This window comes from Uloborus diversus, chromosome 4, assembly GCF_026930045.1.
Source record: "Uloborus diversus isolate 005 chromosome 4, Udiv.v.3.1, whole genome shotgun sequence".
NCBI classification, from domain to species: domain Eukaryota; kingdom Metazoa; phylum Arthropoda; class Arachnida; order Araneae; family Uloboridae; genus Uloborus; species Uloborus diversus.
Genome location: NC_072734.1, coordinates 10,342,178 through 10,414,266, shown reverse-complemented (window position 1 = coordinate 10,414,266; position 72,089 = coordinate 10,342,178). Strand labels below are relative to the sequence as shown.

General features: G+C 32.6%; 1 protein-coding gene across 1 annotated transcript; it reads right to left on the bottom strand.

The window, feature by feature from the left end:
- Positions 1-18,420: 18,420 nt before the first annotated feature.
- Positions 18,421-44,483, bottom strand: LOC129219814 (uncharacterized). The gene is made up of 5 exons (XM_054854119.1): positions 43,167-44,483; positions 34,918-35,154; positions 30,942-31,149; positions 28,461-28,648; positions 18,421-20,640 (listed from the first exon to the last, which is right to left on the bottom strand). Exons 1-5 carry the CDS (start codon positions 44,481-44,483, stop codon positions 18,421-18,423), a joined length of 4,170 nt encoding a protein of 1,389 aa, XP_054710094.1.
- Positions 44,484-72,089: the final 27,606 nt, after the last annotated feature.

Sequence of the window (72,089 nt, the reverse complement as noted above, 5' to 3'; positions counted from 1 at the left end):
CACAGAAGCAACATTGGTAGAGAAATTACGAGTAGCTGGAAAATTTGCATTTCAAGTTGATGAATCAACAGACATCGGATGCTCTGCTGCGCACAACTCATAACATTGTGCGCTTTGTTGATGAGGGACGCATTAAAGACCATTATCTTTTCTGCAAAAAACTTCCTCAATGTGCAACCGGTGATGAGATATTCCACGTTACGGATGAATATCTTTGTGAAGAAATGGGGGCAGATCACCACTCCCTTCAACTTCTTCACATACAGTTCGCTGGCTTTCACGTGGTAAGGTACTATAAAAAATTTTTGAATTGAGGGACGAGGTACGACAGTTTTTGATCTTAAAAAACGAAATGCAGTACCCAGTTTGTTGTAAGACAATATTGGCTGGCAAAACTAGCGTACATGGCTGACATTTTTGAATACCTCAACGAATTGAATCGGAAAATGCAAGGACAAGGAGAGAATTCGGTGACATGTATGGACAAGCTAAACGGGTTCAAATAAAAAATTCAGCTGAGGAGAGAACTAGATTGTGACTCATTGGACATGTTCAAACGGACCGTCAACATGGTATGTGAAAGAAATTGCATGGAAGAAAAGCTGCTGAATGTGGTAGCAGAACATTTGGTCATACTTCAGGACAAGTTTAAGCACTATTTCAGGAATACTAACACAGAACAGTTTGACTGGAATCGCGATCCATTCTGTTCATCTGCGGATGCATCAGTTAAAGATCTTTCTTTGAAGGCACGAGAAGAATTTATGAACCTCAAGAGCGACCGTACTTTTAAACTTAAGTTGAGCGAAGTGCTTCTGGACGAATTTTGGTTGCTGGTTAAAAATGAGTAACCCACCATCTCTTGTCTTGCTATTGATGTGCTGCTGCCATTTTCAACTACATTTCTTTGCGAACTCAGCTTCTCAGCCCTCACACTTATTTTAAAAAAATAAATAAATAAATGAACACCAAGAGATCATCTCTAAAGAGGCTGGATATAGAACTTCGTGTAGCTCTTTCCAGCAGAAGAACATCAGACGTCGAACATCAAACGTCTTTGCTCCTCAAGGCAGGATCAAGTGTCTCATTATTGTCAAACGGAAGTTAGGTGCTTGGTTTTAATTTCTTGCTTGCTTCTTTCTTGAAATATTTTTTTGATAAATCGCTTTACTGCAGTGTGCACTTAAACGGCATATTTGACAGAAATGCTTTGAAACGTATCCAGCATAATTTTCTGTAAAGTCTAATATAGGTAATTTTGTTGTTCATTATCAACCTGAATTCATTCGAAATATTTCTACTTTCTAAATAAATTTAAATACACCACGTTAGTTAAATGTTTTATTCATATGAAAAAAGTCCCCCCCCCTTCCGTCTTTTTTACCAGTGAATGATAAAAACATTTCTATATTACCATTGCGAAATTAAATTTAGTGCTACCCCCGTTGATCCAGAAATTTCTTAAGTGTGCCGCTAAGTAAAAAAACGTTGAGAAGCACTGCAGTAGGGTCCCCCCCCCCCCCCCACAAAAAGTCAATTTTTCAACTCTCTTATGTTTTTTCTTTTAGGTCAAAACAATTGCAAAAATAGTTTCATAAAATTTGAACAATGGCAACCCGAGCCGACTTGCACCTGAAATTCTAAACCAGCTCTAAGCCGGAAAAAAAAAAAAAAAAAAACACTGGAAGTTTGAAATTGCATGTTGATAAAACGTTGCCCCTATAGTAAACGTTGCCCACAAAAATATTTTATCCAAATTAAAAAAAATATTTAGGTTGTCCAGCAGGAGGCCTAAAATTTATAATTCTCATTAAAAAATTAATTTTTTTTTTCGATTTTTCTTTTAAAAACTACATCTATATTTAAATAAAATATCAAGTTCAAAAATTATTAGCAAACATATTTTCCAAACAACATTTGCAAATGAATAAAAAAATAATGTATTTAAAATGAAAAATTTAACTTAAACTTGAAAAACATATCCATACGTTGAGTACTATGTGGGAGCCTTAAATATTGCAAGATAAGCAAAAATTTCTATTTAACGCTAATTACCGACTTTACTCAGCTTGATAACTTCTTAAAATTTTCCTTACATTTTTTAAAATTATAGACAAAAAATTTTTTGAAGAAGATTGACAATTTTTTGACCTCCTGCTGGACACCCAAATATTTTTTAATTTGGATAAATATTTTTGTGGTACATGTGAGCTATAGGGGCAATGTTTCATGCACAAAGTTTTGAACTACCGAAACTTTTTTTTTTCGATTCCGCGTAGCACAGTGCTGTTTTACACTTTTAGGCGCAAGTCGGCACGGGTTGCTGCACTTTAAAGAATGAAACTTTTTTTACAATTTTTTCGACCTAAAAGAAAAAATATAAGATGTGCGACTTAAAAAAATCGATTTTCGTTTTTTTTTTTTTTTTTTTTTTTTTTTTGGGGGGGGGGACACTCTAATGAACATAGATTTTTCGTAATAACTTCCAACGCTTTCTTTCGGGGAAACGAAAGAGTGAAATTTAATATTTATTTTAGTCATGATAAAACTTAAAATGTGTTAAAAAAACAAGCAACAAAAATTCCAATATTTGTTAGTTTTTATTCACTTCAATACAAAAATAAGTTACGAATTTATCTTACAAATTCCTCTTTGACATAAATTACACAGACACACAACATATCAGAGACTTCTTCAAACGAATCGCTGCGACTGCTACGCAAGCAAAAATAATACATCATCTTGCATTAGATGCACAGGTAATATGCACATTTTTATACACACATCTACATTGGAATTTTACATGTGTTCTCAACACAGTTTTTAACACTTAAATCTCATTGGTAAATTGATACATTAAACAAAGATGTGCATGAAATAAATTCACAAGCACTATAATAATTTCCATTGCATATTATTCCAAATTATTTAAAAAATCAATATTCTACTTTTAAAATGCTACACATCCATTTATGTAGGACTTTGTTTATGCAAAAAGAATAAAATTTCGAGGAAGTGACACATCCTTGGTATAGAAATGCAGAATACTACAAACTACTCGTAATAATGTTTAGACTCGCTCAAAACGAAAATGAGAAAAAAAAAAAAAAATAAATAAATAAATAAAACATCAACTCAGAATAATTAATTGTATATTTCAATCAACTTACAAGTCCCATATCTTAAAATTTCTTGAAACCCAAAAACATACGTATGCAGTAATATGTATATTAGTGCTACGAAAGGTTGGTTATTTCCTTTGTAGATCTATTTTTTCTAGCGACAGTAGATTCAACTACTTTGGATTAAGAACAAAAATTCATTGAAGCTGTTAAATAACATTAATTTTTAACCCGTGTTTGGAGATGGAATCATGGTTATAGCAATTAAAAACAGATGCCTTCCATAGCAAGTATATACTTCCCTTTTAGCCATGAGAAAGATTATCTAGTCCATAAAGTTAGTCACTGTACACAAATAAGTAATTAAGCTTGATAGGAAGCATAATTCTCACAGTCGTGGAAAGTTGATTAATGTTAAGGTGTTTCCTTTTCAATAATGCTTAGTCGAAGAATCGGTCCTATCTGTGAAACTAATTCTAACACATAATTAAAAAAACGGCAGCCAACGAGTAAGAAAGTGGGCATATTGATCAAATTATGCAGAACCAACGATAGGAGCAGAAAGTTAGTGACAAAGATTTCATTGCTGTTGAATATTATGTTCAAAAACCTTTTCAACTATTCAGAATTAATATGTGAATCACACTCAATGACAAAAGGGTGAAGCAATTTTTAATGATTAGCAATAAACATTGCATATAATCAGTTTACTACTTTTTCCTCAATTGAGAGGCTACATAATTTAATTAAAATAAGCTGCTACCTAAATGGTCCTCTGAAATAGAATACTAAGTCCCATCAGATCAAAAAGATCCTACACAAAAATTGTAGATTGAAATTGGTTTCATTGGTGAAGTCAATTTTCTGTCAATCTACTGAGACAGAAAACATTAAATTCAACTTACATATAGACAAAGAAAATAGAAAAAAAAAAAGCTGCTCATACAGAGGGGAAATAAAAGCACTCATTATCTCGCTGATTGCAGGCCAAATAATTCTACATTTAAAAATACTATTTATAATTATTAGTGGCAGTGGAATACAGAAATCTCATTTGGCCCAATATCACTAGTTGCGAGACGTTTCGCCAGAGTCTTTTTCCTTCCCACAGGTCCTTCACAGAACACTAATCATTCCCTGGTCTTTGCCATGATCTGACAGGATCTCAAGAGATAAGCTTGAATGAATATTATGCTACATGAAATACACTGCCAGCTCAGTCATTTCCAGCCAAGGACTGCAGTTTTGTGCTTATTTGCACTCATCAGCCTGGCATAGGAAAGTGACTGAGCTGGAGGTGGAAAACCTCTCAAGGAAGCCAAGAGTGCCAAACAAACTGGTAGCTAATATAGAATTAGCACTGACCAGACGAGTGACCAAAGCAATGGTTCGGTTCAACTATAAGATTGAAGGCAAGGCATGATGGGCGGTAATTTACTGAATATATTATTCCACATCTCTCACAATACTAAGAAGCCACATGACAGTTAACATTTCATATAAAATTAGAGTTCGAAGAATTTTCTACCAATTGCGACGTGAGACAAAACACGACCGGAGCTAAGCAAATAACTTTAAAATCAAAGCTGCTATTTTGCTTATATTTACTCAATACCTATCATAGAAATGCCCAATGTTTCAAATAGCATTTTAACAGAAGTTAAAGAGAATTTCAAAAGAAGTAAAAACCTATCACTGTAAGCTTCTCGACTAGCATACAGTGTTTTCCTAATCAGAACAGCTGGAAATTTAGAAGTTTATCGAAAATATTGGTTTTTATACACAAACAAAAATTGTTGCAAGTGAAAGGATATATTCTTTTTTTTTTTTTTGAGTAACCTCTTAGCAAATTCTATTTTATAAACTTAAGAGTTTTTGATAATCTAAAATGGAAAAGACTATCAAAAATTTAAATTTGGCTTTAAGAAGTATTTTAAAAACCGAAAAATATATCAACTTCAAACCACATTTAACCTTGCGTTTTTTCACAAGTCACATTTCTCATTTATAGTTACCAAGGATGTAACAGTACCTCAAGGATTAGTTTAAAGAATATATATATATAAATTTTGCAAGGATTCTGACACTTTTCAGATAATCATTAAATGATTAGGGACAATATTACTACATACTTTCTATGTAAGTCAAAACACTGATTTTTAAAAAGAAAAAGTTGATGAAAAATAAATATTTTAAAAACTACAATTAAGAAAATCAAGAAATATTGAAAACATAGAAATGTTCATACACTATTTAAATCATTACACAAAACAGAAATAACTAATAATTAAGGGAAAGAAAGTCAATTGCACATTTTTCAAAAAACCTTTACCAGGCATTTACATTTCACACCATTCTCCTTGTTATCATTACTGCAAAATGATAAATTTGAAAGCATCAATGCTACATTCACTGTGATCAGAGCACATGTTTTCAAAACAACTTGTACAATTATTTGTAAAATACTATAGCATATCTATTTATTAAAAAAAAATCTAAAATACACTTTACATGATCAAATCTATCTAACAAAATACCAGAAGTATTTTGAAGAATTTAAAAAAAAAAAAAAATCTAAGGCATACAAAATAACATAATTTAATCTAACTCAAAGAATAAATAAAAAAAGTTATAAAAGCCATGATTTCTTTTCCAACTAATTATGATACAACATCTACACCAGTGGTGCCCAACCAATGGCCCGTGGCTACATATGGTCCACAAAACTGCACAGTGTGGCCCATTATTTTGCTCATTCTTACAAATCGAAAATCATAATTAGTCACAATGTCACAAAATTTAGAGTCAAAGTTTTAGAAATTGGTTTCTGGAATATATGTGATTAATAAAATAAGCATCAAGTAATGATAACAACAATTCTTGAGTAATATTTTTTTCCCCCCATTTATTCTATTATACCATGTTAGTTACAAAAATTTTATTTCATTAACATTCTGGCCCGCCAACATCATTTTAATATGAGGTGCGGGCCTTGGGATGAGGTACGAAAAGGTTGAGCACCACCGATCTACATTATTCAATTGCAGGGAAGTAGAATAATTTATAGAATCACATTTGGCGGGGAATTTTACAAAAATGAGTACATAACCTAAATGTATATATATATTTTTTATTCAACTTACATTTGGCATTTTTATCACAATGTTTGCTTATTTATAAACGAAGAATTTTTTCTTTTTACTTCAATTTTTTTCACCTCAACCAAGCTTATCCCATCCTTAGATGATTCATGTATAATATTCAGTGACCTTATCAGACATATTATGCATTCACCATGCAATACAATTATTTTCTGCATATGAGCTCCAAATCTTTACTCAAAACAAGAGTTATTTTTGCAAAGTAAGTGCTCAAATTTTGGTCACCATATTTCCCTTTTTCTTTTAGACTTCTTAACTTTTAGCATTAAGCCTAAGGCTACATTGTGGCAATGAATGGCACTGCCAACAAGGTCAACATCTTTTCATTAGAGATCCTGAATACGGAGAGATTGGACAACTTCGGAACGGCGGCCATCTTATGTCCAAAGATGCCTACTCCCCGTAGACCATAATGTATCTTCTGCCCCAAATATCCCTGTACATTGTATCGAAAAAATTAGAAGATAGTTACGATATTATGAAATGCAATGTGCAGATCACAAATATCTGTTAGTATTCTATCTTTATGAACAAGTTTTTGAGAAAAAAAAATCTTTGTCAGCGCTATGATGATACGAAACGATTGGCACCGGATTGCCAGACTTGGCGCTCACTCCGTTTGATGAAAATACAAGGAGAAGAAAAATCAGTCTATTCTTTAAAGATTTAATGTCCTATAATCCATGGGAAAGCTAAAAATTCACACAGCACAGCATTTCGAGCTGACAACACTTGGACTAAACATGACGGAGATCGGCGTGCGGTTGTCCAATCTCTTCCTATACAGGATCTCTACTTTTCATGTTTAGAATGGAGTCAAAACTGCTTCAGTGGAAGAAATAGAATTAGTCCAAATCACTTGATCACTTTTTTCATCCGAGTGTCCCGTTAGGTGGGATTTTCTATAGCTACACTACAATAGTAGTATCTACTCAGTAGGCCATGATATAGCAGGATGGTGTATTGTACCAATTAATCTTAATAGACTAGCACTGGCTTTTTATTTCATTCGATTAAAAAAATAAAATAAAAATAATGCTAAAAACAATGTACTAAAGGTTTTAGACTAAGGGAGGGGTGTGGTGGGGGACTGAAACAAAATTTAAAAATACTAAGATTTCAAAGATTAACTTTTCTAAGGAGAAAAACTGAATCAAGTCAAAAAACCTTGTGATTTTTTTTTTTTTAATTTAGAGTTTGCACTAGAGAACATATTTATGATTTTACTAGAATTTCTATAGTTCACAATTTTTATAAAGTTAGTTTTAAGGGTCAATGACTTTAGTGGTTATTGCACAAACTTTTTAATGCCACATTTGTACATGGTGTAGTACAAATGTGGCATCAGCGCTCAGGAATCCAAAACAATAAGCTAGCATAAGTTGGCTGAAGCTTTTTTGCTTCATTTGAAGTGAAAAATACCGTCCATTTTTCAAGGGGGCATAGTCCAGGAGAAAAAAAAAGGCAGAAAACGGTGGCAGTAACTGCAAACTTTTCTTTTTTTTGCATTTTTGTCATATATTGTACAAGCTTGCTGATTTGGTTTCCGTGAAAAAAAGTTTCACCCCTCCCCCCTGCGTGTATGTGTGTCAAATTCCAACATTTCCATACAGCTATACAGTTAGCATTGAATCCAAAACGAGTTTTTTCAAATATCTTGAAATCTCATTTCTGCAGATACTGCTGTTTACCTGCCCATGGCAGCATACAAATGTGTCACTAAGAGCTACAAAAAAAAGTTACTGGGAGGGGAACTTTAGAGAGGAAGCCTTTAACACTATTTGGAGGGGAAGGGGGTCAATATTCTTTTGCAACAAAAAAGGTTAATTATTTCAAATGATTTTCATTTAACCACTTTTTTCCAAAATATGCTATAAACAAGATTCCAAGAATTAACTTTCAAAAAAAAAAAAAAATTCTGCTAAAAATATAAAACGACAAAAACAGCTTACAAATAATGTATTGGATACTTAATCAGCAGAAGGGGAAAAAAAAACTTTATGCAAGTTCCAAGAAATAATTTTGAAACAATAACTTTGAAAGGAAAATGTGCCTGATAGTTTCCCCGGTTTTTTCCCAAATGCAATTAATCACTGAAAATTCTACAATTGAAACTAATGATTGGAAAACCTAATCATTAATTAAAACTTAACGAGTCTGTAATCATCATCTCGATGTGACAAGTGATTGAACACCTACTAGCAAGTTTGGAAAAAAAAAATCCTATGTACAATTAATCGAATTTCTTTAAATGCACACATTGCAAATGTGATGGAAGTTTTGCATTTGTTTAATTAAATAACTAGCTGGGCGATACTTGAAGCACAATATCACTGTATATCGCAAGGTTAATATCAATATTCACAATAATAAAGATAATAATAATTATTTACAAAACCAGGTGAAAACTTTGGGTAATCATAATTCATTCTCAGCTGCTCACAAATTAAAAATTTCATTACTCAAAATTTGTATAACCATTAAAACTGAAATGCCCCCTTTTTTCTGAAGATAGAGGCGTTAATACAATTTTTTGAACATCATTATGATTAGCCTCATGAAATTCAAAATTTCATATCACTCAAATATCATAAAATATTTGAATTACATTCCATCAATAAAAACAAAACACAGAATGATATTACTTGAACTTAAACATGCTATGTAAGAATTACATTTAAAGATATAAGGTAAAACAAAATTTATATTATGTCATTTTAGCATTTCATATAAAGAGCATTTAAAAATTTTCATCATTCTGGAAAAAAAGACTTATTTAACAACAACTGAATTTTATCATCTAACATTGCAATGATTTAAAAATATATACATATATTATAAGTGAAATTTTGGCAACTTTATATAGTTTTGACAAATTTTTAAAAAGCTATCATATTTCTATTTTTCTAAAAAACATTTAAAGATACTTTAATTTAAAAAAGATAAAACAGTTTTAATGTTACACATAAAATTTTTTATTTATTCTTAACTTGTAATTAAAGCTTAAGTATATTCTGTAGTATGCATGCATTTTCCACTTGTTAAAAAGCAAAAAATAACCATTTAATCACATGTTCCTAATTTGAAAAAAATAAAATACATCTCTTATGCATGCATCAGTTAAAAAAAAAAAAATCTAGTCAGTTTTTTTTTTTTAATTACCTCAATAACATTAAGTTCAAAAAAAAAAAAAAAAAAGTTTTAAACAAAATTCAACTTTACCTACATTTAATGCTTTTAATTTTTCGATTAGAGTAAAATTTGCAAAACTGCTACTATAAAATACTATGCACATACAATCGTCAAAAACTGGAAATCTATAAAAGTAGAAAATTAAATTTTAATTTTCATAGGAAAATATTTCATTGCATCATTCAAATCATTTACTTACTCTAATGATTTTGATTCTCATTTATATCTTTCAAACTACAGAAACTTATGATTCAGGATACTTTTCCCCACTGTTTTCTTTGAAAGTAATATCTGCTATTTTTTTCTGATTTAATAAACTCCTAGCATCAAAGTGAGGGATTACATAGATTTTATTACTAAAAACGTTTGAGGATTTCAGTGTCATTTTGAAATAAAACAATGAGTAATTTTAAATAACGAATTATGTTTGCACAAAAGGTCCCTGGCTCAATTTTAAAAGAAAACATTGAACTTATAATTATTGCAGGTAATGTTATATGTTCAATAACATAATTTAATAATAAAAAAACTTAATATACATTAATGACTGTGACATTACAATAAATCAAGTTAAAATAGACGCACATCACATAATTTCCAACAAGAAATACACACAACTATACAAAAACTCACACATAAACTCTAAAGACAATTAAATAAATAATAATACATACATTGGTCATTTAAAAACATTAATAAAAACTTTGAAATTAAAAATAATTTATGATATATACAGAAAGCATTTTTACACATGAAGCTTTCACAGATGTTGTTATCAGTTTCTTTACCAATTTCATTAGGTATAAAAAAAAATAAAAAAAAGAGACTAACAATTTAATTATGAATCAGTGGAAAAAGGCTTCCATTTCATTAAACACATCTTTCTCATGTACAATCTACCAATTACAAAGCTTTTTAAGGACAGATCGAAAGACGGATATTGTGTAATCAACTTTTTAATTACTTTTAAGACTTCAATACATTAGTTTAAGGAATGCTGTCAAGTGGGACAATATTGCCAAGAGCGACACCTCTGCTGGTTTTTGAAAGCAGTAGTATTTGGCACTCTACTGAGTTGCAAAACCAGCTAGTGGATGTGGTTGTGTTTTTATTGCAAAGACACTACTAGCTGGTTTCCATTAGCTAGTTTTAGGTCTAAGGGCAGCTGCAAATATTGCTTTCAAAAATAGGCATGTAATGGTAAAGTTGTCCAGGTTGGCAGAACTCATTGAACAAATGAGTGAATAGATGAAACAATTTAAAAATTAAGATGTTGAAAATTCAATAGTTAATACATAAAAATTTGTAAATTCAATAAATAATACTTGAGTTCTGAATGTATCTTTTGAAAGTCAAACCATTTTAATAAGAGGCATCTGAACTAATTATTCATTGACTACTTGCTTCTTTCGTTATGACAATATTTTCTAAGCTGAAGTTATGATTGACCTAATATTATACAAAATACAAGTTTGGCATTCATTTACAGAAAGGTTTTTATAGCATCTTAAGGCAGTATCACCCTGCCTGTCCATTTTCATATGTATCATGCATTTATTAAAAATTTCAGAATCATAAAAAAGCAGATTACATATTCCTTAATTTTCAAAAAGAGCTAGTACAGTTTGGGGAGAAGAGAGAGGGAGGGGGAGCTTAATGACAGCTGCATATCAAAACTCAGCACTAATTTAAAACAACATATGAATGCATTTGTTACTGCAAAAAGGCTGAAATTTGGTTAACGTCGACATTAGGGCTGGGCAATGTAGGAATTTCTGCATTGAGATGCATCACTAGCCTTACATTGCGATAAGTCATGACATAACTCAAGCAGTTTTTTAAGCCCTACTTAAACTTGCTTGTTTTAAGTTTACAAACTATGCACAAAAATATTATATACTTACTAATAGATTCTAACACTAGCTAGAAATTACCAAAAAAAAAAAAAAACTTTAAAACTGCAAGATAGCAATAAATATTGTAAACATGTGTTTTGGGATTACAATGAGCCTATTTTCTCAATGCAAAAAGATGTGGGTTTATGTCAGTAAAGTCATGCATATTCCATCCACAAGCTCACATCTTGCATTTAAAAAGGGATTCCTGGTAACAACAAAATACGTAACTGCAATTTTTGTTGCTACTTTTGTTGTTTCTTTTTTGTGAATGATTATATACTAAGCTTTGTTTATCAGTATATTTTCTGGTGAGAGCTATAACAATTTTTACATTTTCTGGATATTTTGGGATGCGTGAAGGTCTTGGTTTGATTATGATACTTGCACCAGCAATTGTTTAAACAGTTTTAATAATTAATTCTTCATGCCATTGTTGCTTAACTGGATTGACTTGACGCACTGCTAATTCAACAGTGGTATGAAAAAGTTTTAGATAAAAATGGCAACTATTGTACACTAGTGTCTTTACATTAGTGCATGGATTTCTGGTGTAGTGTTCATGCATCAGTTTAGAGAAAAATTCTAAACCGGTTTTATGATGTGGTATGTACGTTTTTTTTTTTTCCTTTTGCGATACATCAATGCCTCATCCAGACCTAGTTCACATTTATGGGTGAATGTGTACATTCACATAGCAAAGACACCAGTGAAAGACTAAATATTTCCTTTGAATCACTGGTGAATGTTGACATTTTCTAGTTTCTTTTTTCACAATAAAATATGCACTACAAGTGACTTTTCCCATGAAAAATTGTTCACCATGCCACTTACATTAAGAATCAATAAAAAAAATTGTTTTTGGTTCATAGTAGACTGCACATGAGAAATTTTGTACACATAAAAAACTTTGGTGAGTAAAAATATCTACTAAAGCATTCATGTATAAAACAAACTCACGTGAAAACGTGAATTTCATATCAATCTCGCAACAGTCGCAGCGCTTCGAGATTGCATTGTTACATAAATGCTATACACACAAAAGTTTGGTCATTGCATGACCTAAACTTTGAAGCTTTACAATAACAGAAAGAAACACTTTGCACGGAGGAGCCTTGAGTTTGACCACTGTCAAGGCATAAAAAGGCTTTTCATTATAGTTGTTAAGGCGAACAATTTTTTGTCACTGAGGTTTTCATATGACTTTAAGCGCTAGCCATTCCAAACTGACAACAGCACATTCTCCACAAATATCAAAAACGTAATCTATTTTTCACACGTAATCGCGTTTTCCAAAAACATATTATTAAAAGCTACATTTGAAATACTTTTAGTTTCAGAACATAAACATGGGTAAAATGAAGAAAAATTAAATGTATATATTTAGAAAGAAAACAAGTACATAAACTTTTATAGTTAAGATCTAATATATGTTTAAATGTAAGAACACCCTTGAGGTGAACAATTAACAAAGTATACCAAATGTTTTGAGTTATAAGAAACCCTTTTTTTGTTGCAAAAAATCTCAAGGGTTGGTATGCAAGAAACATAATTTTAATCAAGCTTTTCTTGTGACTGCTGTTTGTCAAACATTTTCATTAAAAAGGAGTTCTTATGAAACCAAAATACATACAAGAAATACATTTTGCAATTTGCATGTCACAAGGTTGTTTCTTCTTTTACAGCACAGAAAAAAAAAATTTTTTTTAATAAATACTTTTTACATTTATTGAATGTAATAAATAAATAAATAAAATATTTATTTCAGAGCTAATTGCTTTTAACAATTATTTCCAACCTTATAAGCTTTTACTAACTTGTAAATAATTACAGATGCATGTTTTGGGTACACATATAAGGCTGCAAAAACAGTGTAAGACTATAATAAGAAAACATACTGTACTTAAAACCACTTTGCAAGCATAATTATGAAAAAGTGGTGCTTATCTTATTTGAAGTTCAGGTTATACCACATACTTGTAACTTTTTGCATGGGACAAGTTGAAATTAATATTGTTTGTCTTGAAAGTTCAGAATGTATCTGTGAAAGTTCACTAATGCATACAAGATTGCATTGCACATGGGCATACACACAGGGGAAAAATTATCCGAGATAAGGGGGGAAATAGGTTTGAGAAAACCGACCAAAAAAAAAAGCTATCCATAAAACATTAATTTTAATATTAAAAAAAATACTTTGAGAAAGTTTGTACTAAAATCATTGCTACTTCACTTAATACACACGCTTATCAAAAAGACTTTTGTCTCTAAAAATCCAAACTTAAGCAAAATATGTTCCATAATGCTCATATAGGATCAGTAAAATGTTTTTAAAATGATGACAATTAAAAATGGTTAACTGCTTCAATAAGGCGCAAGCGTTATAATTAGGTTAATGACCATAATATCAACTATTTCTTTTCTTATTTTGCATAATGAACACTCTTCAGTGCTTCAAAAGGTTATTTAACAGAGACGGGGATTTCAAATATTTTCACGCATTACATGTACAGTATTATCATGATCAAACACCACTTAACTAAAAGTAACACTCAAATATCATATGTGAATATTATCATTTATACTGCTTCATATGAAAGTATATATGCTACATAGTAAATTCTAAACCATACATAAGCATAAAAGTATCAGCAAAATGAAACGCTTCCAGAAAAGTCAATTGAAAAGGCGTGGGGAAGTAATAAAGAAACAATCTTCTATCATTTAGTTCTCTAATGGATTTTAGTTAATAAAATTCTTTTAAGCAGCAATATTACTTCTTAACACAATGGATTATACTCATACTAAATTACAAATAAAGGCTAGATAAAATTGTCAAGAGTTTTTTTGCTTTTTAGAAGATACTGAAAAGGCATTGAACCAATTGATACTTTACAACTAATAGATATACAGGGTGTTTCAAAAAGAATGACCCGATTTCAAAAAATCATATATTTTCAGATTTTAATCTATTTTATTAAATAAAGGTATAGTTAGAATGGGGAAAATTTCGAGTTTCACGTAGTTGCCGACATGTAGCGCTAACTCTTTTTTCACTCGCCATTTCAGTGTTTGTGAAAATGGCGACTGCACGACAAAAATCGTATTGTGTTCTACGCTTCACGAAGTGTGAGTCCGTAACAACTGTTCAGCCTGATTTTCGTCAAGAACACCCCGGTGTTGAACCTCTTGCTTGGAAGGCCACTAGAAGATGGTATAAATAATTCAAAGACACGGGTTGTTTGTGCATGCAGTGGAAGCAGTCGATGCAGATGCAGACATGCTTGCAAAAGTTTGGGACCAATGTGACTACAGTGTAGACATATGATGTGCATCAAAAGGTGTTCAGATTGAGCACCTTTAATTTTGTATGTAAAAAAACTTTATTATTTTCTATGTTTTATAAAATTTATCTGAAGTGTCTATTTTCAATAGTTTTCATAATATATGCATTTCAAACTGGGTCATCCTTTTTGAAACACCCTGTAATTGGAATCAGATTTGCAAACTTATTAACTAATTACAAAAAAAAAAAAAATATTTGCAATTGATCAATATAATTTTTCCTTTTAAGATTTAACATTTATGAAAATGTCTATGTTTCATAAACTGTGTGCATAATCTATGTATGTTAATCTATGTTTCATAAATAAAACATTTATGAAACATCAATATTAATAGGAACATTGTGCGATAACTGATTTTAAATTAAATAGATGAAACGCAAAGAGAAATTAGGATCAGGGATGTTTGTGAGTACCCAATGAAATCTTCCAAAAGTGAAGCACAGAAACTTACCTGAAATTATGTAAATAAACTAATGTAAGTGCTAACAGAAACTATTGAATTTGAGTTGTAGAACTTAGCCAAGTTGCTGCATTTACTAAGTTTTTTTTAAGATAGCAAACTTTGCCAACTATAAAATAAATAAAATATTAAAAAACAAATTTTATGGCTGAAATAAAATGCATCAGTGACTGTTGCAGCCAAACAAAGTCCAATTACAAATAACGGAACACACCAATAAATGAAGGCAGTGGTAGTAAATAAAATTATATACTAACTTTCTAACAGAGTTCCTAGATCACAGATTTATTTCAACAATCATAAAAAATTGGTTTCCTCAGCTAAAACCAGTAGTGCTGAATAAATATTTCCAACATTTTCCTTCTGTGACAACATATTTGGCAATGAAAAGCTGTAGCTGTATCTTAGTCTTGTATGTCTGAATGACATCACAAGAAATAACTATTAAATTTAATTAAACAAGTAAATTCTAAATTTAAAATAAAAACAATGTGATTGACCAAAATTTGGAAACTTTAAGATGAATTGCTGGAATTCAGGTAAAGCCTTAACGCAAATTGCCTGAAATTCTGCCTTTACTCCATTATGGGAGGTAAATCTGCTGTTTTATATTCGAGCAGTTTTCGTCAGAACTTTTTTGAGATGGAGCTGTACTATGTTTGCAGACCTCTTGCTGGTGTGCTAATGGTTTAAGCTACCAGTAAGAAGTATACTCAGCTGCTACATAAGGTTATTTACCTACAGCTTAGAAATGGCTATTCCAGACTGATGAACCCAAAGTGAAGGAGAAACTGCAGTCACTGAATGATGGAACATATCTATTAGGTTTTTGCTAGCAATTCAGCAATTAACTCCATCTATGGGGGCAGTGAATTTGAAGCACTATTCCCGAATTTTGTGGGAGCACAAACACCCCTGATGGATTTAACTCTTTGCAATTTAAATGCATACACATATACAATTTTTTAAAAGCTGATTTGATTGAGTCCGTCCACTGCGTTCAATTGAATATATCTAATATCAATTTTCTGATGCAGAAATGGGAATTTAACATACAAACTGCTTCTTACTCGAAATGAATTTCTTGATTATATCAACTGCATAAACAGCACTTGCAGTTGACAAAAGCTAGCTAAAAATTATGTTAGCCATGAGGTAGTTATTTGACATCATTACAATTCAGTAAATAAACGGCAAAACATTCTATGGAAGATAAGATTTTTACAATGCGCTGTTCATAAACAATGTGACACAGTTGCAACAAAAGTGATTCTGAATTGCATTAAATAGCACACTTACGAGAACGAAAATCCCATCAAGATTCCCCTTCCTAACTGTATCCTATACATGTTTGTTAGCTTTATAAAAGTTGTTTTTCAAGTTTTAAGTGGATTTTAAACATTTTTTTTAAATTTCAAGCAAGAAGGGCACTTTCCCCCCTTTTTTCAAATTTAAAAAAATATTCACACAGCTTGGAGAAAATATATTAAGAGAATCACAGGAAGTGTTGTAACTAGCATAAACATTCATTAAATAACTATCACATGGCATTGCAAAAGCCAGAAAAAACGATTGCACCACTTTTGATGTGAATAGTTAAAATATGACATTGTTTATGAACAGTCTGTAGAAAAGGACAAGCTAATATTATTGCTTTCTATACATTATTGAAACATCCAATATTTTACAATATTTTGTACTTTGTTATTCACAGAGTAACATATAATTAAAAAAAAAAAAAAAACTTAAAGATTTTCTTTGGAATATTTTCCTGAGTTTAGAAGTTTAGTAAGAATAACAAAACTTTCCATATTGTAATTTAATTTTATACCATGTACTTGTTTTCTTATGCTATTTCAAAAATAAGAATTAATAACCATTTTATATACATTAAATAAAAAAAAATATTTTCTACAAAAAAAAAAGAGATCTCAAGAAACAATTAGCACTTGAAAAAACATCTTTTACTTTTGTTATATAAAAAATTCACAACATACAGAGCATTGACGCTGCTTTCTTCATTTACATTTTGTTCTTGGCAAGCATTACCTGTTTTCAACGATAGCTGTCGTATATAATCAAAGTCGAGTATATAATCAAAACTATTACAATTTTTAGTTTTATATCATCGGTAAATTGTGAGAAAATTATATAAAAAATTTGTTTTCAGAATACACGATTACTAGTGAATTAAGTGTCACACCTTAAACGTCTCCACTGCCGGAGAACTATACAACTTTTACACGTAAGGTAAAAAATATTCTAACACATATCAAATTTCCTAAATTTGTAGGAAGACATTATTGGCCAAATTAACTAAAAATATTTTATTTTACTTGCACCTCGATAGGGGCAATGTTTATATGCACGATTTTCTGATCCATGGCTAGCGGTACATTAACTGCAGCAAGCCTAAAAATAGAGCTATATATATATATTATTTTATATATGTATGTATATAATATGTATATAAACATCTAAAGTTTCTTTTCCACCAAGTGAAAAAAATAAATAGAATGTAGAAGTGATCATATAAGGTACATAATTAGCTTTACTCACAGCATACAGTCAACTAATAATACATATCAAAAAAGTTTCATAAATTCAAAAAAGTGGCCAATATTAGAATGTTTGCCCTACCCATTTGAATCAATATAATTAAGATTATAAAGAAGACGCACTTCTCACTTATGCAAACATTAATTTGCACAAAATTGCTATTGGTGCAAGTAACAGCATCCACATCATAAATTGCATAGTTGTAGTTAAGATGCTTCAACAGTATAAGCATTTATGCTGTTTAGCATACAAAGGCAGATTAAAAATATATGACATGGTTTTAATGGCGGCATGTATAGTACTGTGACATAATACTTAACTCCAAAGATCTGGAAAACTTTTACCGACAAAGTAACTTAGGAAAAACAAAACATGTAAAATGCAAAATATATGGTCCCATACTTATATTGACCCTTCTAATTAAAGCTGCTCAAATAATACCCGTAAGAGCCCCAATAAAGACATGTAAATTAAAATACTTGAATTAAACGTGTCATTTCTAAAATGTTAAAATATATCGTAAAAAAAATTAAATAAATATGCGTGATGAAATGATGCGTTGACTAATATAATGAAACTTTCAATAACACCTCTCAGTTGAAGAGAATCATCATTGCACAGAACAAATGAACAAGATGATCACCAGAGAAATAAATTGGTACAAAAATTCTACTTCTAAAAATATTAATCATCCAAAGAATCAGGCTCACTGTCACTGGCAGGAGATAAGACATGCTCATCACCAGAGCATCCAAACCAGTCCATGTTTTCTATCAGCGCATCTTCACTTCCATCTGCTGCGACTGCTATTCCAGTGACGACGAAGCTGCGGCGTACCAAGTCTCGTTGATTTCGGAGTCTTTCGAAAGCATCCATGATGCACCGGGAGACCTCGCTGGAAGATGGGACATAAGTATTCGACGCCGCTTTCGCTTCGGCAGAATTCGCGCTTCTCGAAGAATTCCAAATTTCTTGAACTAACTCTTGGAAATTTCTCGTTATGCATGCACTGAGAGGTTGCAGTTTAGAAGCACAACCATCGGGCATGATCACAGGTGTGATGCCGGACTCCAGCATGGCGTCTTGCACCGAGCTGCACATGTGTGGCTCGGAACAGTCCATCAAGAGCATGCTGGGAGACGGCACGTTGCTCAGCCATACATCATCAGCCCATTGTTTCACAATGTGTTGATCCACCAGCACCTTTTCTCTGAAGACAACGTGTGGCAGCGTGCTGGAAATGGGAGTATCTTCTGGACCTTTCAGAACAATCATGGGCGGTAAGAAAGCTCCATCAGCTAAGCAGGAGAGAAAGACTACAGCATTGCAAGAGTTTATACCACTATTAACAATCACTCTTCTTTCGTTTCCAGAAGATGTGAATAGCAGAGGAATTTCATCCATGCTACCAATAGCCAGCATTGAAAAATTGTTCTCTTCTTGAAGTTCTTTTATCGTGCAACGAAACTTATTCACTTCCGCTTCCATTTCTTCGGGAAATGTCTCGCCTACACTGGGCAGCGCTTCTAGAAGCCGAGGATATCTTTTGCAGAATGAGAGCACATAATCTTCAGCAGGTTGATCGTTCACATCTACACCTGTTTTCATTTTTTCAGAAATAACATATTCAACTAGCTCCTGATTAGTGATGGGCAAATTCTTATCGTATCTTGACAATATCCATTTAATTAACTGATTATCCTTTTGTAAACTCCTGCATATTCCATATCTCTTGCACCAATTTCTGTACCACTCTTTACTACATTTCATATTAGAGAAGCCATGCTTCTGAAAAATTTCAAGTGCCTTAGAACGAATTTCTTGCAGTTGAGGAGCGCTGTCTGATGTTCTTGAGCTGCTATACCAATCAAAAACTTCTTTATCAACATCCAAACAGTTTACCTTTTGCCCACATAAGGACCCTCCCCGTTCTCTCACTTGGCCGGTTTCGGCCAACCATTTCAGTTTATCCTTGGATTTTACCCACTCTCGAATTCGCTTACGAGCAACTCGAAAACATCGAGCAGCACAATTAGCACTCTGTCTTTCAGCAACTTTTGCTATTTCTACTTTTACAGCTGGTGGATAATTTACGCGGCTTTCCTTTTCTAAAACATCTGCATCTTCTTCGTATAACTTTCCGGGTTCCATACCTCGCTTGTTCCAAAGGTAGAACCACCAACATTTTTTCTTTACTTCTGCTTCACCTATTATGTTTAAAATTTCATTAGCTTTGTTCTGCACGTCAGTTGGTTTAATGATAATTTTATTTTTATTGCAATCTTGTATCCAAGATAAAAACTTTTGTTCTGCAGTTTCCGATTTTAAAATCTTCGTATGCAAAGTTTGAAGGTTCTCACAGTAGACTTTCTTTCGTATTCTATCTTTATCTTTACACCACTCGGATACCGTGATATGATGTACACCAAACTTTCTAGAAGTTTCCTGATATGAATGGCTGGCAGCGTACTCAATAACCATCAATTTAAAATCCGGAGAATATCTTTCTCTCCTTTTCTTAACACTCATATTTGAAACGTTCTTCCTGTCCTCAACCAAAGGAATTTCCGCGACATGATTAAGATAGGGAAAGTTTTGATTCATGCTGTTGTTCTCAGAGTTTCTATCTTTGCACAAATTCATAACTGCTTGCAAAGAAGAGCAAGCTTTGTATAAATCTGAATCTTGGGCTTGCATCTGAGCTGCAGCATGTATGATGGATGGATTTTGTTGTATAGCATTTAATAATTCTGGAAATTGGGTCATAAGCTTTAGGTCCATTTCTGTTGGTTTCATAGTACTCAAAATTGCATTGGTCATGTAAGCTTGCTTCAAAGCATTTAGAGAGCTGCCTTCAGAATTTCTGTTCTGCAAATCCAAAGCTGTTGTCTGGGTAGAAGGGAGCTTAAAAAAAATGAAAACAAAATTTTGAGTACACATTTTACTTTCAATAATAAAAGCTACACTATACCGAAAATAGTAAGATTAGATAAGCGTCTTTTTGTTTGAATATTCAGTTTATTAGCAAAACACAATGCTAACCCGCGTAGATTAAGATTAATACAGAAAATTATCACTCATAAATACGTTAAAAAAGAGGAGGTAGAGTAATTTATAGTTTCATTAACAAAAGTCACAGGGCAATTTTGTGTAAAAGAAAATTCTTAACTTGAGCACATAAGACCAATTTATTTTTTTAAAAAGGGCTATGCAATAAATAGCATTCAGTATAAACCAATGATTCATTGAAAAAATTACACTGAACAAAATAATTAAAAGTAATCTTTTAAAGAAAAAAAAACTCATGTTATATAATCAGTAGTTTTAAAACCTTCATAGGCATATTTCAAAAAAATAATAATATTTTGTTGTGATGACATTATTGGGAAACATATGATACTAGTTCAGAAAATTCTAGTTCTAGATCTTTGCCCACAATAGTTTTGCATCTAATACATCTTTTTTAGTCATATGTCATTCAGGAGATACGATTCCAATTTTTGAACCTGCAGATTTGGCAAATAATGGCAGATTGCAGTGATCAATTGTTTAATGACTTAAATCTATTTTTTTTTAAATAAATCCTTATAAAATACAGTACAAAATAAGTGGACTTAAGATAGCATGTGTGAAAATAGACAAACTTTAAAAATAATGGAAAAATTTACAAGCTACAAAAGGATTGAAATCTTGATAACTGCAAGCAATTTTCAGTGAAGCATGAGCTGTTGGCAAGTTTACAAAATAAGATTTTTATTACATGAGTAATTAATAATTGTGAAACTTCAGCAAAGTGGAAGTCTAAGTCAATTCCTCCAACGCACTAGATTTTCTGTTTTTTTCAAAAAAAAAAAATTAGGGAAACTCCACGGGAAAACGAAGGCAAAAATTTTTTTTAAAAACGACAAGTTTTGAAATTATCTGTTTTAAATAAATCATAGTTCAAGAATTAAAGATACATTTTAACATGTTTCACGGTTTTTAAAAAGTGTACAAACCATGTAACCTGAGAGTCTTAAACAATTTACTAATAACAATGATAGATCGAGAATGATACACATTTCTTCTGGGTTTTGTTTCTCCTTGGTAACATTATCAGCATCATTATTTTCATTACATTTTTTTAAATAAAAATTGTGCTGCATCAGAAGCACAGCAAAACTATATAATTGGTAAAATGCCAAAGGATGTGAAAAAATATTTCAAAACTAAGTACTAAAATGTAAATATTTTATACATCACAGATTATCATTGATGATCGCCATAAATATGACAAGAAATTTCCAGAAATAATCTTGAATCTTCCCCACCGACTCAAGTTATTATTATTTTGAAACAGGGGAGGTTGACTTTCATTCTACAATGATGAAATAATAATTAGGGAATAAATAAAAAGGAGCATTTCCATACAATGATACGCAAATATCTTCAAAAACACTAGTTAAGATATGAGAACTTTTCTCACAGCTTATTTAGTTTTTGTATTTCTTAGCAATGTTCCAAACTTGGAATGCAGATGCACATGACATATGCTGCTGAGCAGATACATTTGCTGTAGATAAGAGCATCGCCAATTGTTATTTAATATCAATATGAAACATTTATTTTTTTCAAAAAAGGTTGATAAAGTAGTTAAAAAAATTGCCTTTTACTTTCATGGATACATGACTGGAAGCAAAAGGCATTGCTCACGAAAATTTTTGTCTAAACACTGTGTATTGCTTTTCATACCTGCAGATAGTTTTGAGCACAGATACTTGATATTTTCATCCTAATATGGTTGTGAAGGTTCCTTCTATTTATTAATACATAATGAATCCTTAATTACTTTTTCAGTGCTACTACATAAACCAATATGATGAAACAGGGTTCATACACTTTTGGTTAAAAAAAGTTCCCTGACTTTTCCAGGTTTTCCAGGTTGTTTTTTAGAAAATTCCAGGTTACTCGCTTCATTCAAAATTTAAGTTTAAATAGTAATATTTTCAAAATAATTAAAATTGTTTAAAGTAGCAATGCAGAAGAACTGAAACTTCTACCCTTAGATTTAAAAAAAAAAAAAAAAAACCTTGGAATTTTTTTTTCCTTTGTTTTCTCTGTCAAAATTTTAAGTTTTTTTTTAAACATTTTGTTCAAAATTGTTTTAATTTGTTTACTATTTGTTGAAAACAGAGTACTTTCACTTTATTTTAGCGTTTCTTAGATGTCACGCGTAATATTATAGCGTTTTGCTGTAGTCCTGCAGCAATCTTTTAGCATCCGCTTTTGGTTTACAATACTTCTTTTATTTTCTTATTAGTAGGTTACACAAAACATATTGAGCAAAATGCAAAACTAAATTTCAGTATATATATGCTTAACTTCGTTGCATCGATCGGCATACCATGTAATGCATAGTAACAAAAATCAACATCCGCCGATCATAGGCCAATGCCAATAATCTTTTTTTTTTTTTTTTTTTCACATATTAAAGGACGCTTACATTAAAATTTCAAATTTTCTTCTCCAGAAAGTAATAGTTAATTAAAAAAATTCATAACTTTTTGCACATTTAATGTTATTTTCAATAGTTCATATTGATATAAACATCCAATTCTGTTTCTGGAAGTTTAAGTCTACTTCCATTGCGAAAACGATCAAATATGGCGACAAAGTGAAAAATTTAAAATAATAAGTAGATTTTTAGATTTGTAGTATAAAAGTAGTAATAAATAATTAATAATCCTTAAAAAACTACAATAAAAGCAAAATAGTCAGTATTTAGCACATAAGAGTCTAAATCAATTAAAACAAAAAATGTTATGAAGATTAAATTTTGTATTTTTCCAGAAAATAATTACAAATTATCCGAAAAAAAGGCACAATTTGTGTTGTTTTCAATAGTTTGCATTGCAATTAACATCCAATGCCGTTTTCGGGAACTTAGGCACTCAGAAAGTTTTGTGTACTTCCATCTTGGGAATGACCAAATATGGCGGCTATGCCCAAAAATAATAAATAACTTTTTTTAATTTGTCGCATGAAGACAATTAAAAAATAATAAATCTTCATGAAACTACAATTCATTGAAAAGTTTTTATCACATTTGCGTCCAAGGCAGTGAGGATATAATCTTATCCTTCTGTTTTAAGAACAAAATTTTTCATTTCTCAAGAAAATTATTTTAAATAATAATAATAATAGAAAAACAATTTGCAGACCATTTTTTGTTACTTTCATCAGTTTTCAATTAAAGAAAACATCCAATTCTGCTTTGCTTTTAGAAACTCAGGCATTTTGGGATCGTATCTACTTCCATCTTGGGAATGACCAAAGATGGCGACTACGTTTCACACGTAGCTGAAATGATTTTCCGATCAAAAAAAAAAAAAAAACGATTTTCCCCGATCGACCCTCCCATCTACAGGTTGTGCTTCCGAAGGAGTAAATTGTCTTCTCTCCTGTTGAGTTTGTGCATAATTCCTGTTCACCTGATTTTTTTTTTCCTTGGGAACTACTGAGAGTCAAAAATGGCGGCTGCTGAAGATTTTTTGGGTCGCCACTTTTTTCATTGCTTTAAAATTGTTACAATTTGTTTTAAATACATCGATAAAAATGAAGATTAGATCTCATAAAACAAAATTCCCTGGGAAAAAATTGGGAAAAGAAAAATTTTGGGGACACATTTGGAAAATTCCCTGACATTTTTGACTTTGTCATTTTCCCTGATAATTCCAAGTTTTTCCGGAGCGTACGAACCCTGAAACGAACAGAATGTTGTGGCAACCCATCTAAACCTTTAGGCAGTAGAAAGAAATGCGTTCCCCACACTGACTCCATGCAAGAAAATCTTCCCTTCTTTTGTCGCATTTTTCGTTGTGAAAAAAAACGTTCATTTTTCGATTGCTGTTTTTAAGTGCCAGCGTCAGTTTAGATAAAAATTTACAATTTTTTCGTGAAATCCCAGTAAAAACGAAGACTAGATCTCATGGTACTTAATTCCTTGGGAAAAAAAAGGTAAAAAAAATTTGGAGGACAAAATTTGAAAACTCCCTGACTTTTCCCTGACATTTTTGACAGTGTAATTTTCCCTGACAATTCCCGGTTTTCCCGGAATTCCCGGAGCGTACGAACCCTGTGAAAAGTATATCGACGTATTTCATCAATATTGAATGGACTCTGAATCAATTCATAATGTAATGAAAAGAGAGAATGAAAAATTTCTACCTCCCTTCATGCTTCCACTTCTATATAAAATTTTTAAAAACCTTTAAGGGACCTTTGCAACAAATATGGCACTGGAGCAATTTGGTCCATAAATTCAATGTCAAATAAATTCTCCTGTTAATGAATTAAAATTTTCACAGCTTAAACACCCTGTTCAGAACCTTGACAGATGGGGTATTTACAGTGTTTCCTGCCAGTGCAAATTGGCCTACATTGGGCAGACTCAACGATCCCTCAAATTCCGGATAAAAGAACACGAAAATTACGTCAAAAAACAGGATCTCAAACACTCCTCTATTGCTCAACATTGTTGGTCCTGCGGTATTAATTTTATTTTTTCTTCCGCCAAAGTTATTCACGAATGTTCGTCCATTCATGATTTCATAGCTGCCAACCTCAAGATAAAAAAAATAGGAGCACTTAAGGGAAAAAATAGGAGCAATGAGGGTTAAAATAGGAGCACCAAATCGTGGCCTGTGCTAAACCTTCCTTCTGTACCGTAAGCTTCTCTAAGTTCTAAGCACCATTACAATGAGTTTCTGAATTTTCATGTTAGATTTTCAACAAAACTACAACCAAGTATAAGATAAAAATATTTTACATTAAAAAAGCATCATTACGTAGGTACATATTGAAAATTAAAAAAAAAAAAAAAAACATGATTACTGTTTGAATTAATAAAACTGCAACCCTTTTGAAAAATATTCCTTTATACATATCCTACATGTATTGAAAATGCATTGCACAAGAACATATTGAAGATTTAAAAAAAAAAAAAAAATCATGATTACTTCTTATACTTGGAAGCAAAGCAACTTCATAGTAAAGGTCAAGACTTGGAAATCTTCTAAAGACTCCAAAAACTTAGTGGCTACCACTGTCACCAAGTTTTGAAACACAAACTGGAGGGGAGATGGGGCAGTTTTTACAACTTTCATGAAAAAAATAGATGAATAGGACTTCACACATTTTAAAATAGAGTCATTCAATACTTTTTTTGTACATGGAAAATTCAAGTTAAAATAGATTTCTGATTTATTAAAAAAAAATAAATAAATAAATGAGAAGTCAGCAGGAACTTTCATTTTAGATGAAATGGTTTCAGCTTATAACAAAGCCTCCGAGGCAATAAAGATCAAATACAGATAAAATTTCTTTTTCAAAAAAATAATTAAAAAAAAAAAAAAAAAAAAAACCATAACTTTTTGCCTTTTGTTATTTTTAATAGTTTGCATTGAGACAAACAACCAATTCTGTTTTCGGAAACTTAGGCTATTAATAGTCTTGTCTACTTCCATGTTGCAAATGACCAAAGATGGCAACAATGCAAAAAATTTAAGATGATAGATTTTTGAATTTGTTGCATTAAAAGTAATTATAAATAATTAATAATCCTTTAAAAAACTAAAATTTAGATGCAATAGACAGTTTTTAGCACATTAGCATCCAAACCAATCAGGATAACATAATATTCTGAAGAAATTTTTTTTTTCATTTTTCAAGAAAAAAATTAAGAATTTTCCGGGGGGGGGGGGGGGAAGAAGCCCATTTCGCATTATTTTCAATAGTTTGCATTGCAATAAACATCTAATTCCAATTTTGAAAACTTGGCCACTTGAAGAGTTTTGTGTACTTAAATCTCGCAAATGACCAAATATGGCGACTAAGTCAAAAATTCAGATATAAAATTTTGAATTTGTTGCATGAAAATAAAAAATCCCCATGAAACTACAATTTAATTGAGAATCTTTAGCACATTCGTGTCCAAAGCAATAGGGATAAAATGAAATTTTAAATAGTATACATGTTTTCATTTCTCAATAAAATTATTTAAAATAACCAAAAAAAAAAAAAAACATTTTGCAGCACATTTTGCTGATTTTCATTAGTTTGCAGTGAAAAGAAACCCCCAATTCTGCTTTGTCTTTGAAAACGAAAGTACTTAAGCATCGTCTACTTCCATCTTCTGATTGATCAAACATGGCGGCTATGTTTTGCACGTAGCTGAAATGCTCAATGAAAAAACGATGTTCTCCGATCGATTAGCGCTCCCACTCAGTGTTTATCTTGACACTAATGCTTCCAGGGCATAAAATTGCCTCCTCTTTTGTTGAGTTTGTGCACACTTCCTACCTTCCAGGATAGGGAAATTTCTTCTTTTCCTCATAAATCGAAAAGTATACAAGCAAAGTCAAAAAACGGAGTTTTTTGGAATAAATCGGATTTTCGGAGTACGCAATAAAAATCGGAGAAACTCCGGGAAAAACAGAGCACTTGGCAGTTATGTGATTTAGATTTTTGGGAGTCATATTACATATGGAAAAATGCTAATTTAATCGTCAATGATTTGTCTAGCACTCCCCCTTTTCCTAATGCTTGGAAGTCTGTTATTTGATTTTTTTTGTCCGTGACGTTTTCTCCTGAGTGCAACTGCCCTCTGGAGTTCTGACGTAACCTTGACGTCATCGTTTCCGGTACTGCTCTCATATCTTTTACAACTCGTCTCTCATTCCATTGTTCGCCTCGACTGTGTTTCAGTCGGGTGAACCTGTCTTCGTTTTTAATGCACTGATGATGGCACTTGTATTTTAGAGTGCCGAAACAGCTGTTTGCTGGTTTTTTAACCTTTTTTCATTCTCAATTTGTACTTTATATACGTTGTCATATTTTATTCACAAATAAATTATTGTCTGAAAATAGTGAGGCGGCCCAGGCACCCTCCGACCCCTCCCACGAGCCGCCCCGACTACATGAAAAATTCTAACAGACTGACCTTTCTGTTCAGCAAGAGTTTTATGCATTTCTTAGTCTTCCTTAGCAAGTTATGCATTTTTCAATTAAAAGAAAAACAAGTAACTATCCCAAATTCAGTAATTACCGAAGTAAAGTAAAACTAAAAGGAAACAATTTGGTAGATGAAAGGGCCAATATTGCACCCAGGGTTTCCAGTCAATTCTGGGGAAAAAATTCCATGTGTTTTCCCTGTATGAATATGCAGGAATTACAAAGGAGCAACACTGATATTTATATTAGGACATTTATATCTTGATAGTTTCACAATAAAAAAATAAACAAATAAATAAAATAAAATAAGAGGAAGTAAAGAAAAATTCATTAAAATTGATAATTGAAATAATAGCATGGTGACTGAATATTTACACTTGGCGTTTTATACATAAAAAAATGATTTCTTCAAAGGTTTTTCTTTTAATGTCCAAGCAATGAATGAAGCTCGGATTTCGCTGAAAAAACGTGATTTTACACAAAAGCATTTAAAAACCCTAAGAAAGAATCTTATAATATCAAGCTGACTGAGACCTGAAACAACGTAGCGTGACACTAAAAAGTATAAATATGTTGAGCGTCAAGCTGACTGAGAAGTCTAACATTAGAAATGTGCAAGCACACTTAAGGGGGAAAAAAACAGATAGCACATTTAAAACATACTTTCAGCTCTGCTCATTAATACACTTTGCAAATTAATTAACATTTCTGTTGAAAAGTAAAATTCTCCTTACTGTTGAGCTAGCTGATGGCAGTGAATCTTCTTCAATTTGGATATCTTCTCCAAGATCTTTACACTTCACAAGCCAATGGCGATACCAACTACTTGTGGCTATCTTTGTTGGTCCGCTGTTGGGTGTAGATTGCTGTTCAAACAAGGTATTTGCTCGAGCGAAAAGTAAGGACTTTGTCACTCGTTGACCTGTAAGAAAATTAAAGTTGTTCACTAAAATATTAACACATAAATCAATAATTAAAAAAAAAAGGATGCATATAAATGGGCGAATGCCATTTTAGATTAAAAATTTCCAACACATTGCAGAATGTTGGGTTTCCAATAAAACTCTCAAATAAAATGGCTTTTCAGGGCCTACTTAAAAATACTTTAACTTTACGTAATATATTTAACATATTTTTAAATGTACCCAGAACAGGAATTTGGTTATGATTTTAGAAACTGCATGTGACTAATTTCATACTTTAAATACATTTTTAAAATTACAGTATAGCTTCAGTTTAACAAAGTTTTACTGTTTTAGTTAGTTTCTTTAGTTAGAAATTAGTTTTTTTTAAAAATTAAATTGCAACCATCAAAACTATGCTTTGGACATATGTTTCTAAAAACTCAAATCAAAGTGAAATGTAACTAACTCAGTTACTATTGTAACTAAAAAACATTTTATGATACAATGACTCATGAAAAACATGAAATAACTAGAGTTTTAACTCGGTTTTTAACCAAGAACATAGAATTATAAATTAAAAAAGTTTTGAAAATATTTTTTGGAATCCAATAAATCATACAAAATTTTTATATGGGTAATTATTTACAAAGAAATAAATTTATTAATTTTTTGCTGAACAATCTGATATGATGCACAGTAATTTTTCAATCACTGAAAATACTGAAAAAAAAGTTTCAATTGCAAAACGATTTTTTAAAATAAAAGGAGCTAAAAACACGCAGCAATAATGATGTAAAACTACAAGTGAACGGCAAAACATTCAAGCCTTAATTTTATTTATTTTTTCGTTTTAATCTTTTAAAATAAATACTTTACAAACAAATAAAGAATATAAAACTTAGTTTTGAAAGCTAGTAGTTCTCTGAAAAAAATCTGCAAATAGCAATAATTTAGTAGATTTTAAAGTTAAGTTTACAATAAATAAAAAAGAAATGAAAAAAAAAAAAAAGAATATTAAATTAAAATTCTTAAGATTTTAACTTGCCAGACATTACTAGATATGCAACTGCCAAAATTTTAGAATAGGCTATTACAGTTTAAAAAATTCCCAAATTTGCAAAATATTTTAACTTTTTTAAAATTTTACCCTAGAAAATTCTTTGATTTCTGTATTTTATAGATGTTCATAATGTCCTTAGTTAATTCTTTAGACTAATTTTATTTTCTAAAATCTTCATTAATTTAAGAAACTGATGAAAACTAATTATATTACTTATGAGTCTCTTAACAACTCGGATGCAAACAACTTCAAATTTTTTAATGAGCACAGCAAGATTCAAAGTGTAAGAGTCCTCAATTACACAATTAGACACATAAGGAGGGTTAAAAATAATGCTAAACATAAATTATAAATTTCCAAACGGCAGAGCCACGTAGTAAGGAAAAACAAACGGGTATTATAGAAGTAGATGCAATCGGATTTTGAAATGTGTGAAAAATTGGGACTGCCGCATTAAAGTGTAAGGAACGGCCAAGATGCGTAAATTTGGCATCTAATCTTTAGAATTCTTTTGATATGCATGTTCTTGAACCCAAAATCCATGACTAGTTGTCAATTTCATTGATTTATGACTTCCATGACCATTTTCGATCATAGTCGAAATCCATGACTTTCCAGGTGCATGGACACCCTGCCTCAATTTAACGATACTTTTCACTGGTCCAGATTTAACTGCATTAAATGTCTGTACTCCACAATTTAACAATATCTTTGATTCATCGATAACATTTTCCAGTCCTTTGACAATCGTTAAATCGGGGTTATTATGCATATCAATATAAAGTGAATAATCAAAACCTATGAAAGAATTTGAATTCTTCAATTTAAATACAGTGAAACAAAGCAGATTTATACATTAATTGCATTAAGCACTGTTTTATTATCTTTGCACACACTAAGACCTCTCAAAAGCAGCTTCTTCTACCTGTTAACATTTGCTATCTTTATTTGCATCATATGAAAGAAAGGAAAAATTTGATTGTATTACCATTTTCATTAAAAAAATGTCTAAAATTATATCAAGCCAACCAATTTCAATAAAACATCATGAATACAGCATTTTTTCCATACAATGTGGCAGTGTACTAATGTGTTTATTGCAGCAAAAATATTGAATTTGCATCACCACCATTAAATGTTTTCAGCTACACACTTATGATGCTAATAAATCATATAATTAATATAAACTAATAAAAAAAGAAAATGTTAAACAAGACAAGAATAAAATTTAGTGAAATAAATAAACTGACCTTTTTTCTTCACTTCTCTGTACCACTTTAAAAGCTGCACATCAACATCATCGTCCATATTATTGCTGCCAAGTACATGTTGAGTAGCATTTAACAAATCAGTTTGCAAAACTTCTTTGTCTGCAATCCAGCGACTAATAACGCGGCGCGCAATACCATATTTTCGCGATGTCGCGTGTTTCGTGTTACTCTGTGCAAACTTCACAACCTGTAAAGAGAGAAATATTTACTAACATGAAACATAAATAAATTTATTATTAACATTTTATGTGTTATAGATATATTGTTCAATGTATGAAAATCTTTACAAAATATTTGGAAAATAAATATATGATGTTCACTGGTTTACACATAAATAAATAGCAGGGTTGGGTTTTAGACTGTCCAAAACAGGTTTAGGACAGGACAGTTGGTTTTTACCATTCAAAACTGTCTGAAAGTGTCTTAAACTCTCCAAAAGTATGCTAAAGCTAAAGAGGAGCTATCTAATCAATTCATATTTACTTCAATATTCGTAATGCATACATATAAATACTAATAAATATTAATAAATGACAGACTGAATTCACATCCTGTTTTCAACCCTGTTTTCTAGCATTCTAAACTAAAATCAACACTTAAAGCAGTAGAATGATTAAACTAATAGGCACAAAATATAAATTTTCTTTTGAAGAAATAAGGTTAGAAAGGGAATTTTTACTCAAAACAGCTAAATTGCCGCTGTGTCAATACTTTATTTTAATTACTTTTTGATGAACATTAGAAAATCTATATGAAGTATGCAGTCAACTACTGGGTAGATAAACCTAACAGTATAGAACCAGTGGTCAATCTGCCAAGGCTAATTATTGGAAATGCATAAGAATTCAGTACCCAGTGGTTGACCACCCCTCTAAAAATAATCGAGACTGAGAAGGAGTTTATTTTTTCAATTCAAACGTTATGCTATACAATCCATCAAAGCATAAACAAAAGCAAATTTACAGTACAAAAAAAAGGGAAAAAAAAAAAAAAAAGAAAGGCACTTAACATTTGAAGATGTGTTTTCTTAACAAAAAAAATAAGCAGAGTCGCAAATTAGGATGATGGGCACACCATTTAAAATAAAATGACTCATTACTACTTAATAAAAATTATTTGCAACTTTATTGTTACCGGATGATAATGATAATTGGGGACAGGTAAAATGGGGAATGCATCATATCCGATTTTGAGTTATAAAGGGTGTCCCAAAATTAACGCAAGATTTGAATTTGCCGCCATTTTTGCAATAAATGGTTGGCAACCCTGAAAAAAGAACAATTTGACAGCTGAGAGTTTAGATAAATCAAAAATGGAGCGTTATACGATACAATAACGCGCTTTCATTATTGAACAATTGTTTCAAAAATAATGAAAGTTGAGACTGGTCAAGCAGTTACTGTTATTGGCGCTCGGTATCGCAACACGGTAATGCACGGGTGGTTGTGGGCTTGTTGACATAGACCTTTGAATTCAAATAACCCCATAAGAAGAAATTTAAAAATGTTAAATCACACGATCTAGGGTGCCATTTCTGATCACCGAAATGAGAGAGTACGCGACTAGGAAATGCCTTATGCAGTAATTGAAATGTTTCACTCTCTCTAGCTGTATGGTACAATAACACCCCATTTTTACTAACCCTAAACTCTCAACTGTCAAATTGTTCTTTTTTCATGGCTGCCAACAATTTATGGAAAAAATAGTGGCAAATTCAAATCTTGCGTTAATTTTGGGACATCCTTTACATATTCTTTTTCTGGGTTCGTACTCAATTTCAGAAATAAAATGAAGGAGTTTTGAAGGAGTAAAATGAGATTTTGAAGGAGTACTAATGGGCTGTCCTTAAATGATGTCGCACTTTTTTCCCAACATGTTTGACCCTCTTCCCCTTTGTCACAAAGTATCACACTTTATCTTACTACTCCTCTTGTCATGTCATATTTCTATAAACATATTGTTGTACAGGGGTGATTGTGAGTTCATCAAAAAATACCTGAAAGTTTCAAAGTGAGAACGGGAGGGGGGGGGCAGAGCCCTGTGTACAAGGGGAGGGTTTTAGGGGTTAAACCCCTCCGATTAGGAAAAACAAAACAATGAATCATTAAATGATTTTTCAAAATGTATTTTAAGTTTCAATTAGTTTTAGAGTTAATACTCTGATACAGTGTTCAACCTCTTTAATATTTACCCATCTGTAACAATAAACATTTTCCTGAATTGTAGGATTCCCAAGCACCTTCATTGCTAAATATTTGAAAAAATAACAATGAAGGAATGGCTGAAACGTCCGGCAATGCTGAGCATGCAGGGGAAACTTATTTAAAGAGAGTATTAGACAATGATGTAGCCAAAAGAAGAGAAAAAAATAGAGGGGCAGGGGAAATGGTTACTTTGCTTACTATTAGTTTTTTTTTTTTTTTATGGTCAAAAAAGGGAAAGCTTATTGGGTTTAGGAAAAGGATCTATCCTCAAATATTTCCCTTTGGATACGCATTTAGTGTTTGCTGGATGAATTTGTCGTTTCACATATCAGAAGAATGCTTCTATGCGAAATAGCAGTTGTTTGGTATCAAATTTATATTTTCATTAAATTCCTGTTAATATTATTTAAGGAAAAATAAAAGAAAGTAACTAGCATTTGGTGGCATAAAAGACTATGCCACCAAACTATGTGTGCAGTTTTTTCCACTTTTGCAGGTTAAACTGTAAAAAAAAAAAAAAGAAGATTTCATTAAAAAAACACAAAAGGTAAAAAAAAAGGGGGGGGGGGTCTGGTTATCGAACTAAAATGGTTTATTCAACATGCTTAGTTACTTTCCTTTGAGAATCTAAGTTTTAAGCAAAAAAAGTTTGAATCCCTCCCTTTTTGAAATCCTGGACATGGGCCTGGGGGGGAGGGGTAATCTTTGGCCCCTATTACTTAAGTGCACCTTTGCCATAGTTTAAAATAGTCCTGAGTCAAAATATTGCGTGCACATTTAATTAAATTTTTAATGGATTACAAAGTTACTTTTGAGCTGGTGTTATACAAATTATCTTGACATTTGTCCATCTTAAGGCTCTTGCAGGTGTATTTGATGAGTATTATGTAACTTAAAATAAATTGCGGAGGTAGGGAGATAAAAGCATAACGAAAAAAGAACATAATTCCGGTATTTTCAGACATGAAAATACCGGAAATACGTCCGAAAATACCGGAAATTCGGTAAAATACCGGACCACAATCACCCCTGGTTGTAATAACTAGATGATGTTATTTTTTGTCACCTTCTCTCTTCCCCTTGTCACAATTTCACGAACCCGTCTCCCCCTCAAGTCATGACACCACTTGTGGATGACTCAATATCATAACTGTGATTTGCTAAACAATTGTTTTTTTAACACAATTACTTATCGTACATCTGCTTATATATTTTTAAATATTTAAATAATAATTAGACAAACTGACTATTTATTGCAGCTGAGAGTAGGGTGGATGGAAGAGCAATAATTATAATACTTGAAAAAAAAGCCAAGCACCATTTCAGCATGGTTTACTTCATTTATGAAATGTCTTAGTCAACTAATAATATTTTCACCTTCAACTTTTATGACTTCTATGATCAATTTGTCAATCATATCTTTATGAAAAATAAATATGCGAAATTACTTCATTAAAATCGCCCCTGTGATGAAGTTAAGTTGTCGAAGTATTTCAAGTTACTGTCATAGAGAAAGACTATGTAGTCTTGAACTAAGAAAGGAGTTTTGAAGGAGTTCAAACCAAAAAGAAGGAGTTTGAAGGGCCCTTCAAAAAAATTTCCTAAATGTAGGAGTATTGGAGGAGTTGGAAGGAGCATACAAACCCTGTTTTTATAAACAGTTTTATGTCCTTGCGGCCGACTACTGGAGTATTTAACCTATATATAACAAATTAAGAAGTAAATGCATGAGCACTAGAAGTATTACTTACCTCAAGCTTAAAAGCTAACGTATACGAACGTCGTCTACGCTTGCTGTTAAACGAGAATGAAGAGAAAGAGTCTTCTCGATCAGAAGTGCTGGGAGATGCATCCAAAGTACGAGTGCTGTCGATTATGTCTTGTACTTTAGCAGATTTCTTTGATCGCAGGGATATTATCTGCAGTTCTTCTCGATCAAGCTGAAAATGGCTTGTTTCCAATATTAAGCAGGTATTTTCGGTTAAAGGCTAAACAAATAAAGCCATCATTAGTATTTTATTGAATTATTCTGAAATAAATGCAGTCAAGATCATCTTGAACTGCGAAGCAAGTACCAAATCGCAAAGGCGTGCACGGGGGGGGGGGGGGGGGGGCACCTGTTGGCCTAGGCCCGAGCATGAAGGGGGCCCATTTTTTTTTTAAATCTAGGGGTGAAATAAATGGGTAAACAATATGGAGGGGGGCCTGGCAAAGTCATTTGTGACAAGCTCCAAAATTTCTGTGAACACCCCTGCCAAATAGTAATAACTACTTCTGAAATTATTCAAAGACGAACCAAGATATATAAAAATAGCTTTGTTTGAAGAACACTATCATCATAAAAATCGAATAAAAACAGAAAATTTAATTTTCCCACAATCACAGATTGGGATAGGACCCTACTTGTTGAGTTTCTTGTTTCTACTATATGAACTGGAATGGAAATGGAGAAAAAATTCGCATCTGTCATATTATGACTAGTCATTTTCTAAATTAGGTAATATAAGGCATATCCATTAAAAAAGAAATGGATGCGGTTATAAAGATTTGGTTATTATGGGCAAAGTTTCCCCCATATACTCATTATAAAGATTAAATTAAATGTTTACCTTGGTGATATTTTTATTTCTTATTAACAGGGGTGCACAAAGGGAAAGGGGGTATTATGGCGCAAGTTGCACCAAAGTTCTTGGGGGGGGGGATTTTTATTTATTTTTTATTTTACTAAATTTATTAACTGATTTATTTTCAAGTAAAATTATTTTGTTTATTTTATTCTGTTAAAATTTTATTTCATTTATTAATTTAATTTGTGTGTTAATGTCATTGGCATAGCACAGAACTTTCCTAATAAAATAATATTAATTGAAAAAAAAATCAAATAAATTAGTTTAAAAAAAATATAAATAAAAAAAAGAGTGAAAAAATAAAAAGGGAAAGAGGGTTGAGAAAAAAATGAGGGGGGAGGGGAGGATTTGCGGCATTGAACTTGGGGGGGGGGATGGGTATGCATGCCTATTAAACTTAAATGATAAGGATTAATATTCTGCAAATTTTACGTTTAGATGAAAATTTACCTTTTAAGTTCATCTAGTTAATGTTTTTCCAGAGAAAAAACGTAATTCCACCTCTCCCCCCCCTTTAAAAGTAAAATATGCTTAAGTTAAGCCTTGAATGAAAGCCAACAATTTGTAACCATAGCAACCAAAATTCGCCCTCTAAACAAACATTAAAGCAGCAAGCTACACTTATTGTCATGGCAATGTGAAAAATCAGATAAACATCAACTTAAGTCAAGTGAGGATAATAAGCAATTCACAATTGCTCAAAAAAAAAAAAAAGCATTTTCCACTACGAGGAATTATTTTTTAAATTTTTTAGCGGTGATGGGATCAGTTATCTTTTGCTTTGCTTTTAGGTTAAAAGATTTTTTGGTTCAGGGTATAAATAGATATTAGATTCATTTTCCATTTGGTAATTTTGATTGATGACAGCACAATATAATCTTAAAATTTTTAACCTAGTTAATCATTAAATGCTATAAGAAATTTAAATGAAAGCAACCACTAGATTTTTCTTGAGACCTGAAACTTTCCATTAAACTTATAGCAGTTCATAATGATATGCTGCCATCTTTTAAAAGTCTAATATATAACTGCTTGATCACTTGAGACTTTTTATTACATTACCTTGTGTTTTTCTCAGCAGTTCGCTTTTGTTTCTTTTTGGAGACGATTTTTGTAACAATAATCGTTAACGTAAATACAATTTTAATATAAGCCCTTAACAATATATTTTGAAGGAAACTAATAATATGCCTACCTTTTTCCTTCACAAAAATTGCATGAATGAAGACATTTGTACAATATACGTATGCATCTTTGCTTTTTCGGATTTTTTAAACTAGAACTTTGTACTGGCCCAGAAATATTATGAGCATGAGAATTGGATACAAAAGTTCAGACTATGGTTTTGACTGGAGTGAGAGGGAAGGGGGTGAACACATTTTTTTACCCAGTAAAAAATGAAATTATTTAGGCAAGGTTGAAGAAAGACAGTATGGTATATCTCAATTCAAAAAGTGCCTTTTAAAATGAGAAAAAAAAAAGAATGTTACTCATTAGATTCATAGACAGAGCATTACTTTTAAATTTTTCATGATAAACAAGAAGAAGTATTAAGGATTTGAAAATTTGTGAGGGTAGACATAAATAGATTTGCACCATTTGAAAAGCATTTTATGTACAAAAACTTTCAGAATGACTTGAGAGTACATGAACTTTGCTCATTACAATAAAAATAATATTAATTATTTAAAATAACAAGGGTAAACTTTTACTTAAATCTTTCGTATTTCCTAACATTACCTGAATAACACCAAGATTATTGTCAAGAAAGAAAAAACTATCATTAAGACAACAATTCTACAGGATTGCTGTAAATATCAAGGTAAAGGTAATACATATATGGTTGGATTCGGCCATCAATTTAAACATTTAACTTAATGACACTTTGTGTAAAATTTTGGGCACTTTTCCATTAGCCAGGCTCAAGCAATTATCCGCCAAATGATTATGCCCAGCGCCAAGCGATTATTTGCCAAACTGATGTAGAAATCCGTCAATTTTCTCACAACCTTTGTTGGGTGTATTTGCTTGGCGAATCATTTGGCGAATAATCGCTTGCGCCCGGCTAACGGAAAAGCAACAAATTTTGTTAAGAAAATTTCAAACAAGTCTGCAGGATTCAGACGTGGCTCCAAGGGAGGGGCAGGGGGGGCAATTGCCCCCCTGTCGGAAACGTCTTGCCCCCCCGTCGGGGAAAATTTTGTATTTCGTCGGGGAATCTGTTTGCTTGGGCGTTTATCGTAAATGAAAAATTTTTTCCTCGGATATGAACTCGAAAAACATTAGTAGAAAAAAGTAGAAGTATCTTAAATATTTAAAAAAAAGGAAACAAAAAATCAATTCCCTTCGGGACCACCCACCTTGACACCTGCAATTTAGCCCGAGTCCATAAGTCCCCTTTTAACGTCGCCCAGATGGTGATAAAATAAGGGATAGCTATTGCTATGGGGGAAATGGTGTGTTTTTCATCCTTGAAATTTCTATTTATCGATGAGCTGGTTTCGACACCTCAGGGTGTCGACGACTAATAAAAGAATACAATCTCCCCTTGACTATCCACGTCCATGCCGAATGTAGTGGTGATTTCCGGTCAGTAAGGCGTCCTCATCTGGTTATCGGGTTACGAGACAAATACGTACCGAATGACAACAGCCAGGACGAGACGGGGGGGGGGGGGGGGGGGGGGGGGGGGGGGGGGTCATCGGAGAAAAAACATGCTTCGGAGATTTTTCCTTTTCTATTACATTTACTAAACAGCACTTCAGCCAGTGCAGACACACTATTGATGTGTTTAAAAATACTTCTCTGGGTAAATAACTGCAATATTATCTTTCATTTTCACTCTGTAGTTACAAGTAAGTTATTACTATAGTTATTTAAAATTTATCTGATTATTGTTGGATTATTCTACAACAAAACATATCGATGAGTAAACGATCCTTTTACCTCATACAAGGAAGCGTACTAAAGTAGATTTAATTTTTTAGTGTAATGATGTTTTGTCGGCAAATGCTAAACGCAAGAAAAAAAATTCTTTTGACTAATGTAATAAAAGCAAATACATGTTTAACATTTTAAATACATGTTTCTCAAAAACTTATATTGATCTTGTTTGTAGGATGCATACTGGGGGATCAGGGGATCATACTAGGGGGCTGCATACTAGGGGGCATAATAGTTTTGCTGGGAATGAAGAAGAAATGAGAATGATTTAGTAAACATCGGGTTTGGCACAACTAAACAATCATTGGATTATTAAGCGTCGGGTTGGTATTGCATCAGGTTTGTGTTCTTTTTGAGAAAAATGTCTGGAGGAAGGGGAGGGGCGAACCTTTTGGAAAAGGCCAAATCAAATAAATAAATAAATCATGTGCTAAAGGCAATTGAAAATATACTTTGCTTCCAAATTTCATTTTTTTAGATGTTATCATGTAGTCGAAACTCATGTTTCTAACTTAAAGTAAAGCCTGCAATAAGCTGCGCTTAGTCCATACAGCTGTAATTATTTGATTGGACCAGGTCTAATTCAAAAGTCAACATTGCTCCTTCGAAATCGATCAAACCAACTTACAAACTGGTACCAGGCTCAGTCTTGTTTAAGTTTTCTTTTGCAAGTTATGTTCTATTTTTTTTTTTTTAATATGCTTTTTTTCAAGTGCTAAAATAGTGTAAAAAAAGCAGTGCTGCGGAGTCGGAGTCGGACTGATTTTGGAGAGAAGGAGTCTGAATCGGAATTTGTTGGTTAATAATGACAAGAGTCAGAGTTGGAGTCATTTTCCCCCAATGGCCGTAACACTGCCAGTGATTGCTGGGTCGGAGTGAGAGTTGGAATCGAACTGACGTTAGGGTAAAGGAGTCGGAGTTGAGTGCTCTAAAATTTTTTAAGTTGGAGTCAACCATTTTCCTTCCGACTCCGTAGATCTGCAAAAAAGCTCCATGTATGGAAATTTTGGGGTAAGACTTAGAATTTACACTTTTTCCTCTTGGTCTGGAAAGTGAGTGCAAACTTAAAATTTGAAAGTATGACAGATTTCAACTGACATGATCAATAAAAAGTTTGAAACTAATGGTTATGCATTTTCGAATTATGAAAAGTGCTTCAAAAAATTTTAAAAATAAAAAAAAGGTAGGTATATAGTAAATTAAAAAAAAAAAAGAAAAAAACCTTACACAAGATAAAATTGGTGCAATTAATGTTAATCACTTTGATACTTAATAAATTTGTTTATTGCGTAATATCGTCGGCACCATGCTGAACTAACGAATCTGAAAATTGGTTTTTTTCAGGAGAGCCAAAACAAAATTTTGTCCATTAGACGCGTTTAGTTATTTTCAATGTATTAATTTTTATAGATAACTTTAAGTGTAAAATTTATTGTTCGAAGTAGTAATAGCCTTTTTTCAGTACTGCGGCAAACCATTGAATTTAAAAAACGAGATTCGCGATTTTTCACCTTCGTTTGTTTATTAAGTTTAGCATGGTGCTGACCATACTATTAAGTTTCGTTTCTTTTTTTTTTAATTAATTAATTTTTTTTTTTTTGATTGCACAACACACACACATTACTTTCATTTTGTGCATTCAAAACTTAGAACCAAGTCTGAGAAGTTGGAGTCGGACTGATTTTGAGGTCAAGAAGTCGGAGTCAGGAGTCGAAACTTCAAGAGTCGGGGTCGATCATTTTCAATTAAAATCTGCAACCCTGCCAGTTCTTGTGGAATCGGAGTCGAAGGCTTTAAAATTCCCGAAGTTGGAGTCAGTCATTTTTCTTCCGACTCTTCAGTCCTGCTTAGAACTACTGGTGTGACTATTCATTTGTATAATTTCAATCTCGCTCACTACATTTTAATTTTTATTTTCTATTTCAAACATGCTTCGGCAGCCCACACATTTTCTTACAAATAATCTGTGATTTGCAGGATGATATTTTTAAAAATCTAGGAATGAAATATGTTGGCGGTCCCTATGAAACTATCATGATTATTTATACGATCAAAAGAAAGAAAGGAAGGAAAAATCATGGATTTATTTTTATACTATTTAATTGCAAAATCCAATGCGGCCCGCCGGTTCCATCCACCACCAGCTAGGCCTAATCGATGTAGACCTTTTATTACCATAGAAAATAATTAAAATCCGTAAAAATTTGCACCTTTTCTAATTTTTTTAGCGCAAAATTTTTATCCGTTTCCAGTTTCTATTTGTTATCAAATAAAATACTTGTAATTGGTTTTAGTAAGCAAGGCTCTTCAAAAGATATTCATTTTTTTTTCTCTTGATTCTGCTTTTGCAATAACAAAACTTAGTAGTTGTGATTGTATTCCCTTTTTCGTGCTTTCCCAAGTTATCTCGGAAAAATAAAATAATGAAAGAAAATATAAATAAATTTAATTTTATACATGTTCTGACTCGCGAGGTTCATCTTAATATAAAGCTAGGCATCGGGCTCAAGTTTCTTTTGAATTTTTTAACTTAATATTAGTTACTGTTCTTCTGCTTACTTAAGATGTGGATTTCTCTGCTCCCTAATAAATATGTTGATGAGCTAGTGGATGAGCACCGCTATACTCTTGAGCCCTAGAGTTTCCATCCCGTAAATTTGTGTTTATAAGGTTTGATTACGGAAGAAGGAGGGGGAGGAACACTGAATATCTTAATTGGACATTAACCTCATTACCCTAACGTTACAATAACCTACAATTTTGTTTCTTTAATTTTGGAACTTTTTCGGTTGTGCACCTCGACTCTCACTCCCTACAAAATACCATTACAGATCGACTAAAATCTCGTTTATTGGACTTCAATTTCTTAAAATTATTTAGAGGTGAGCATCCAACCCTTGTCTGCATGAAACCACTGAAGATCATCTAAAATTGCGTTTTCAGAGCTACAATTTCGAAAATTTTCCGGGGGAGGACCCCCCAGACCCCCCTCATTTCTGTAAGAGCAACATTACATTCACAACTACATTAATGTTGCTAAGTTTCTTTCTCTGCATAAACTCTGTAGAGCACATATTTTTAATGATTTTACATCATATTCAGATTTTTCGTCAAATTCTGCTTCTTACACTGTTCTAGTTTATTGATCTCGCGATATGAACCTGCTCACAAAAGCCTAGTTTCATGTTTTTAATTTTAAATTTAATTTTATTTTTCTAATTATTTTATTTTATCTTTATTAAAATTTTTATTGTTTGCTTTTAATTTTTATGGGGAATTCGTGTTGTTAGACGCCAAGAATGATTAGTTTCTTTATCACCTAAATTGGGGGAGGGGGAATCTTGCAAACTAAAATTTGGCTATGCCCCCCTGTCGGGAAAGCTTGCCCCTTCGTCGGGGATTTCCTAGCGCCACCACTGGCAGGATTGCTGTTAATATCGAGGTAAAGGTAACATGTATATGGCCAGATGCGGCCATCAATTTAAACATTTAGCTTAATGACTCTTTTTGCAATATTTTGTTCAGAAAGTTTCAAACTAAGGGTTATGAATTATAAACAGAAATTCTATTAACCTATTTTAAGTCTTTAGAAAATTTAAATACAGCATAAAAATTGCTCCCCCCCCTCAAAAAAAAAATTTACTCTGAAAAGAATGGCTTTTTAATTTGGTTATTACAGTTCTGTCACTAGGGCCCCGAGTGACACCAATTACCAATCTTTGGGGGGGGGGGGGACATCTACAAAGTGGATAGACTTTTCTAACAATAATAAATACTCATTTAAACTTTCTTGACACCAAAAAAATAAAAAATGATTTGTTGCTGAAAATTGTACAAGCTTTATGCTTCCTTTTTTCGGGGGGAGGGGAATGGTACCAGAAATTACCACTCTGGAGGACATCAACATTAGAAACCCTACAGGAATATTAGGATTATTGATCAATAATAACTCACATAGCTGACGGAATTTTATCTTAAGAATAAAACAATAAAAATTTATTATTTTTTCTTTTTCCGTTAGTCGGATTTTTTCTAAAACATAAAAATTCCTTGATAATTTCACAAGACTAAGACAATCCACATTCAGAAAAATTAAAGCTATAAATAAGTTGGTGACTGTTCTATCACATTTGAAATGGAAAAGGAAAAAACAAAATTATGTAAGGGCTCAAGACAAAAATTAATATTTTGCAAGTGTCTTTTTACAACGTGTATGCTTTTTTTTTTAACCCCAAACTTTTCGTCATAATGAAAAAAATCACAGAAGACTGGATTAACAGCATTCTGCATAAAAATACGTAAAAACTTCATATAATAAAAAATTATATTATCTACTTTACATTTCACATTTCTAAGGATCACAAATTATATTAAGTTTTTTTTACAAAATAAATGAATTAATAGTATTAATAATTGCATAAAAATATTACCTGAGGTGTGCTTTCTAATACACTCCTAAAACAAACTTTGAATTTCTGACACCAATCTGTGAGCCAAGCAGTGCTGATTGTGGATTTTGTAGATGAACTTGCTAACTGAGCTTGCTCTGCCCGAACTATTAAGTCTCTTACTGTAACTTGATAATTTTCTTCTAATAACTTTTTCAAATTCACATACAAATCAATTTCCCATTCCTCAACCTTATGGGCATTCACATACTCGGCAAGGTATTCTTTTGCTTGGCACCAAATAGCAACCCTCTTTTCACAAACGTGGAACTCTCTTGATGCCTCTTTCTCGCCCTTTTTCTCGGCAAAGAGAGTTACCCTGTATTTAAAAAATGGTGGAAACACAACTTCTGGCCTCCGTAGAGCGTCTCCATCATATTTATCAGAAGCATCGGACTCGTCGTTATATAGCATTTCCAATTCTTGGGAAATTTGTTGCCTCTTTTCTTCTTCTATTTCTTTCGTACTCTCAACCTCATCGTCCATCGTTCTCTCTGGAGTTCCGGCCATTGAAAGGTCTTCTGTTCTGTCATCGTAACTGGTATCGAAACCCCCGTCGGCTGGATGGGTACCTTTTTTAACCTTATGAACTATATTGTCTTTTGTTTTACACCACATACTAACTTTTTCTACACAAATATTGTACTTCTTAGCAGCAGCACTCTTGCCATACCTTTCCGCATGTGTGACAACTTCCAGGCGAAAAGTCGCCGGATATGTCACATACTTTCTACGACGCTTTGGCCTCGAGCCCCTCCTATCATACTCCATATCGTGTGCACTTATACGATCACTTTCTGTTCCGCTCAAGTTCCTGTTATGGTTCAAACTCATACTTTCTCTCAACCTTTCCTCTAGAAAAGGATTTGAATTATAAATACGTTCAGAAAGAAGGGTTTCTAACGGACTTCCTTGGTTAATGCTACGGGAGCTTTCTCTAAAGTTGTCTACTGCATTTGAAGAGTCTACCTTAAAATTATTAAAATCAAATTTATTATTACTATTTGAAACACCATCTGTAGTTAGAGGGAAATGGCTAGCCCAAAAGTCACTTTCAACAGATCCTTTAACCGGAGTATGATTGTTTTCAGTTTTTACATCTTTAGTCAATTCAGGCGGTTTATCCTTAGGCCATAAAGCTCTCAGGTTCTTTTCAGAAGTAGTTACAGTCTTTGATATGGAAGGGGTCTCGATATTTTCGGTTTCGTCCATCTCGTCGTAATAATCCAGATGATCTTCATCATCTTCGTCTGACTGCTGAACATATTTCTGTGGTTTAGCCGATTTTCTTTTCCCCATGATTAAACTGTAAAAATTCATGAGTTATACTTTACCAAATAAAATGAGCACACAGAAAGTTTACTACCATACAATATACTTAAACATTCCTGTTAATACAAAATTACTATACAGTGGAAAATGTTTAACACCAAACTGAAGGCACCCAAAAAAAAAAAAAAAAATAATGTTAAAAAGTTTCGTGTTAAAAGATTTATATTAAAGTGCACAGTACACAGAACGAACGCTACCTTGCATTAACCGATTTTTCATGTTAAGCGTTTTTGTGTTAAACATATTTCACTGTATTGTCCGTTTTTCAGGAGAAGGCACTTCACTACGTCTTCTCAAATGAAGAGCTCCATTTCACGCGGGGGGGGGGGGGGGGATCAGTAAGCAATCCATGTGCTTCTAAAGGAGACAAAATCAGGGATCCTTAACTTGCATGTGCATTTTTTCTTGGGTATGCGTAGTCATTTTTATGTGCAAAAAGTCTTAGTGTCCTTTAAATCACTTGCTTCACTTTTCTGTTGTTATTTTAGTTATTCTTACATTTTAAAAACTGCTGCTTTTACAACAAAATGCTATGATCTGAATATAACTTCAGCCGAAAACAGTGAAATAGAATCATCAGATATCACGTGACGAGGGAAGAGTCAAGTGCCTTCTCTTAGAAAAATGACAATACATATACATTCTGTACACTAATATACCTGTTGTAATGATTTTTCTTATATTTGACACGTAAGAAAAATTTATCTATGCAAATTGAATTTAAATACAATCATTAAGATTAACACTTTTTTCTATCACTTATTATCTCTAAGCATCACAAGATATTAAAAGATTAATCAAAAAGATTTAAAGAAAATTTAATAATCTATTTATTATGATAAACATAAAATATACGAAAGAAAAAACTACATTCAGGGTTCCCACTTTTCCAGCAAATTAAAAAATAGGGCCTATGTGGCAACAAGAAACTTTTCATGGTGGAATAAGTTTCGCTTATTAACTCATAGATTAGTCGGACCTCATTATAAGGTCACTCTTCAGGACTTAGGGAAAGTGACCTCATAACCAATTCATATAAATTATTAATAAATTAGCAAAATTCTTGGTTAAATCTAAATATGTTCCAAATTATAAGTTTATTAGGTCTTAGCTTTTTAGCCCTTTCCCCATTTATTTAATGTTGAAGGGTTTGTCAAGTCCTAAAAAATAGGCCCTTGATAAATTTTTAGGGCTTTTCACTAAATTTGGCCTTTAGATGGGCCCCTACAAACAACACACTTGAAAATAGGCTTTTATAGGTACTTTTGAGAGCTAGTGAGAACTCTGACATTGAAAAATAGGGAGGCCCCAGATATTTGGTTGGTTATTTGGTACTGAACCAAATATTTGGTTCAGTTAGGGTTCCCACTAAAGAAAAAAAATAGGTTGGCTCTCTCATTCCGACCAAAATTTTAAGTGGGATTTTTAAAATTTAAGTAGAGCAGCTTTTTTTCAATCGTTACTTCTTGAACATTTTCGATCAATATTTGTTTGGACAAAGTATTTGCATATTATGTAGCACAAAATTTTATTAATGAGCAAAGCATTGAAAGAAAACATACCTCTGTTAGTGGATTTTATTATTTTTGATATTGATTTTTTTTAAAAAAAGAAAGATAAACTTTAAAATCTCTTAATTTCTGCTACTTAGGCAAGATTCTTTTTTTAAACCAATCATTTACTTAAATGGTGTGCTAATGAAATACTCTTGATTATAAAAGAAAAAAAAATACCTTCAAAAGAAAAAACAAAATCTGATTTGGTGGACAAAAGCATTTTGGGGCAGCTTCGATGAAAAATGGGTTTGAAAATTTTTTCTGTTTGGTGCAACTAAGAGCAGATAAACTCGAAAGTTCCAAAAGATGTTTGTGTCCCATTCAGTAAACCCAAACAACAAAACTATTCATAATTGCTTTTTGCTTTTTCTTTCCGACTTAATTCTTTCGATTTTTCTATTTATTGAAAAAAAGAATGATACAGTGAAACCTCTCTGAGCGGCCACCTGTCTTAAGCTGCCACCCCTCTCAACGGCCATTTTTTTTTCGGCCCGGATTTTTTAACCTATAGACTTAATGTTAAAAATACCCCTAGCAACGGCCACCCAACCCTTCTGAACGGCCATCAAGTGGATGCGCCCATTCAATTTTTCAGGAAAATCTATTCACTTTTTGTTTCTAATCTCTAATCAGCAGCTTTTTAGTTCAAAGAGGAGAATTTTTATAGGCCTTTAACGAATTCTGATAATTTTAGAGTAAAAATGTTACTCATGTTTATTATATTAGTTGGTCAGTGTGGGTGTGTACCCAGAGTTGCAAACAACACTATCGGAGATTTTATGAATCTCGAACTATGTATTGAAATTCTGAGCAATATGAACGTGGAAAATCGGCGAGAGAATTAACAGAATACGATTTTGAATTCTTTCCAGCACCAAACAGCAATGGAGAGCTTTGATAATTACACTGCTGACTGTGAAACATTTTCTGGTTAACGAGTCCGCAAAAATAAGAGTTTTTTAATCAAAACTAATATTAGTATGGGATTAGTTTAAATTAACTAATCAGTTCGCTGTGTATATTATTAACGTCTTTCGAGCAAATACATTTTTTTGCCTTTCAGGCACTAATTCAGCCTCTGACAATCAATTTACTAATACGTTTTGTAATCATGAGCAAGCTAAACTTTCAACTGAAGTGATTTTGGGGACAATAAATAAAGTCATCGAAAATTCAGTTTGTACAATTGTTGGAGATGATTGAAAACTTAAGCCACAAATTGTATCCTTTCTTCGAAAAATGTAAACAATAATTAAATAACATAGTATTTCCCTTTTAGAACAATCTCAAACTTCATTCTATATATTAAGACTTGCTTATATTGTGTACAGTAAAACCTCGTTAAGTCATCACTCAAGGGGCCAAAAATTTTTAACCAGTTATGCGGAGTGACTACTTATGTGAAGTGGAAATTAAGGAAGAAAAAAAAAAGTCTTACAAATATTCATGAATAGCAGTAGAATTCTGTGAGAAAAACAATAGTTTATGTAATATATGTCTAAAATTAGTGGAAATTTTAAAAAGGGGGAAAATTACTAATGATAGTTACTTTGTTTTTTTTTCTTACTTATACATTACTTAATAACAACAACTTATTTTAATGTAGTTACGTTACATTAATACAACCCTTCAATGTTGACTGATAAAGTTGTTGCTTATGGAAAAGAACTATCTCTTCTAACATACATCACGCTTTAAATTTTGTGTTTGCTGTTCCTTGTGAACGGATGTTAAATACCGACTAACTTTCTCCAGGTATTAGATTTTGTCTGTCTTGCTGGAAGGAGTTAGATTCATATTCTCGGCACTTGGCAGAGTCACAGCAAAAAGTATGCTTTGAATGATCAGAACCGAGGATCGAGATTTCAAGGAGAAATGAACCTCAAATAGCCTTTTAACTAAGTCTGACACAATTGTCTAAGATCCAATAAGGAAATGGAATTTCAGAAAACAACTTTTGAGTGACTAGTTAAGCCGGTAAAATTAAATTTAGCGACCAGTAAAAGGAGGGTCATTTTACATTACTGTGAATGAGACCTTGTCGGGACCAAAGAAAAACGACCACTTAAACGGAGTGCCCACTTAACCGGTCGACTACTTATTGAGGTTTCACTGTACTATAGAATTATATTGCAACTGTAACGAAAACCCTTTAAAGCGGCCAACCCTTCTCAACGGCCGAAATTTTTGTGGAACGGAAGGGTGGCCACTTAGGTTGCGTTTGACGAGCTCGACCGGGAGCGACCGGTTAGTTAACCACGTGACAGAGAATGATCACGTGCTCCAATCAACTGCTTAGAATGGTAACCGCTGTGGTAACCGGTTGATCATAGAACGCTTCGGTTAGTAACCAGTTACTTACCGGTCGACCGGTGAGTTTCGTCGAACGCAACCTCAGAAAGGTTTCACTCTTGTCGAAAATTACCAAGCACCTAAGCCGTTGCATTTATGTTGGCTGTCTTAAAAGTACATATAAAAACTAGAAAATTTGAAGCTGAGAAAATTTGGGATATTTTTAACATCTGTCTGCTAATTGATCAGAGGAAACAGTCCACAAATCAATTTTCATTGAGTGGAATAAAAGAAAAAGTTGCAGGAACCATGCAACCGTGAACACTGGGTTCAGCTGAATACTTTTATTCAGAACCAAATATTAAACAAATTTAAGTAATAGACAATTGGTAAACAAATACATATTTTTATGCAATGAATGAAAGTTAATAGAAAAGTGCCATGGTGCAAAACCAACCGAAACTGTTACTTTATTGTATGATCACATTCAAAATAAATTTAATCTAAATGAAAACTTCCAGATTATAAACTTCAATGATGCTGCTTTTCAGTATAATTTAAACATATCACAAAATCTTCTCAATTCCTCCTCAACAGCAAAATATTCTTATTGTATATGCATTACATATGATTAGAAAACCTGAAATCAATTTTTCTTTCTAAGAGGCAATACATTTCAGAATTACAGGCATTTTGTCAACAAAGAAGATATTTTGTAGTTTAACACAAGTTGCTGTGGGGGCATTCCAAGGTATTTGTGACATAGGGGTGTCCGTAACAAAACTTGTTAAAAGGTTAAAATTTTTATATATATTAAAAAAGCACATTCCAAAGGACACACATGTCATTTTTTTCTTCATTTACTTCATATTATCCATGTAATCGCAATCAAAACATCAAAAATACAATTTTTAACGTTACGGACTCTACATTGAATTTTTCTTCAATAGTGACTTGAACCGAATTCTAAGCCAAAACTGGTGCTTGGGACAAATAAAGTAAAGGATTATCTCTAATACATATAATAATTTTAATCAAAAAGTGCATTCGTTAAAAAATTATAAGTTGTGAAAATGGTGATAGTAGAGTCCATAACAATAATTAGAAGAAAAGTTTTGTTAAAATTTTTATTTATGCATTTTATGTCACTAAATTGAATGTTTTCTAACTTCACCTATAGTGTTACAATATTCTAAAATAAGTTTCATGATTATTTAAATTCGGTATTTTTAATTAATTTTCTAAATTTGGTTACGGACTCTGCAAAACGTTACGGACTCTACATTTGGCAACCGTTTCAACACAGCTCTTTCTTTACCAAAATGTTTGAACAGCCTGCATAAGAAAAAAAAAAGTAGCTCTTTAAAGGAAATTACAACTTATACTTTAAAAAAACTTTGACTTTCAGAAGAATTTTGACTGAACAAGTAAGTGTATAGGGGGAGTCAGGGCATAGTGTTTTGGCTCTCTACTTTTCTTCCTTTTTTTTTATCTCATCATAAATTTCAATTCGTAATTTTATTTTCTACCATGAGTTAAATATTTCTCACCACCCCAGAAAATTTTCAATTCATTACCTTTTTCCCCATTAATACTTTAAGAGAACTTTGTGAAGTGAACCAACCTGCCACAGTCCCGGTGTCCCCACATTACGAACTCAACTTCTATTACAATTTTAATGTTAAATATTATCCAACATTTGTACCAAACAAATGTTTTATGATTAGAATCAAAAACCAAAGTTTAAAGATCAATATAATTAAAATTGACCAACATTTACTGTTACTCTTTTTTCAACAATCAGCACAATTTGTGTTTTTAGCAACTTCACTATTGCTAATACTGGAGTATTGCTTTTTTAATTGTTCTAAAAGTTTTTGTGTGTTTTCTAAAAGTGAAGCAACATACCCCAGGTACTTGGTCTAAAAAAAGTTGTCCTGATTTTTTCCCTACAACAAAAAATAAACTGCTAATACTTAAGAACTAAAAAAACTTATTTTAGCAGAGAAATTCAATTTATTGCTTCATTTTTCATGAAAACCATTTTAAAAAAAATAAAGTTGCTTAGTTATGAGAGTTAATCAATTAAAAGTAGCACAGCCAAAATAACAGTTTCTGAAATTTGTTCGAAATAACTGTACAATATGATTTCATTATAGGAATTGTAGAACTATAGGCGCTACTTTTTGTTGGTGGTAAATTAAAAAAAATAAATGGTATTAAAATTATCAAGGCCGGTTTAACGAGTCCCAATTTACCCTATTATCTTATGGGATGTTGACTGATCTGGTGATCCCGAATTTCAGTATATTTCCAGTGTGACATTTGAAAAATTTCCAGTATAAAATAGGAGTATATATTGTACAAAAAAAAAAAAAAAAGAAAAAATCATTTTCACGTTAAAATAAAGGAACAAAGTAAGGCATGTCAGATGCCATTTCGTACATTAATATTAGGGCCATTAAACAAAAATATAAGATCTTTCGTGACATACATGACTGAGACTGATCATACATTTAATTAATTAAATGCAATTATTTAAACAGGAAATGAATAAAATTTTGTTGCTTAAAAATATATGTGATTCCTGAAGCAAAAAATGTTGCCTTTTTAAATTAAATTAACAGAAAATTTAACTTAACTTTAAAAATGCAATTTAAAAAGTATTGGGTTAAAAACATCTTCTTCCTAACATGTCCCCTCCCCCCTCAAAAAAAAAAGTTATCCCGAAATTTCGACTTACCGAAGATGGTCCGGTATTGATCACTTCAGATAACCAAGGTTCTACTATAAAAGTTGAATTGTTAGTGAAATTTGCATTAAAACCTATCTTTTCTAATATCAAATTCAAGACTGAAGAAATCAACATATCACTTGGTCTGTTCCAACAAGAGGCCACCTTCAATCTGGTAACCCCCCCCCCCCTAGAGCTAGGGTGCACCTCCCCTAAATATCCCACAGACCCCCTCCCCCATAATATCAAAAACCTCTCCCCAAAAATGAGAAAAATACCTCTCAAAACACCCTCTAAAAAAACTTCAATGGCACAGTCAGCAGCATGCCCCCCCCCCCCCCCCAGGTGGGCACCTTTCACATATATGATGAAAAAATAGTCATAACAGTTGATTCTATCATTGTAACTATTGAACAATGAGGTAGTATTGTTGTTGTTTACACTCTATAAACAATAATTCAAACAATACTCGAACGTGACAAATATGTAGAGTCCGTAACATGTTCATAATCGTGCAGTTCTTCAGTAAATAATTCCGTAAAAAATATTCTTTACCTTTTTAAAAAATATTTTGGTGCTTAAATGTATTATGGATAAATTGAGACATAGTGGAAAACCTTCATTAGGTAAGAGTAGTTATTACTTTCACAGAAAATTTGAAGATAGTTTAAGCAAAAATTTCCATGTCTTTTTAGCGTAGAGTCCGTAACATGCTATATATCTTCTTATATCTTTAGAAATTCAACACAAATCTAAACTTTTTTCAATGTTATGACATAACTACACATAGGACTAATCATTTACAAAAAGTTTAATTTTACTATTTGCACTAATCATGAGTAGAAGGCTAAAACATCCTTATGAAGTGTAGAGTCCGTAACAGCCAAATACCTTGGAATGCCCCTGTGGCTATATGCACACATGCAGCAACATATTTTGTTCTATATTTTTCTTTGGTAATTAAAATTATTTTAAGATGGGATTGACTAAGCGCTGTATACATTCTTAAGCTATCACAATCAATTAACAGAAATATTTTTCCAAGATTTAAATTTCTGATTAAAAAGAAATTTAATAGAACAAGAGATTTCAAATTCAACACTACTTCAATTAGATCCTGAAAATAACAATTGTTTTTCCTCAATGAAAAAAAAAAAAAAAAAAGAAACTTAGTTATATTTACTTAATTCTAACATCTATTAACAGACTTGAAAGAAAATAAAAAATAGGCACTACTTTTGAAATTGGACTCATTCATTCAAAAAACCCTTCATTTTTCGAATGTTTAAAGTATTTCAATAATACAATTCATTAAATATTTTAAATTTTGTTCATCAAACTTAAAAATAGTGCATGTTAAATTAAATTTGAAGACAAGAGAGAAAAATAGATAATCATATTTCAATGGTTTGAAATGCACTTGAGGGAAAAAACACATAAAATATCAATAAAAATATAAAAAAAATAACAATTGAAAAATCATTTTTAAAATGTATTTGTTTTAAAAAAAGTTTTCCTGCATTTGGTAGTAAATGGGTTGAGAACGCTATTTATCAAGTAATCAATGAGGTCATGAATTTTAACCTTAATGTCTTAAAATATGGCAATTTATATCCCAATTTTTAAAATAATACCAAACATTTTAAATTATTTTAAAAAATCTGATGCAACAACAACACAAGCACTGCTTTAAAGTAGACCAAAACACAAAAACAAATTTGAAAACGAAAAAAAAAATTGTACACATATTACCTGTAATATTCATTACATCTACACTCAATACATTTAAATGAAATGAAAAATTAGCATGCGCACATTTCATTCCAATACTTTTTTATCGATCGATTGAAATAGAAGAGTCCATATTTATGGGTGAGCTGGCACAATAATAAAGTAGTTTTAATTTTCATATTTTAAGTTTTCATTACATTGCGAAAAAAAGTTATGACAACTAAATCAATTATGACAACTTTAAAAACAGATTACATTCTCGAAATTCTGATATAAAAAGCATTTCGAAGCAAACAGGATGTGGGGGAAAAAAACACATCGAAAAAATGCGACGCTGAGAAATTTTAATCCGAGCGATCAAGTATTTCATTGTCATATTTTACTATGTCAATACCCTATTTGGCACTCAACACAAACAACACTTCGAAAGTATGAAAACAATTCAACAACAAACTTTTAAAGTATTATTATAGTACCTAAATGTCAACACAAAAACAGAACTTTAAATTTTATATTCCGATTACGCCTATTATGCATACCACAGTGACATAAAAATTTTACATTTTTTTAAACATTTTAAACTAAAAAATGTACTCACCGAAAAAGCAGCTCACAGCTTAATTCCACAAGTATTATATACAAATTCAGTCCGAACTTAACTATAAAAAACTAATTTAACTAATTTATATGATATATTCATGCTTGTTAATGAGAGGCCTACGTCAGCTTGCCCTTCCAAATCATCAATATGGCGAATAAAATTCGAGATTTAGCGAGATCAAATCTACAAAATTAGTGCCCCAGCGCCACGGATTCGCATAAGTGAGGGCAAAGAACTCACGTCGGGGGTCGTCTCAAAATGTAGTTTGGGATTACTTTTAGGTTCATTTTTATAAGTGTAAAAAATAAGAATTTTGCTTTGACGAACGAAGCAAGGGATTTTAAAAGTTTCAGGAATTCACTGTGAGGTATGAAAATCTCAAATGTAATTGTAATAAATGTAGAGGACATACAATTCTGTTATCAAAATATTTTTTTTCTTCTTTATTTGTCAAAGTATGTTCAAATTTCTGAGACGAAAAGTAGAAAAAAAATGGAAAAAAGAGAACAATTTTTAATGAAAAAAAAAGAGGTAAAAAATAAACAGTTCAGTTTTTTTAAAAAAAATTTAAAGCGTTTTTGGAAATGAAAATTAAAAAGGTGCGAGTTATTTTTGGAAAGTTTAAGAAAAGATTTATGCATAGTCCTTCAGTTTTTGGAAAATTTGCCTTTTACTTAATCAGGTTAAAATTTTTCAACCTAGAAAATGTGTTGCAAAATTTTTATAAGGCATTTAACTTTATTAAAAGCGTTTCATCCTAGTTGGAAAATTAATGGAAATCTATTCTTCAGTTCTAAACAGGAGAAAAAATGTGGAGATTCATTTATGTTTCCAAAGACATACTAATATTTAAAACAAAAGAATAGAAAGAAAGAAAAGAAACATGTTTGATAAAACCTGACAAATAATAAAACTAAGTTTTCGCAAGAAGTGCAAGTTTCAGTACGGAGCTTTTAGCATGAATACAAATTGTGCTTAATAAATGCAAAAAGAGAGAACAAGTTGAACGGGAAACGATGCACATGTTGTTTTCTAAATATATTAACTATTATATAACAACGATAAAGCTTGATAAAATTTTTTTAAAAAAACAAAAAAATTTCCAATTTTTTAACGATTACGATAGACGAATATGTTATCGATAATTTCTTCCTACTTAAAAAAAAATAGTTTCCCCCCCCCCAGCATTTTAAATATTATTTTTCATTTAAATCTGAAGAAATAAATAAAGTAGAGATTTTTTTCAAATAGATTTCATAATTTGCAATAAATTTTGAAGTTATTCAACAGCAAAGGAAGGTGGGAATGGCTCGGATTATGCAACTAGTTTCGGAAGTCGCAATCTGGCTTAGAATGCGAAGAAGTGAGAAGGGAAGATAGTGAGGAGGAGAGCAAAAATATTGGTAGGGAATAAAAAGTGAAGAGAGCGATCGGCTTTATAAACATTTGAGTTAAATGACATGAGCTGCTCTACAAATCCTTGTTTGATAGATTTATAGGTAAGTTCCGTTTATTCTTTACTTTTTTCAGCAATAACATTACGTCAGATTGTTTTTAAATTTGTCAAAATCCACTTAGTTTTGTTTTGTGTCAAAAAGGAATATTTTACTGTTTTCTCCTGATAACGTTTCTCTTCTTCTTTATACTACATTTTAAAGAATTAGTGTGACAATATTCAGTCAGAATTTTCCATTGGTTACTGTTCGTTGCATTTATTTTGCCGGTAACATTTCAATGTATGCGGTAAAGTTTCTCTGTACATACTTCTTATCGTCATCTAGTAAAATATGCTATTTAACATTTGCATAACACGTATGCTTTTCAATTTAGTGCTAATAATAATTCTTTTTACTGGAATGATATTTATTCTGCAGAATTCTAAATTGTACGATTTCCATATGTTCTTGTAAAAAATGAGAATTGAACAAGATTATCTATCCCAGTGTTGATATTATATTTCTATTTGAACAGAGGCTCGAGATTTTCGCTAAATATTCAGTTTTAATTTTTTTCCTCTCTTAATTTGCTTGACTTTTAAAGACTCGGTGCTCTTGCATGCAGAATTCTGTATCAAGTTACTTATTTTAATCAAAGCCGTAGGTTTTATACCTGTGATATATTCAGTAAATTACCGCCCTATAGCCAGGGCCTCTGACTCTTGATATGGCTGGCACCTGGCAGAGCTGTGGATTCAGAGGGAAAATGAGCGACTCACTCTTGGGATTAAAAGCTTTCAACTATGACGAACGACTCCTTTACCTAAACACAAACTGCTTTTGCTGCCCTGGTTAAATCCATGAGTTCATATGTCCTGATCACAAGCAGTCATAATTTCAAGAATACTCCTCGCCCCTCAAAGCGTGACGTTGTAGTACAGAACCTTTATTAAGAGATAAAGAATACCAGAAAACCAATAACTTTTTGCTCGATTGTCTCGCTATTTTTAAAAATACACATGTTTGACAATTTTTGAAAAAAGTGAGCATTTTTCAAAATATTTTGAACAATGTAAACAATTTCTTTACAAATATAGTTTGCATCTTGTATAAGTCAGGAAATTTAGTGCAAAAACAAACTTCATAATTGAGGAGTCATTTGACACACAAGGTAAAATTTCCGAAATATTTTCCGAATGAAGACAACCAAAATTTCGACTTTTCCCTTACTTTTTCCCAATTTAAAACTAAAGAAATGAGTACTGAAGCCAGGGTTTGTACTCTCCTTCAAAACTCCTCCAATACTCCTTCATTTAGGAAAATTTTTTGAAGGGTCCTTCAAACTCCTTCATTTTGGTTTTAACTCCTTCAAAACTCCTCCTTTTTTAGTTCAAGACTACATAATCTTCTCTGTGACACTAACTTAAAATACTTCGATCGACAACTTAGTCCCAAGGGCGATTGTATAAAGGCGGTTTTAATGTAGTAATTTCATTTTTTTTCTTAAAATGTCATTTACAAATTGATCATAGTTAAGTCACAAAAGTTGAAGGTGAAAATATTATTAGATGACTGATACATTTCATAAGTGAAGTAAAACATGCTTAAATGGTGCTTGGCTATTTTTTCAAGTTTTATGATTATTGTTTTCTCCTCCACCTCAGCAGCAAAAGTCAGATTGTCTTAGTTATCCTCATAAATCAAAAAGCCAATGATCGAGTAACGCTGAGGTGACGTCATCAACAATGAAACCCGCACCACGGTATGATAGTTTGATAATATGTTTTGGTAATGTTTAAAATGCAGGGAAATGCTTTATTTCGATAGGGCTGAACTGTTTTACTGGTAAGACTGTCATTTTAGAAGAATGAAGAAACGTAAAAATGGTCAACAAAAAACGCTATCTACCGGAGTTTAGGGTTAATCCATTGGATTTAGAGTTAAAATGTCAACTATCAAAATATCACCAAACAAGCAATGGCTTCGTTCAAATGTAGGAGCAAGTTTCATCCGTCATACCTTGATGGGCGACTTTCTAGTTATTTAAAAATACATAAATATGTTATTATTATACAGACACATTGTAACAAAATGTTTAGAAAATATATGACATGTGACAAGAGGAGGAGTTAGGTGAAGTGTGACACTTCGTGATAAAGGGGGAAGGGGTTCAAATATGTGGAAAAAAATTGCGACATCATTTAATGACAGCCCATTAGTACTCCTTCAAAATCTCATTTTACTCCTTCAAAACTCCTTCATTTAATTTCTGAAATTGAGTATGAACCCTGACTGAAGCATTCTAATGTTATTTTTTGTTGACCGGTGGTAAATAAAACCTTTTATAGCGTAAAAGTGATCACATAAAAAATGCTTAATTCCAGATTCTCGAATTCTGATAGTTGATTCAGCGGAGCATAGAAATTGTTAGACGAAGGACTGCAATAAGGCTGCAACAACTTAAAAAGCATATTTCTATCAATGTTAATTCAATGCAGCTATTAGTAACTATTGTAATTACAAAAGCAAAATCTCGACAGAAAAAAAAGGAAAAAACGAGTTTATAAAAGCAAACCTTTTTTATACACCAGTATAAAAAATGGAACATTTATGTTCATAAACACGTTTCTTGCCCTTCATTTTCTTTTATTTCAAAACATTATCAGGTGCTGTAGTCATCCCCCCCCCCCTTTTTTTACAGTGTTGTGAATATGTAAAATTTTTAGGATTTTTTTAATGGTTCTTTCAATTAAAATTTTTATATACTTTCTTATTTACTGTAAGCATTTCTGTACAGTTTTCTTCATATTTTAAGATGCATTACTATTTATTATAGTAATTTAGGTCTTATAAACAATCGGCAAAAGGCGTTTTTTAGCAGTCCAAGAAATTCAGATGTCCAGGATAAAGATGGTCCCGAACATCCGGAATAATTGGTTCTCTAGTGTATTGTTGGATAACCCAGGGTTGCTCACCTAGAGGGGGTTATGGCACAGACTGCACAATTGAAATTTTTGGAAGGAGTTGCTTTGAAGGATATTTTTTCAATTTTTTTGGGGGGGGGGGTTTACAATATTGAAGGGGGTGCACCCTTGAACTCAGAGGGGGAGAGCGCCCCTGAATAACCACTTACACTACTTAGTAGAAAAAAAGTTTTTTCAAATAGTTTTGATTGATAAAATATGTTTGATATAAATTTTGGTATTTAACTTTTGAGTGTTTAGCTCAGTAGACTTTTTTTTTTTTAAATTCTGTTTAAATTGAGTCAAGATATTTCAACATCTGTTTTCATTGAACAATGGAATTCGATAATTCATCAGCCCAAAGGCGAATCTATTTCTGAGCTTTTTCAAGAAACTTCGCATTTCTCGTTGATATTACTGGTTATATGAATAATTTGAACTAACATACTGTTCATGATTTTTATGAGTCTGGAAGCTTTAGAGGGAAAAATAATCTTATCAGAAAGTCCATTGCAATTCCATTCACTTTTCGAAGTTGACAGATTGTTAAATAAAACTGCAACTTGGAACCCAGATCATTAGGTACACTGTTATTTCAAATCTGAGAGTAGAATTCAAATGCATATGACTAAAAACATTGCTATGTTGCATCTGCTAGCATTGAAGGTAAAAAATATGTGTAAAAATCTAAAAGTGAACAATAATACAATCATAAACTTAGAAAAAAAAATTGTGAAAAGACCCTCTGATAATTGGGAGTTTACTGCATTCCTTCCCATTCTCTGTTGAGTTTACCAGTGTTCCACCTGAACTTCCATTAGATAGCTCAGAGATTGACTTGACTTTGGAAAGTTTTTTGAAATATCTTCATTAGTTTTGGCTTTTACTCAAAATTAGTGTCCAAAGACAAGTATCAAGGGACAGGTTATCAAAGTATCGTTCACAACTTCCATCTTTGTTAGCACCCAATGATGAACACAGAACAAAAACACACCTGACAGATAAAAAACACTTGGAGGATACATTAAAAATTGTAACTACGACAGTTTCTTTTTAATCAAAACTTGAATAAAGAAATTTGCCATTAACACTGGAAAAAAGTCTTACAATCCCTCCAAAAATGTTCCCCCCCCCCCGCCTCAGTTATTGATGGGTTTTGTACAGGGTTCGTACGGGTCATGGAAATCCTGTAAAGTCATGGGAAAAAAAATAACAGAATTTCAGACCTGGAAAAGTCATGGAAAATTGAAATTTTCATTGAAAGTCATGGAAATTTATTTCAAGTCATGGAAAAATTTCCTGGACAAAGAGTAGCGAACAGTAGCTAAAGGAGCATTAAAAATCTTGAATAGTTTAACAGTATAGCACATAAAAGCTATTAAAAGGGGAAAATTGAACAACCCAAAAATCAAATCTGAATTTTGAAATCTCATTGCATCCACTTCTGTAGCAGCCGCTTGCCATTTTTTGCGATGTGATTTTACTGCCTGGACATCTTATTTTGAATTTTCTGTTATTTTCAACACTTCTTATGTTTCATATTCTATAGTAGCAAAATTTCACGTTCTTAGTTTTGCCACACCCACTCAAAAAAAAAAAAAAAAGCAATTCAATTGCATGCAAGTTCGATTCCTACACTCGTAAGGACTTTATTATTAAATTTATCAGAGTTTATCTTAATTTGTTGAATGTTTTAGAAAATAAAGATCTTAAGTCAGGCGATAGAATACAGAAAAAGAGGAATTCTAATGCTCTAAGACAGTAGTGCCCAACATATGGCACGCAAAACTAATCCATGCGATCCATTGATACGTTCAACGTCGGGAAACGTGTTCTGGAATTTTTGAACCTATCAATTTATATGCATTTGAAAATATGCAAATTTGTAAACAAAACAAATGTACTTTTGAATCAGAAGATTGATTCAATACTGAATGGTTTTTTCAAAAAAGATCTGGTTTAGAAACATAAAGAACTAAACAATGTGGCTTTACTTCAAAGAACCAAAATACTGTCAAGTTACGTGGATGATTAAAGGCACTGTTGACATTAAAAGGCAACTTTTGAAGCAAATATATTGAAACTTAGTGATGACTCATTCAACCTTTGTCCTGTTCAATATCATTCAGCCTGTTTTTAAAAAAATATCAGGCATTTAAGTATCATCATATTTGCTTCACTGCATTTTTACTTTACTTAAATTTATATGATGAAGACAAATAAGAATAATTTAGTTTTTTAAGTGTGCACTTATATTTTTTTCAATATGAGTAAGTGCTTCAATGAGGCTGTGGCATTCATATAGATGTTTTGCTAATGCTCATTTTCAAATATTACCAAGTTTGAGATTAAATAGTGCTATTCTCTTCGTGTAACGAGGTCATGAAAATTTTCATTGAAGTCATGAAAAAGTCTTGGAAAAGTCATGGAATTTTTTCATTCAAATAGAGTATGAACCCTCTTTGTAACATCGTTTAATGTACCATGTCACCGTCATTCTGTTCCTTCACTTAGAAAAAGACAAAGTAATTCTTTGACTTTCGTAGAATTTTTATTATTATTATTATTATTATTTTTTTTTTTTTTGATCACTTAGCACTTTTCGGTAAAAAACTGAAATTCCTAACCTCTCAATTCGTAATGTTGTCACCTTCTTTGTCATTTTCAATGTTTCTGCCTACGCAACTGCTACTTATTCAACAGATGAGTTGTTGCCGTACAATCCCCCCTAAAAATATCACAAACACCCCTCCAAGTGCAACTCCCCCCCTAAATATCACAAACGCCCCTCTAAGTGTAACCTCCCTCAAAAAAAGAGAAAAATATCTCTTAAAGCATCCCCCCCCTAAAAATTTCAGTGGCACTATCTGCCATGAGACCTTGTATGTATGACCATGCATGTATGACTGTTGTGCTTATGGTGTTTTATGCATTATTTTTATCAGTTGTCAAATGCTTGTAAATATTTGTAAAGAAATTTCCTATGTTGATAAAAGAATCGAGTCTCCTATTTTTCAAGAATACCTGAAGTGTGAGGTATAGGAAGACCTTAACATCATTATAACGTCCTGCAACTGCGTCTTTCAGACTGCAATGGTGAAAATTTTGCGGAGATAGTCCTAGAACCTTTCATTTTTCTTAATGTCAGCAAAAATATCCGAAAACTGTATTATGCACAGTTTAATGCACAAAAATTTACTTTAGATAGCTCCAAATACCCTTCCCCATTCCATTAACCTTCTCAAAATTAACTTTAAATTTTGTTTATCAACATTCAGCAAGAGAGCCCAAACCTTTTCGTCCCAAAGATAAACTAGAATTGACTTCTATTTTCAAAGAAATTTCGGGAGGGAACCTTATCCCCATTCATCAATTCTTACGAAACATAGCCAAGCCTAAAATTGTCTGTAGCATAAAATTGTCGGGCTCTGGAGGAGAGTCAACTGAACCGGATTGTTCCCTAAAATCATAAAAGGTAGTCAAAAATCTTTATGGCTTTTAATTCTGAAAATGTTTTGAAGTAGGTTGCTATACTCCCCCCCCCCCCATTATTAAAAAAGATAGCTTACAATTAAGTTTTTCAGAGTTCAATATCGACATTCTTCCGGTGAGAGGACGAGAATCTTCCTCATTCTCTTAATAACAGCTAGGGCCTGATATTATATTATTTTAGATAAAAACAATAATCTGATATTATTTTTAAAATTCCAATTTTTTGGAAAATTTTTGGAATGTACCCCCAAGCACCTAATGTCGCCAAAAACTGACAGGAATCTCTTTTGAAAATTTTCAAAGGTGAACCTTCTTCCTTTTCCCCAGAGCCGGTCTTAGCAGATGCGGGGCCCTATTAGAGAGATCTGGCGGGGTCCTTGACAGAACGGTGATACAAATTCGAGAAGTGCCGACCGATTTTTTTGATTCCGGTAAGGACAAGGGTTGGAGGGGGGGGGGCGTTAGAGGTCACATAAACTACCCACGGTCCCCGGAAGAGTCTTCAAAGCTGACGTCTGAAATCGCAAATTTGGACAATTCTGTGTAAAATGAAGGGAAATGAGTAAGGCAGAGGTTCCCCGTCTATCGAATTATTTTTAAAATTTAAGATAAGTTTAGATTAATTTTGGTAATGATAGGGAATTGAGGGCTCCTCTCAGAATTTTTTTCTGAAATTTTAGTTCCAAAGTGATGTTGGTGAAAGTGGAGATGAAAGAATTTGGTGATCTCCTATCGAAGGATTTAAGGCACTATTTTAGACTACCATTGGTGACGTTAGGGGATTCAGTGACTCTTCGAAAATTTTTCGATATTGAAGTGTTAAAAACTCAATTTTAGGCTCTGTTTGGAAACGATGGAGGAAATGGAAGAGATTCTTCCTTTAATTTTTTTCGAAACTGAAATCAATTTTATGCTATTCATGAGAAAGAAGGGTTCAAGGGTTCTCTCGTAGTAGTATTTTCTAAAACAGAAATTTTAAGCTATTGTGCTGATTCTAAAGAAAGGGGTCAATAGTTAGGAAATAGGTTTCTAAGACCTTAACCAGAAAATATTTTGAAATTTAAATCTTAAAAACACTAGTTTAGGCTGCCTTTGGAGCAGGGGCGTGCACGGGAGGGAGGCGAGAGATGGGACACCTGTTGGCCCGGACCTGAGCCTGAAGGGGGCCCAATATTTTTTTTAACTAGGGGTGAAATATAGGAGTAAACAATATGGAAGGGGGCCCCGGAAAAGTCATTTGTGACGGCCCCAAAATTTCTGTGCACGCCCCTGCTTTGGAGACGTTAGAGGAGAAAAAGGGGAGGAGGGTGGTGAAATTTATGAATTTTCTTTCCTTGAAAATCCTTTAAAATTGAAACTGAATGATATAATTTTAGTCAGTTTTTTTGTGATAAAGTTGAGGTAAGGTTGGGCACTTGAGTAGCCTCCTCTTGAATTTTTTGAAATTGAATTTTAAAAATGCATCTGCTGTCACGTTAGGAGATATGTCAGGATTTGGTAGCTGTCCCAAGAAATTTTTTGGGCTTGAAGTTTTAAAAACCTATTTCCAGGCTATATGTAGAACAGCGGTTCCCAACCTTTTTACTTGTGCGGCCCACCAGTTTTGCAGAAAACACCATTGAGGCCCAGTAACTACTATATATTATACTTGCACAGCCAAAATTTACTTTCTGGGGGGAGGAGTATCTGCTCTTCTGCTCATATAACTGTCCTTAAGTGTAAAAGTCATCAAAGTTAAAGCTGCATTGGATTTTCTGTTTCTCCTTTACTAGGGATTTGATATCTGGATTAAAATGGATAGGTTTAGTCTCAAACACTCGCAACATTCGATGCATTTCTGCACAATCTTTTTTATTTATTTATTTTTTTTTTTTTTAAATATAATGAAAAGCCACATTCTAATAGGTAGGTTGTCGAAAAGCCCCTGAAGTGTCTTAATTCACTGGTTAGTCATGCCAGTTCAACAAAGGAGGAACATTTTTAACTTGAATCTTGAAGCTCATGCTAGTTTTTTTCACCAACTATCTTTAAAGAGTTTCTGATTAATTAGATTTCATCCTCCAATAATAAGAAAAAATTCTTAAGAAATATTTTAAAATCTTAACTTTTAAAGTTCTTTATTGGCTAAAAGCAAGGGAAAACTTTTGAGTGACGGTACATCTAATAAGTGAATTTTCGCAAAAAAACGGAAATCCACTAATTTTGGGAGACCCTAAGATTTATCTTGATGTTTCAGATTCTTGACCAGTGTCCACGGCCCAGTAACACTCTGTTCGCGGCCTACTTGTGGGCCGCGTCCCATGGGTTGGGAACCGCTGATGTAGAAACGTTAGAAGATTAATGGCTATTTGCTTTATAAAATTATTATGGAGATGTTTTACGCTAATAAAAGCACGGAGTATTTGAAGTATCTTTTGTTTGTTTATTTTTCAGAATTGCACCTACGTTTGTGTTAATAGTGTAATAAAAAAATTGTCATTGCTGCTGAGTTTTAAGATTTTTTGTCAACACGAATAAAGAAAGTAAAAAAATAATAAAAGTAAATATATAAATGAAATAAATTAAAAAGATAGCTTTGGAGATTCCTGAAATTTCGGAGTCTCGGGGGTAAGTTTCCGCCTTGCCGATGTTATAGTAAGATACTGGTATAGGGGCCCGCATTAATTGCTGATAATCATTAAAAAAATGGTACTTTGGTTTCCCACTATCCAGTTCCTTTCTTTTGATCGAAAGTTATAGGGTACAGCGGGTACGACCTTAGATATGGATTTAAAAATGTTCAACTGGCTATATGTTTTATTTTTTTCTTCTGGAAATTTATCTGTTACTACTAGTTTCAGATAAGGTTTCTAGGGACAGATATTTGCTTACTTTAATAGGGATGCTAAAAGTCTCAGGGAACTCCCCTTACTCCCTTAATCACACTGAAAGTAGCTCCATACCCCCAGCTTGAATATCAGTTAAGTATATTATGATTATTATCAGTTATGTTCATTTGAACTTTTTATTTTCTTTTTTTTCTTATTTATTTTTGCGAGGGAATTTTTTTTTTTTAGAGCGGGGCCCCTGCTGGCGCGGGGCCCCACTGGGCTCTTTTGCTCTAATCGGCTTAAGGCCGGCTCTGCTTTTCCCTTACCATTTCCAAATATGTATTCTTTGATTTTCGTCGTTAATTTTTGAACATTTATCTGTTGAAGTCCATGAACTGCTCCCTCCTCTCAACTCTCCTCTTTTGACACCGCAGAGATTTCTAACACTGCATCTTTTCCTCAAACTTCTATTTCAAGAAATTTGGGGGTAGGAGGAACCACTGCCCCCCTTTTTTTTTGGAGAGAGGGGGGGGACTCTATATCCTCCGTGCGCTATCAGATGCGCACGGAGGATAGGGGATCAGGAAGTCAGGGTTATTCAAGGGCTGAATTCCTGTTAGGGAATCCAGCCCTTGGGGGGAATTCACCAGTGGCGGATACAGCTGGCAGGCAACTGGGCATTTGCCCAGTGGGCCGTCATGTTTGGGCTGCTCAGTTGCCCTGTTTACAAGCAACAAAATGTAAATACCGCTACGTAAATTCTCTAGCTTCAAGCCCTCTTAACACATAGGCTCAAACCCGCACCGTGGGTGGAGGGGACAAGACTGGCCCCAAGGGGGGCCGGGAGGGGGGATGCTACCCCACCTCAGTTTTTCAGAAATGGAGCCGCCAATTTCATTTTAGTAATGCAATAAAAAACAGGAAAACGTTGGCAGTATTAAAAAGTTAAAATACTTTTGCCCTATTGTCAATTTCAGTTACGAATGACAATTCATATTTACTTTTCTTATGAATGACAATTAACAATTGTTATGAATTGTATTTCATAACAATTGCAATAAAAGTGACATTTTTCAATAAAATTTTAGCATAAAATGCAATCTTAAAACACAGTTTAGAGCATCCAAAATACTATATTATTAAAACTATTCAAGTCAAGACCTCCAAAATGTGCGTTTCTAACACTTTTTACGAAAAATGAAGTATTTAGTATCCCTCGAAGGATTCAAATCCACAGTTTAAGACTCTTAGAAACCCTTAATTAAGACAGTTAAATTTAAAAGTGATTAGATTAACAAAAATAATAAAACATGTGTCTCAGGAGTCGCCGACAAACCTACCCTTTTTGCCCTTTACCTTTCCTATTTTTTTTTTAAATAAAAACTGCCATCCTTAAAATCAGAGTTCAAGTGGAGAAGAATACACAGGCACCCAAAATATGGTTTATCTATTAGAAAAATTAAAACACAGCAAGAGAAATTGAAAATATATTGAAATAAATCGTCACACCAGTGTTCTGAGTGTTTGAATGTGAAACAAAACTTTATCAAGAGGTGAAGATAATGAAATTAAAATAAAATGTAGAGTGGAAAAAAAGGCCTTAGGTTATTTAAAGTCACCAAAACATCAGGTCAGTTCAAAAAACGGTTTTTTTTTTGTTTTTTTTTTTTTTTTTAACCTGCGGCAACAGCTGGCTTGCATTTCAAGCAAATGAAAATATCAGGCTGGAAATTGAAAATTTTACTTTGGAAAATTTACTATGGAAAAAAGTTTAAATGTTTTTTTTTAAATCAATAATTAAAATAAATAAATAAATAAAGATTGGGGCCATAGCCAAAAGGGGGGGGGGGGAGATGGAGTGGGATCCAAAAGCTTATATCTTCCTTTTTTTAGTCACCAAAGCTAGTCTAAAGTGCGTAGTACTTGGCACAAAAACGGGGGGGGGGGATTTTTTTATTCAACGGAATTCCTTTAACGTGCGGGTACAGCTAGTAGTTAATAAAACAACTGCTGAGTGGACATTAGATAAATCAAGTTATATTAAATACTATACGCATTCTGACACCAAGCAGCTTAAAACATTTTCTTTTAACTTTTTTTTTTCAACAAAACGGTTCTAACACTTGGTGGTTTATTGAAATTTTTTAACTTTTCAATTTACAAAGTTTGAACCGAAGAACGTCTGTCAGGTCCTCTAGTTACACTATAAAAATAAAAGACACTGTCCACGATCGCTACGCACTTCGTGAGGCGTGTGAATGATCAATCTACATATCTACACCAGGCTTGACACATAAAAATTTAGAAAAAAAAGAGCCAAAGCGCTTCATGATATTAGCAAAAATAAAGCCAACCTGAGCGAAAACCGTCCTCTCTCCTAGATATATTTTTTAAGGGGTTGGAATCCACTTTCCCATATTTCTAAGCTAAATAAAAAGTCACGCGTGCATGAAGGAAAGAAATTATGAAAATGAAAAACGAAGAAAAAAAAATCTTCAATGGTTGATATGTCCTGCTTAAAAGGCTATTTGTGGGTACTTACGATTTCTGTTATCAAGTTTTTTCTAAAGTTTGGCAGTCAACATTTAAATCTGGTGTCAGCCTCCCTCTCAGGCTGAGCTGACCACTAATTAAACACAAGTGAAGACAGGAGTGAGCACATGTTTTTCCTGTGGCCAGGAAATGCCCAATGCCAGGGGACTAACGGGAGAAGGAGGCGCGGGGAAGAGAGATTTGTTCTTGGAAAGAGCAAAAAGATAGATGGGTGCTGCACCCGTAGTCAACGGTAAAAAAAATGACTAAAAAGCGATTAAAATTAACGGTAAAAAGATTTTAAGTTATTATTTGTAATTAAAAATAGTTTCAATCATATTTCCAACGAGACTGTCTCTGTTCCGAAAAAAAAAAAAAAGTTTGCAAGCTTCTCACGGGCCGAACAAAATCTGTTCGCGGGCCGGAGGTTGGAGAGCCTTGTGTTTGACCATAGTTCGTAATATAAGGACTGGTAATGTTCGAAATTAAAGCTCCAAAAACGCAATTTTAAGCGGTTTTCGACATTGCTTGTTATTCGAGGACTTTAAACTGAGGGATGTTGAGAAATTGAATGTCTGGAAACAAAATTTGAGGTGCTACATAACGCTTTCGGTGGGGGAGGGGGGGGGGGGTTGATAAGTAACATTTTGTGGACGTTTTTCTTTTTAGACACTAGATAAAAAAAAGGGGATGAAACAGGACGGGGTGGGGGACAATTATTTGATCACTATAAGCTGTAACAATTGAAAGTTTTTAATTCAAAGATTTCTTATTTCTTTCGACAAGAAATTTAATCCCCCCCTCCCCCCCCCCAACATAAAGCTCTGGATTAGAGGTCGCCAGTCGCCAACTGGCGGCCATTTAATTGAAAATGGCAACCAAAGATTAAAGAATCAATTCTCAGTCTCCAAAAGTGGTTATCATGTGTTTCTTTTTGTAAAAAATAATATCGCGCTACGACAACACGCTTCCAATCCTATTTGAGCCCTTCTCTTGAGTACAAATATATTTTTTTTTTCGTCGTCCATTTCAGACCGAATGTTTTCAATTAAAATAGCAAAATTCCTGGTGCTATTATTTGGTGGTTTTTATGATCGCGATTTTTTTGTTTTTTTTTTGTTTAGGGTTCGTTTTTGCTTTTACGATTTTTTTCCAAATTCCCTGAAAAAAATTCGTACCTAGCGAAACACATTTTCTAACTAAAAAAATTAATTAAAGCCTGTGTGAGTTTTTTTTTTTTTACATCTTTATATTTAAAAACACATCCAATGACATTTTATTTATTATTCAGTAAATTACCGCCCATTATCCAGGGCAAAAGCAGAAATACATGAAATACACCGCCAGTTCAGTCATTTCCAGCCGAGGACTGCAGTTTCGTGATTATTAGCACTCATCAGCCCGGCATAGGAAGTGAATGAGCTGGAGGTGGAAAACCTCTTAAAGAAGGCCTTCAATATTCGAGTCGAACCTTACCATTGCTTCGGTCACTCGTCTGGTCAGTGCTAATTCCATATTAAATACCAGTCAGCTCATTCACTTCCGATGCCGGGCTGATGAGTGCTAATAAGCACGAAACTGCAGTCCTCGGCTGGAATTGACTGAGCTGGCGTTCTGTTTCATGTATTTTATTTATTGTTTTTATAGAGCATCATCTCTTAATTTGATGTTAATTTTTATTGATAGTGAATAGAGTATTTACTTTTTGTGCTACCTGCATTTTTTATTTACTTATTTTATATTACTCTTTTTATTTATTTATTTGAAAGTATGACCACCAAAAGTGCTTTGAAGTGGCTACCATTTTCTGTGAGTTTAGTAGCAAGTGATTACCATTCACACAGAATTCCCAAGCTAGATCTTTACTCCAACATTTTTTTTTTTTTTGTTATTGCAATCATTGTTTTTCCAAGACGCGTGCTTCAATGATAAAAAAAATTTCTCCTCAATAATAAAAATTGTTTTGAAAAACATTCAAATCATTCGGGGGGGTTGCGCCACTGATAGACAGTTGATGCTCTTGAGGCGAAACAAACAAATCTGGTTAAGGTTCCCTATAGTACCAACTTTGATTCCCTCCCACGTAGATTTAATATAACTTAATTTCATACCAAATAGTGTACTCATATTTAAAAAAAAAAATTCCTCCCGCCTACTTCATGTTAAGGATTTCATTTTGTCGAAATAAAAAATCTCCTCAGCAGCCTGCACCTTTTAAGACACCATGTGGCTTTTAAGTTTAATCAATCAAAAATCTGTCATATCCTATGCCATGCTTTGCTTATTCATCACAGTCCTTTTTTATTTGAGTTGGTTAAATGTTTACATATCTGCTTCTCATCCTTTCGACTGCAGAACTTCAATTTGAATATTCATTTACTTAAAAAAGATAATTTTAACGAGCTGATGTATGCATCACTTGACTTCCTTTTACTCCAATTTAATGTAATTTTCTCATTATTAGCAGTTTAATGAGATTCAATAGTTTACTCTCTAAATATCACCAACAGTGGCCAAATTAAAACCACATTTAAAAAAAATGGCAAAATTTGTCGCTAAGTTGGCGACAAAACTTTGCGACCAAAAGACTGGCGATATATCGACAAGTGTCCGCCAAATAACACCACTAGAGTTTACATCGAAACTAACGATAATTTCCCCCAAAAAGAGGCAAAATACCCCGTTTAGAGCATCCGAATGCAACCAAAAAGGGAGGTGCACAACTAGACCCCACTAGGAGTCTAAGTACCAAATTTCAACTTTCTACAGGGTTCGTACGGGTCATGGAAATCCTGGAAAGTCATGGAAAAAAAATAACAGAATTTCAGACCTGGAGAAGTCATGGAAAATTAAAATTTTCATTGAAAGTCATGGAAATTTATTTCAAGTCATGGAAAAATGTCCTGGACAAAGAGAAAGGAACAGTAACTAAAGGAGCATTAGAAATCTTGAGTGATTTAACAGTATAGCACATAAAAGCTATTAAAAGTGGAAAATTGAACGATCCAAAAACCAAATCTGAATTTTGAAATCTCATTGCATCCACTTCTGTCGCAGCCGCTTGCCATTTTTTGCGATGTGATTTTACTGCCTGGACATCATTTATTTTGAATTTTCTGTTATTTTCAACACTTCTTATGTTTCATATTCTGTAGTAGCAAAATTTCAGGTTCTTAGTTTTGCCACGCCCACTCAAAAAAAGCAATTCAGTTGCATGCGAGTTCGATTCCATCACTTGTAAGAACTTTATTATTAAATTTTTCAGAGTTAATCTCTTAATTTGTTGAATGTTTTAGAAAATATAGATATTAAGTGAGGCGACAGAATACAGAAAAAGAGGAATTCCAATGCTCTAAAACAGTAGTGCCCAACATACGGCATGCAAAACTAATCCATGCGACCCACTGCTACGTTCAATGTCGGGAATTAAACGTGTTCTGAAATTTCTGTACCTATTTATTTATATGCATTTGAAAATGAAAATTTGTATACAAAACAAATATACTTTTGAATCAGAAGATTGATTCATTACTGAATAGTTTTTTCAAAAAAGATCTGGTTTGGAAACATAAAGAACTAAACTATGTGGCTTTACTTCAAAGAACCAAAATACTGTCAAGTTATGTGGATGATTAAAGGCACTGTTGACACTAAAAGGTAACTTTTGAAGCAAATTTATTGAAACTTAATGATGACTCATTCAACCTTTGTCCCATTCAATATCATTCTGCCTGTTTTTTTTTTTTTTTTTTTTTTTTTAAATCATACATTTAAGCATCATCATATTTGCTTCATTGCATTTTTACTTTACTTAAATTTATATGATAAAGACAAAGAAGAATAGTTTAGTTTTTTTAAGTGTGCACTTATATTTTTCCCACAACGAGTAAGTGCTTCAATGAGGCTGTGGGACGTTTTGCTAATGCGCATTTCCAAATATTACCAAGTTTGAGATTAAATAGTGCTATTCTCTTCATGTAACGAGGTCATGAAAATTTTCATTGAAGTCATGAAAAAGTTTTGGAAAAGTCATGGAATTTTTTCATCCAAATAGAGTATGAACCCTGTTTCTAGGACATTCCATTCCGTTCTTGAGTTATGCGACATACATACACATACGACATACATACGTATATAAAGACGTCAAGAGAAAACTCGTTGTAATTACCTCGAGGATCGTCAAAATGGATATTTCGGGTGTCTGTACGTTCCTAGGCATATCCACGTGTGGTCGGGTTGAAAAATAAACGCAACATTCATTCGGGGGTGAGTAAAATTGAAATTAAGGCTGATTTTTGAGTGAAAATTTTTTCGCGAATACAATACTTCCTTCTTTGTGAAAGGAAGTAAAAACTGATTAATTAATAGTGTGTGAAAATTAATTTTACTCACAATGGAAGTTTTAAACATGAGTATTTAAAAATAAGTTTTATCATGGTTGTTTGTTTTAATTCAGCTTCATTATAGTCTTGACTAAAATGTGGTTAAGGAATATTTTCATTTTTTGGATTTGTACAGTCAAAAATCTGTATACATGTTTGTGGGTGTATTTCACGTTTCTCATATCAGAGATTGCGCCCTAGACACCTGGGGTTGCTGCAATTGAGGCGAAGAGAGCCCTGAAGCAGGCCCGTCAATTCGAGTTTTTTTTTTTTTTTTGGAGGGGGGGGGGAGCAATGTAAATTTTATCGGAAACCGACAGAAAACCTATCCCACATTGTGTAAAACCATCAATTTTTCAAAGCCGGGTGGGGGAAATTGACCCCTCCCCCTAAATGACGGGCTTGCCATGAAGTACTCGATATCAAACTACAAAAGAACGTGTATATGATTAAGATAAACAGGGGTCTGTTAGAAAACTTTCATTCTTCATAGAGTGCCGCGAATCGGAAAGGTTTGGAAACTCCTGCCTTATGTATACAAATCCACCTTTTACATCAGATATTTGCCAAATTTGGCATTTTTGATGCTCAGGAATTAACATAAGGGTGTTTTTGGAACTATCGGGAAATTTTTACACTTTGTATTCTCCCCCCCCCCCCTTGATTTAAGATTGATTGCTGAACACAACGAAATTTTATTTTCGAGGTAGACCATGCAACGTCGGGCGACACAGCTAGTAAGAAATAAATTAGGATTGGAAAATTCTTCAAAAATTATTAATATTCGGGACTTTTAATTTAAATGATTTTTTTTAAAAAAAGATATGGTTTCTAAGCATATTAAACCAGGAGAAATAACGTCTGCAGTGAAAAACATAATGGTTTTCTTAAAGCATATCCCTCTTATTTGTGTAACTGTCCTCATTGGGTGGAATTATTACATGATATCGTTTTTAAGTTTAACAAAATATGTGTTGATCTTTTAGTCTGTATATCCCACTTGTGATTTATTTGTAGGTAATATACAAAGTAATTTCTATGTAC

Coding starts and splice junctions, on each gene's coding strand:
- LOC129219814 (XM_054854119.1), bottom strand. CDS start 44,483: ATGGGGAAAAGAAAATCGGCTAAACCACAGAAATATGTTCAGCAGTCA. Junction 28,649..30,941: donor CAGAGAAGTGAAGAAAAAAG/GTCAGTTTATTT, acceptor ATTTTCTTACAG/GTCAACGAGTGACAAAGTCC. Junction 20,641..28,460: donor TGCCATCAGCTAGCTCAACA/GTAAGGAGAATT, acceptor ATTTTTTTTAAG/CTCCCTTCTACCCAGACAAC.